The 72,089-nt window shown below is 42.5% G+C and overlaps 1 protein-coding gene across 1 annotated transcript; it reads right to left on the reverse strand.

The window, feature by feature from the left end:
• Positions 1-1,072: 1,072 nt before the first annotated feature.
• Positions 1,073-34,353, reverse strand: Rrp15 (ribosomal RNA processing 15 homolog). The gene is made up of 5 exons (XM_052737948.1): positions 34,181-34,353; positions 25,630-25,901; positions 22,994-23,091; positions 21,676-21,874; positions 1,073-2,807 (listed from the first exon to the last, which is right to left on the reverse strand). Exons 1-5 carry the CDS (start codon positions 34,323-34,325, stop codon positions 2,673-2,675), a joined length of 849 nt encoding a protein of 282 aa, XP_052593908.1. The 5' UTR covers positions 34,326-34,353; the 3' UTR covers positions 1,073-2,672.
• Between the last annotated feature and the right edge of the window lie 37,736 nt (positions 34,354-72,089).

Here is a 72,089-nt window from a genome sequence, read left to right on the forward strand (position 1 = left end):
ACTCAACGAGAAAACTGTGCTTTACACTGAGAACAGTTGTTACAACTGTCCAGACTAAGATACCACCACAGTGTTGGCTATTGGGCTCCATAATTCTTCCCAGATAAAGAAAGCTAACTTCTTGCACTGGGAAGATAGTTGAGTAGATAGTGTTTACCACACAAGTAGGGGCACCTGAATTCAATGTCCACAATTGTGTAAAAGCAAGGCATGCCAATGTTCAATGGTGATTCTAGCTGGCCAGTCTAGCCAAATCTGCAATCTCCAGGTCTAATGCAAGGCCCCACCTAAATAAATAAATAAGGTGAAGAGCAACTGAGGAAGACATCCATATTCACCCCTGGCCTACACACAAACACATAAACACACTCTCTCATGCATGCACACACAAGCCTCCCATGCATGTATGTGTAGTATATGTGTATATGTATATGTATGTGAGTGTCTGTGTGTGAGTATGTATTTGATCAGGATGCATGAGGTTGTAGGTTCAATCATTGGTATTTTAAATAAATACCTCCACCAAAGACTTGCTTAAGTACTTATTAATCTAGTTACAAAACAAACAAACAAATAAACCTCCCTCCAAGGCTGGAGTGATGACTTCAGATGGCTCAGAGCACTAGCTGCTCTCCCAGAAGTTCCCAGCACCCACATCAACTGTCTCACAATCACCTGGAAGCCCAGCTCTAAGGGATCTGACTCCCTCTTTGGCCTTCAAGAGCAATACATCCATGTGCACATATCTAAATACAGACATACACATATAAACAAAAATAAATAAATCTTTAAAAATAACAGTCATGGGGCTGGAGAGATGGCTCAGCAGTTAAGAGCACTGGCTGCTCTTCCAGGACTCAGGTCCAATTCCCAGTACCCACTCGGTGGTTCACAACTATCTGAAACTTCAGTTCCTGAGTATCTGATGCCCTCTTCTGGCCTCCACGGAACTGAATGCCCACGGTACAGACACAGACAGAGGCAAAAAATACATCAAAAAACAAACCAACAAACAAAAATAACAACGTAACACATGCTGTTATCTTAAGATAATGACACAGGACAGTGAAAGTCGTCTTTATAGAATTTAATGTAGAACCAGAAGAGACTTAAAAATCCACAAGGCAACGGCGAGAGAAAGAGGCTATTTCCAACACCCACTCCAGAACACACTCAGCAGCTGGGTGTGGTAGTGCACACCCGTAGTTCCCAAATTTGGGAAGCTGAAGCAAGAGAATGGAGATTTCCAAGACGACTCTGGTACCTCAGAAGTCCGACTCCAGAATTCCAGATAGCCATACTCGCCTTAGACTCCTCATACACACTGCCTCTGCTTAAGTACTTTGAAGCAAGACACAAAGACACTAAAACCTAGAAGACATGACCACGCAACAAAATTATGTCATGGCCTCTCTCAAAAGTGACACTTTGTTTCAGTGGTGACTCGATTTTATTATGGAATAAAATTTCCTCTGAAAGAAGAAATGTGTGAACACTTTCTTCCTTACTTGCATTTTGAAAGCTGGGTTCAACTAGCACAAATCTATGCCCCAGGACAACCTGTTCCTCATAAGCAGTCAGTCACTCATTTTCATCATCCAAATGTGAGCTTCAGAAAAAAAGCTGCAAACACTTAGAACGGCCCCAAAACAGTCAACAGAAGACAATGAAGTAAAATTTTCATTCTCAAAAGTAAAAAGTTTGTAGGTAGTACATTCTTTCCCAAAATTAGCCGTGTGTTGTGTTGAAATGTTAATCTGTGCTAAGGAGTATCCAAACACCTTAGTATTCCTGCATTACTACTGAGGAAAACTTGTTCATAGTTACTTAGATTAAAATGATAAAAACACCAGCCACATAATACAACACGTATGTTCCAAATATGTATACTATGGGTGAGTCCTCTTCATTTAATGGCAAACTCCAGCCAGGGGCTAATTCACCTGTAGTCATAGAAGATCTACAGCACTCAAAGTGATCTAAAGACATCAACATCTGTGGTCCAGCACACCCTGGGCAGGGTTAGGTTCAGCGCAAAGCATATGCAAGTGTGTGCACACAGGTGGGGGGGGGGGGGCTCACTTTATGGAAAGATGGACAGAGATGAACCCTTCTCAAAAGAGAACACGTCACATCCAGGACCTATTTCCTTTCAAATTTTGTAACTTGAGTAAAGTCTAGGGGAATCTTGGATGGATATTGGACAGTTTTATCAGTGTTTCTAAAATTCAAATACAAAAATTACAATTTGAAATTTTACTACATAGGTTTTCTTAAAGGCTTACCAACCTAAGTGACATCAATCACGCCCCACAATAGATATATGGATCTGAGTACACTGAAAAATCATACATCAAAGTACATAAATCATGAATGGGCTTACACATGAGAAACACTGGTGTATGATCTGTATGTGCTCACATGTAAGGATTCTAGAGAAACACACATCTTACTGCTCAAGAAAGGAACCTAATCCTTTGTACAAATATTTTTTGAAAATGCTTAAAGTTACATGAGGATTAAAAACAGACTCTGACTGCAGCGCGCACAGGAAGGAGGCGCACTGGAGCAGGTGTTCTCCGCAGTCCGGGGATTTAACAGAGGCCTCTTGGCTGCCAACAGCAGTCTGAGCTGATGTCTTGGAGGAGGGCGGGAGAGTCCGCCCAGTCTGCTCACTCACTGGCCGACCCCGCCCGGCTGGCGGCAGGCTCATCGCTCTCCTTGTCCCAGTCCTTCATACTGGCTCCCATCATGAAATCATCTCGCAGAATCTTCCACCCCGGGCCCTCTTCTGATTTCACTTCAGTCTGAGAAAATTTATAGAACCAAATATTCACAAATCAAATAAAGGAAAAATTTAAAAATTATACACTTCAAAACAAACTTTTCAATGTGTAGTTTTAAATGAGCTTAAACCAAGATAACATAAAATTGATTTTATATACTATGTTCATGTATATACAAATACACAGTAAAGTGAAAATTTTCAACTCCACCAATGAAACATGAAAGCAAAATAATTTAGAGCTGGGAGAATACAGTAAAATAAAGACTTGGTGACAATTTTTAAATATTTGGACAACATTAATTAGCCTTCAGTGATAACTGAACCCCAACTGCACTAACAAAAGATGGTTGCAGGGTGTGTGTTCAAGGTAGTAGGTACCATATCCAGAGTCTCTAACAGTGTGAACAAAATACCCCTCACTCTGTTACAATCTCACTACCTGACGCAATCACGGAACCAGAGACTAAACAACATGCCAAAATTATAAATAACTGAAGAAGGCAACAAACTAAGCAGCCAATTCATTTCATCCAGTCACAGGATTGATGCAATACTTGGAGCCAAGTACACCCGCCTTCCTTTTGTGGTACAACAGCACCACCTTGTGGCATTATGTAAGTAATGCAACATATTTCTCTGATGATTATTAACAACCATTGTCCAGCACTGTCCTGTGTCAGGAACACCGATGCAACAAAACCAAGTCCAGTTCTCAGGGAGGCAGCCAGTCTGTGCAAATCTATCCTATTTGGGGGCTATATCTATGTAGCAAGCGTTTTTAAAGAAAAAAAGACACCAAATGTTTGCAAGGTTTCACAGCTAGTTACCTAACTCTGCTGAAGCTGCTTCTGTCGATTTTTAAGGACACAGTTACACATCAAGGGAAAAAATGTCCTTCTGTATCACTTCTAGATTTGTGGGATGAAAAACTGACATGACTTGAACCAAGTATAACCCAGAGACAAGGCAGCATACAGATTTGGGTAGATGGGGGAACTGACTTAGTATTTCAAATATCAGTACCCTGCTGTAATGTAACCAGTGCAGAGAACCAGAAACCCTGTGCCATTTGAGAACACCACGGTGCAATGCTTGTCATACTGCAAACAGGAGGCAGACCTCTCCTCTCCCCGACGACCTCTGAAACTGGAGGCCTGCCGCTAGCCCGGGCTTTCTCTAACCCCATTTCTCTTGCTGGCCTCCTTTAGAGACGGCTGCTCCTGAGAGGCGTCTGGAACCAACAGGCACAGCCAACTTAACTGCTCAAAGCTTTCAATTAAAAAATAAACAGAATTTGAACTAAGGTCTCACACTGTAACCCAGGTTAGACCGGAACAAGTTACTGTAGCCCAGGCTGGCCTCCAACTCACAGCAATCCTCCTATCTAAGTTGGTTGCTGGGATTACAAGCATGAGCTACCATGCTCCAGTTTCAATTCAGTTTATTTTTTTAATTTGTCAACGATGCAACTTAGAATTATAAAATGCAGTGAAAAAACAAATTCTTGGTGATTTCAAGTTCCTGGCATGTTACCCTTTGAGACTGGTACCCCAGATAGTCTTGGGGTTTTCAAAATTGTGATATTTTAAACAGACTTCATACTCTATAATTTGAATAACTAAAATTCATGTTTAAAGAATAAAATACAAGCCGGACGGTGGCGGCGCACGCCTTTAATTCCAGCATTCAGAGGCAGAGGCAGGCGGATCTCTGTGAGTTCAAGGCCAGCCTGGGCTACAGAGTGAGTTCCAGGACAGCCAGAGCTACACAGAGAAACCCAGTCTAAAGGGAAAAAAAGTAAAATACAGCAAGCTTAGTCTACATGAATAAGCACCAAAGCTGACATTCAGATCCAGTTCTGTCTGAAATAGGCCATTAGAAACATCAAGGCTGACCAACGGCTAGCTTCAAGCTAAAACACTTGATAAGGGGAGAAGGGTAAGAAGACAAAACTAAGAAAAATCACATAAAAAAGAGACAAGCAGCAGAAGAAAAAGTAAGGCAGACGCCCGTTCAGGAGGCTCCAGAACAGAGGAGAAGATCAGTGTTTAGAATCCAGTGCCCGCACACAGTATTACTGAAATGTAAGGAGAAAACGGGAAAGATGTCGTGCTGCTGCAGCCTTTCTCAAAAGGAACTTCAGAGGATAGAAGCCAAAAGAGCACATCATCAGTGCAGCCAAGTAAGGAAAGTTCAGAATAACCTGACATCAGGCCTAAGGGATGCCTGCAGCAGTGACTTCAAGGGACAGAAGCATACTGAAGATGCCATCACAAGCCACCAGCCTTCCTGTCAACCTGTGTCAAAGCCTGGAGGCGTCTTCACTAACAACAATGAATGGAGACTAGATAGGCCAGAAGATGCAGGAGCCAACATGGGAGCAACTCCAGACGGCACCACAGACTGTCTAAAGAGCAGAAAGGTAGCCAGGGAAGAACCTGAGACAGTGGGTCTCAGACAAAGCAGAGTGAGGACTTCTAGCAAAGACTACCCAGGGGAACACAGGGAAGTCCGGAGGCCCCTGGCTTAGAGGCTACAGAGTGGGCGGAGGACACCAAAACCCAGCTTTATATGGAAATAAATGAGTTTGGGGCAAATGCGACTTCCAAAACTACATGCATTCAAAGAAACCTTAAAAGGTGGGACAGCAAAACACTAACAAAGGAGAAAAGACACACCCGCATCATCATTTCTCCAGTTTCTGGGTTTCCTCCAAGTTCATCCCAAGAGCATCTCTGTGAAGGACGACTTTTTTTTTAACCATAATAATTCCACCTCACTTTAATTTACCGTACTGTTGAGTCGGCATGTGTGGCTAGATGCTTCACACCGCCACATATTTAACTCTCTTGCCAGGTAGGAATTATCACTCCCATCTTATGCAAGGAAATTGAGGCTCCAAGACATGAAGCAGCTTATTCAAGTCCAGGAGTTAACGGACAAGTCATCCCTGAAGCACAGGAAAGATGCTACCAAAGTCCACATTTTGCACAGTCCACAGTAATGTGCTACCACAACGCCATCTCTAAAACGCACTGCTCCACCACCTGTTCCCACCAGCAGCCACACACTAGATCAATGCTAAAACACAGAAAATGCCTGACTGTGTTTAAGGCTACTGGGGTCGAGGGGGAAAACATGTCTCTCGTATTACAGGCCAGCCTCATACTTAACTATGTAAGGCAAGGATGATCCTGACCTTCTGACCTTCCTGCATCCACCTGACTGCTGGGATCACAGACATGTGTCACCACACATGGTTTCCACCATACTGGGGCTAAAACCCAGACCTTCGTGTATGCTGGTCAAGTACTCTGCCAGCTAAGCTACACCCCTCGCCCCTGTTTAAGATAATTTCTATAAGTTCCAATCTGAGCAAATTACATTGCCCTTATGAATGGTTCATAAACAATCTTACCATTGAGCACACTACTTAAGAGTATCCACAATGAAAAGATAAACCAAATAATCACAAGTTACCACAAGAACAGAACCAGGCATGGTAGTACATGCCTGTCTATAATCCCTGGGAGGCTGCGATTGAGTTGAAGTCAGGGTAGGCTACATGGTGAGACTCTATCTCAAATAAACAAAATAACTACAGGAGAGAGGTGGAGGAAAATTCCAGATGTGAAGGTATCAGAGCCTGGCAAGATGGCTTAGCAGGTAAAGGGAACTACGATGATGGTTTCCAAGCCTGATGGCCTGAGTTCAATCCCAGAATCCACATGGTGGAAGGAGAGAACCTCCTGATCCTGCATGTTGTCTTCTGACCTCCACACGCGCAGTGGCACACAACTAACCAATAAATCAATGTAATTTCAAAAAGCATTTAAAGATATGACAACAGAGTGGTTTCTCTGTAATAAAGAAGTAGCAACAACTTGATTTATTATTTTTAAGACAAGAACAAAAATCAAGAGACTTCTGTACTTGCTTGAAAGAAATGATTAATTCCTTAACTGGGTTTAAAGGCAATTGTAGTAAGGTGGGGTTTTGCTGCTGTGTAGAAACCAACACAAACAACTTAAGAGGAAAGGACTTACTGAGTCATGGTTTCAGCTCATCGTGGCTAAAACAAAGGTACAATAATGAACTCTAGAGGTGGTCATATCACCATGCTCAGCTGGATATTTAATCTTGGCTAGGAGCCGCATGGGCTTTGTATTGCTGTAGACAAACAACTTCAAGAAAGGGAAGGTGTAACTAAACTCATGGTTTGAGTTTGCATCCATGGTCAGTAGCTTCCACTGGCTGGTGAGGTAGATCTCCACAGTGAGGCAGAACAGCATGATGGGAGTACAGAATGAAGACTAAAGAAAAAGGTATGGGGTTTCAACAGCCCATCAAGGTCATGCCACCAATAACCCAATTTCTCCCAAATAAACCCAATCTCGTAGAGGCTCCATCACCTTCCAATAGCTCTACAGGTTGTGGCTCAAATCTTTGACCCTTGGGCCTTTGGGGACATTTGAGGTCTCAACGATAGCACTGTATCCCCACTTTCTATCCAGACCTTGTCATGGGGTATTTAGAATTGCTATGAGGTTGTACTAATTACACAGCCTAAAGCAACCTATATAACCCTTCACACTTATGCTAACTGACAAGGAAAATTGAATAGAGGTCAGTCAAACGGCTCAATACTTACTATGCAAGCAAGAGGCCCTGAGTTCAGATCCCCAGTGCCTATGGAAAACAGTGGGGTATGGCAGCATACACCTGTGGTCTTAGTGCTGCAAGGCAAAGACAAGAGGCCCCAACTGAAGGATGAGCTCCAAGTTCAGGGACAGACTGTCGGCTATTGAGGAGGCCATTCAACATTTAGCTCTAACCGCCACGCAGACACCCACAGGTAAGAGTACCAAATAAAACAACATGATGCAAAGAAACAATGTGTCCCTCAATGGCCTGCTTTTATATAAATAATCAAGATCATTCAGAAGCAACTGGTGTAAATCTGAAAGACAAAGACAGCTCTTAAAGTGTTAACCAGCTTCCATTAAGTTCAGACACACTGACAGCTAAGAAATGCTGAGGAAATTAGTTCAACAGCAAATAAACAGTTTAATCTCATTCCAATCTAAAGGAAGAAAAAGTCAAACCCTAAAAGAATGGTCACATCTAAATTTAGCAGTTATCAACAAGCTAATTTCAATCGATTTATCCAGTTAACACAGAGTTTTACTTTAATTTTCGCTAAACTAAACCGTTTTAGTACTGGCTCATTGCATCTAAATACCTTTTTTATTTAAAATGTTTAGCAAACTATTTTCAACTACAGTTATCTACCCACAATTAACTCAGCCTTTTTAAAATTCTCCCTGTGAGATGGAAGATACACAGGAATTTCTTCACATTTGAATACATGTAACAGTGCATGCAGCCTTTCCTTTCAGAAGTGGAAATGAAATCAATGGCTTGTAATCATGCAGGATATCCCACCATCACACTGGTCATAAGAACTGAACTTCCTTCATGAATGTACAAGAGCTCCTCCCATAAAAACCCTACACGATGGATGGAGACTATGGGACAAGCATGTCAACACAGTGCCACTTCTCCCTGGTCCTAAAAGAACAAGTGGACCAAACTTGCTCCTTCCCAAGTTTGCATCCCCCCAAACCACATCCTACCTGCTGGGGAGGAGGCACATACCTCAAAGGAAACTGATCAATTAATTACCCCTTTAACCTGGGAAGCCTTCATCATCTATGGAACCTTCTGACCACACACCGATGCTTCAGTACAGCATCAAAACAGCACACCCAATTAATTAACTATTAACCCACAGATTCATTATTAATTCTTCAAAACAACCACCTGGTTTCTTTTAAAAAGTCAGTGGTATTTTTGTTTGTCTTTATTTTTTCAGTTGTTTTACTGGGCTAGAATAAATGACAAGATAAAATCAAATATAATATGTTAACCTTGACTGGATTTTGGTACTCAAAGTTATAAAAGAATCTTCTGAATTATTATGGTATTTGAATTATATCTTAGAACCCTATTTTTTAAAGATGATCTTTGGTGTACACATAGTTACAGCCTTCAATTATCAACAACCAGAATTTAAATGAGGAGAAAGATGGGCAGACAAAACAGAAACAACAAAAAAGGGGGGGTTAATGACTAATGTAGACTTAATAAGAGAAGCAGGCATCCCTCACACTATTCTTAGTTAGATATTCTTCCTATTTAGGAGTTTTCATAAACAATCATGTAAGAAGGTAGTTTACATTTTGCATTCAGAGCACAATACTTAAATAAAAAAATACACTTGCTTTCTAGAAAATCCTAATTTCTTGCAAAAACAACTAAAAAGCCAATCCTAACAGGTAAATCACAAAGTGCCCCCTCCCCTGAATTCTATTATCTTCTACATCAAAAGCAGGAATGAGAACCCTAGTAAAAATCCAGGCTGCAGCTGCCTCCCTGTCCTCTTTCTAGTCTGTCTGGTCTCAGGACTTCAAGCAGGTCTATGCAGGCAGCGACACCAACAGCTGTCTGCACAGTGACTGCAGCACGGACAGAGTCATGCTGCATTTGAGTCCAGACTCCACTGACCTCCATGGGGTGAGCTGGCTTAACTGTCTTGATTGGTTCTGACTTGGGCTTTCCAGCTCTAAGAAGAGTCTCTACTTCTAACAGCAGCAGCAAGAAAGAACCGTGCGCACCACCTAGCACACAGCAACACGTCCCAGTCCCACTACTCTTACTGAGGTCCCATTTCAATATGCACCTGTAGTAGAATATTATTTTAAGGTGTGTTACTTTTGTTCACGTTGCATGTGTTACTGTGGCTGTGTAAATCACCTGATGGTCTAATGAAGAACTAGCCAATAGCAAGGCAGGAGAAAGGACAGGCAGGGCTGGCAGTCAGAGAGAATATATAGAGGGAGAAATCTGGAAAGGGAGAACAAGAAGGAGCCAGAGAAGGAGGAAGACTCCAGGGGCCAGCCACCCAGCTACACAGCAAGCCACGGAATAGGAGTAAGATTTACAGAAGTAAGAGAACAGGAAAAGCCAGAGGCAAAAGACAGCCGGGATAATTTCAGTAAAGCTGGCTGGAAGCTAAGCCAAACTAAGGCCAGGCATTCATAAGTAAGAATAAGCCTCCATGTGTCTGTTTATTTGGGAGCTGGGTGGCAGGCCCCCGCAAAGAGCCAAAATACCAACAACATGTACCCACCAGATTCCCAACTCAGCACATGGGTGATGGTCTAATGAGATCTGGACACATTCTTAAAGTGAGACCCTGATTTAAACAGTATGGCAGTCTCCACACACCTTTAATCCCAGCACTCGGGAGGCAGAGGCAGGCAGATCTCTGAGTTCGATATCAGCCTGGCCTACAAAATGAGTTCCAGGACAGCCAGGGCTGTTACACAGAGAAACTCTTTCTCAAAAAACAAAACAAAATCCACTTTCTTGTTTCTTGTTAAGGAAGCCTTCTAAGCAGTAGTTAGATAATAGCAAGACAAAGCAGACAAACTTCTAGCTTCTTGAAACTCTATTCTTTTGTAAGAATTATGTGTTAAGGACTCAACGTGTAAATGAGTAAGAATGTTCCAAATCTAATTGTATTGAATTATTTTAGGAACCTTCTGAATTTATAATATCCAGATACGAAGTTCTAACAGCTCCCTTTAAAGTTGGCTGCAGATGTCAGAGTTCATCTTGTCTAATATTTTTAGGAAGACAATGTGCACAAAGGACAGAGACTCAGTCTACGGACAAGTCAAAGAAACAACACTGTGACGCCTAGAAAGCAGCTGGGGTGCACAAACAACTTCCTGTGCACTTGGTGCTGGGACTCCCCTCACCTTCAGGATGCAGGCTGATATTGCTCACACAGAATACAACTTTTGAATCCCATTAGATTCTAGAATCCGTGGCCTCAGTCACTATGTACACTATATAACAATTCCCATCAAGACTCTCAACTGTGTACTGCTCAAATAATGACTTTTAGGAAGAAACCAGAAAAGACTTTTCGGATTTTAAAGTGAGTGGGACAGGCACAAACACAGGCGTACAGGCGTCACAGAACAAGACGGGGCTCAAGCTAGGACAGGGCATCATGAACTTCAAGTGAGACAGCAGCTTCACAGCAGCTTCACGATGACTAGCTCTTACTCCACACTCAGCCCATATCCCATCCCAAACATAACTCGCTCCAATGATAACTGCTGTTCACGTCCGACAGTATCCCACACCACAACTACAGTGCTTTTGTAAATGACTACAGTAAAAATCTGACTTTAAACTGCTCCCATCCACAGCAATGTAGAGGGCCCTGCTCCTTCATTTCAAGCCTGGAGGCTTGCTTTGTCTAAACTCTACTGTTTAGGCATTTTCAGTAAACAAACAGTAAGCTGAATTGTTTACAAGTTGTCATTCCACACATTCCATTTGCAGATTAAGGGGGAGTAAAGCCCTGTTCACAGCCCTGCAAGGGGCAATTTGAGGACAGAACCTTTCTCTACCTATTCCCAAACCAACTACAAATGTCCTGAAAATGCTGAAGCCTCCTGGAGACCTCCCTTCTGGGCTTTCTTCTCAGTGGCAAGGATTCAGTAGGTGTAAGCACCAGAGAAGCACACAGTTTTAAAAGTACCTAACCACACAAGGTCTGGGTTGTAAGACACAAGTAAGCCTGTTTCTTCAAAGGCATTCTCAACACTGAATGCCTGGTTATATTCCAGGGCTGCCATTTAAGAGAGATGAAGGGATAAGCAGCATGCCCACTCCCCCCCCAATCTCTGCTCAACATTCAAAGACCTCAAAGCACAAAGAGAAAAATAAACAGCCCTGCCTCGTGCACCGAAATCTGTTGTCCAGCACTGACCCTGGACGTTTCTGTCCCGGGGGAAACAGCAGCTCTCTCTCTCTCCCCTCTGCAAGACCACTGACACTGACAGTGTCAGTTTCCGGTGACGAAAACTCTTGCAGAAAGTCTTAACTAAGGGCAGAGGTCACAGAGCAATGCCATCCATAGCAACCAACGGTCTCCTTTAAATTCAGATTTAAAATATGGCATGTAGATGTATCCAACCTTCTTATTAAATAAGAAACACAGAACCAATGCAAAGAAGAAAGCCAAGAGGTCAGAGCTAAGAGCTAAAACCTTACCCTTCCTCCTGCGGTGGTCCTACCTCTCCGAACCAGAGCTACCCCTGTGTTAAAGTCTTTATATAGAGTTCCTGTCCTGCCTTCTCATTGGTTGTAAACCCAACCACATGACCGCCTCCTCACAGCCTGTCTGTATAGGCCTCCAGGTTTTCCATGATTGGTATTAAGATTAAAGGCATGTGTATCCAATAATGGCTGTATCCCTGAACACACAGAGACTTACCCAGCTCTGCCTACCAAGTGCTGGAATTACAAGCGTACGCTACCACTGCCCTGCTTTCCTATGGCTTGCTAATAGCTCTGACCCCCGGGCAACTTTATTTATTAACATACAAATAACATTTTAATACAAATAAAATATCACCATATTTCCCCTTTCTGTGTTTCTTATTTAATAAGAAGGTTGGGCCGGGCGGTGGTGGCGCATGCCTTTAATCCCAGCACTCGGGAGGCAGAGCCAGGCGGATCTCTGTGAGTTCGAGGCCAGCCTGGACTACCAAGTGAGTTCCAGGAAAGGCGCAAAGCTACACAGAGAAACCCTGTCTCGAAAAACCAAAAAAAAAAAAAAAAAAAAAAAAAGAAGGTTGGATACATCTACAAATGGCGTCCAACGTGGTGGCAAGAGTTTCCACCTAAAAACTGAGAAAAAAGATTCTAAAACGGAGCTAAAAACAGCTTCCTAATTGTCTCTCTCAAATGAGTGGCAGCTGCCGGTTTGAGCTACTGGCGGGTTCCTAGCATGTGCGCTCGACCTGCAGTATGGTGGGAATGAGGCCTCTGCAAGTGGCACATTAAGCTGTGTGGTGGATTTAGCCTTTGCAGGTACAAAACAAAAAAAGAGGTTTCTGGACTACACGCTGCTTGGCTAAAAGCATAGACCCACGATAGCTCCCAGAGCTGGCGGTAAACCACCGCCATGTTGGGAAGCTGAGGTGGGCGGAGCCAGCAGCCACAGCTGCTGCAGTTTAAGGCAATAGATTCACAATAAGACAGATTCAGATGTAATAGTTTACAATGTGTGTAAAAGATACGTAGGCTTGAAAGAGACCAAAAAGGTAATATATACAGTTATATAAACAAATACATAGTTTTAAAAATAAAGTCTTTAAAGAGACAGTAAGGTAGTATAAAAATAAGCCACGTAAAAAATGGATATTACACAGAGAATCTGGATTGTGTTGTCTTTGGGATTCTTAACTGCAGAGAGATATTTGATTGTAAAGAAAGCTGAGTTAAACCAGTATGTATATTTTAAAGATACCTTGACTTCAAAATTTGGATGTAAGGATATGTTGCTTTGGAAAAGAGTCTCTTTTGTTTCCACAGAAAGCAAGAGGCTATGGATTTGTTCCAGATTAAGATACATCAGGTTTGACCAGCCAAGACCCCTTGAAAGGTCTCCGATGACACCTTGGCCCAAATGATCCAACATCCAGAATGGTTTGAAGGCAACTGGCTCAGACAATACAGCCTCATGGATTATTCCATAATCCTAAAATTTTCTTTGTGTCCCCATAAGATACAGCGCCCCCCTCCAGCAGGAAGTAGTAAGAGAAGCTACGCCCAAATTCCCAAATTATATGTAATTTTACTTTGTTAAAGTTAAAACCTTCCTTTTTGGAAAAAAAAAAGGGGGGTGGGGAAGTGCTGTGGGATGTTCTGTTTGTCACGTGTGTTGCTAATTAGTCAATAAATAAAACACTGATTGGCCATTGGCTAAGCAGGAAGTGTAGGCGGGACAAGGAGGAGAATAAAGCTGGGAAGTGGAAGGCTGAGTCAGGGAGACACTGCCAGCCGCCATCAGGACAAGGAAGATGTAAAGTACCGGTAAGCCACAAGCCATGTGGCAAGGTATAGATTAATAGAAATGGATTAATTTAAGCTGTAAGAACAGTTAACAAGAAGCCTGCCACGGCCATACAGTTTGTAAGCAATATAAGTCTCTGTGTTTACTTGATTGGGTTTGAGCGGCTTGGGACTGGCGGGTGAGAGAGATTTGTCCTGACTGTGGGTCAGGCAGGAAAACTCTAGCTACAATGGCACATGCAGTCCTGGCTTCAGGAAAAGAACTAAATTCCACAAAACCCCACCAGAGTTTACCTGGCTTTTGAAGAAAACAGCAAAAGAAATAATGACAGTTGTTAAGAGTAAGTAAACTAAACTAACCTATCTTCACGGTCTTAACAAACCTTGACTATTGTAACATATGTGAGAAAACACGTTCTTCCAGAAGGTACGCATCTGGACTGTAGACACAAGCACTCACTGCTTCCTGCACAGCACCCTACACAGAGTGCCCATGTAAGGCATCATTACCTAGTCCAGAGAAGGCCTATGGTCTAGGGAAAATCAGTTCTCTACACCTAGAAACCTTTCCATCTACTCATGAGAAATCTTCCTAATACACTATTCACCCTGCCTGACTTGATAAGCAGCCGTCACCAGATTCAGGAACCCCAAAGACACCCGGAGTCCATCAGCTCCTGCCACAAGCGGCCCTACCACACAGATTCTTCTCCCCAGCTGCAGCCACACTGATTCCTACAGCCGGAAAATGCCTCTCTCCACGCCCCAGGATCGACCTGTCATCACCGTCCTGTCTCATTTCTGATTACAACTGGGAGCACACACCGCCTCCCAAAGTCTCCACCCCCCAAACATGTTCCACTTTTTATCTTCTCAATTTTGGTAAAACCTATCAGTTTTGTGTCTCCCTACTGTGAATCAGTTATTTACAATCCTTCTCATCATGTCAGACTGAAGGTGAATGGATTCCAACCTTCGATCTGCTTCTGCAATCTGTTTTTTTCCGGGTTCCAACCCACATGGCCTTCACCCAGCGTCTCCCCTCTTGCTGACTCTGGCAGCGGCCTCCCACAAGCTGGTCTTCTGAAGCTACCTTCCCACCTCTACCCTTTGTCTTCCTTAACAACAATCAGATCCGGCCAGAGCACATACCTGGTGAAATCAGACCCTAAGAACTCAAGTCCAAATCCCTAAACACAAGTATGAGATTTACAATCTGACCCCAATCTGTGTCCTCAGAATCCCTCCTAACCCATCAGCAAACAACTCACGTGCCAACCTCTATGAAGAAGAAAACAAAAAAAGAATTTGGTGTGGTTCCCATTTGCCTGTGGATTCCAACAACCATGAGTTAAAAAAAAAAAAAAAATCAAAGGGGGCGGGGGAATATGTCTGTCTGGCAGCTAACACACCACGACCCCTGAACAGCGAAGCCCAGCCCAGCCTAAGAGCATCCCAAGTGAGGAATATTTAAAATGTACATACTACACAGTTTGACACCATGGATGCTGGTGTCCGCACGAGTCCTCCCCACACACTGACACAAAGCTACACAGATGTGGGAAAGACCAGGGAAGTGGCAGGGACTGCTCGCTATGGAGCATCTACTTCACGGCAGCTTTAAACCCAGGCTAGGTTCTGATGTTCTGAGCACAGGGCTCGTGACTGTCACAATTCCTGCTAACCTCCTCACACATTTTCCCAACTGAAGTCTAATTTCATAAGCAATGAACAGGTGTGCAAAGGGCTCCTCTTCCTGTGTGTAAATGAAGCATGGGGTAGGATCACATCTGACCTTCAATCCTCTACTCCAAATTTCTATTTGGGAGTTAGGAATAGGCTGTGCTTACATCTTCTCACTTCAACTAACTGTATGTCTTTCCATAAGCCCACCTAAATAAACAAACAAAACAGAACGTGGTAGAGTAAGTCCTTAATATCGCGTAACAAGATTATTGCTACACAATACACAATGAAGGAAACGCCATTACTGAGGAGCAGATGCTGGGTGGTTGTTCAACAATGACTGACTTACTCCTACATGGAAGCATGGCAACACGAGCAATCTCTGAACAGGAAAACAGACTGGTAAACTAGTAAACCCAAAGGTACACTGTACTGCAGTTGATTCCCGTCGTGGGCATCCCCTGCCGACTATCACAGACCTACAGCAGTTCAAGCAGGACACGAATGGGCAGTCGTGAAGCAGCTGCCACACAAGCCTGAGGACCTGCACTTAGTCCCCAGCCACAGAGAGGACACAGCAGGTCCCTGGGAATTGTGGGGAGCCTGTTTAGACAAATCAGCAAGCTCCAGATTCAGTGAGAGAAGGGAAGGTAGGCAACGCAGGAAGTCAGCCTCTGTGCCCGCCCCCAATGAGCACAGACAATGTTACCAACATTAAACGAAACATGTATTGCTGAATAAACAGATAATTTTACACATGACAAAAAAGTTTCCTAAATGAAAGAAGCTGCTGTCTCTCCTGCAATGAGCCCATAAAGGGCCTTTGGTTTCACCTCTCAGGACCCCAGCTCCAAGGACTAACTCTAACTGGTGACTCAACTATAATTTATTGCTTACTATCATTAAAAATATTTAACAGTCTTCTAAAAAATCTTTCCCTAAAGTGGCCTTTGAGAGCAGCTGAACTGTTTTCCCAAGAAAGCTTCTAAAATATGGTTTCTAACTATTTCACAGATAAAGACAAATGACTGTATAAGAAAACTAAGAACTAACCTCACGCAAATGGACAGGATGTTAACACGCCCACACCACTCAGCAGTTTATATAGTGTGATCTTTATCAAAAACAAACAAACAAGGACATTTTTTCACAGAAACAGAAGGTTCTACTAAAATCTGTAGCCACAAAAGACCCCAAAAGCCAAAGCATCACAGTCCCTGACTCCAACACACTAAAGAGATACAATAATCAAAACATAGAAAGACATAAAAACAGAAATCAGTTCTCTCTCCAGCCAACTGGTTCTGTTGTTTTGAAGAGTCTTGCTATAATGATCTGGAAACCATCAGCAGGGTGACAACACCCTTCAGAGTACATAGGGTCGGGTGAGAACACACTCTACAGAGTGCATGGGGGGGGTATAATAGCACACCCTACAGAGTGCATGGGGTGTGTGTGATAGCACACCCTACAGAGTGCATGGGGGGTATGTGATAGCACACCCTACAGAGTTCATGGGGGGGGGGTGATAGCACACCCTACAGAGTGCATGGGGGGTATGTGATAGCACACCCTACAGAGTGCATGGGGGGTATGTGATAGCACACCCTACAGAGTGCATGGGGTGTGTGTGATAGCACACCCTACAGAGTGCATGGGGGGGGTGATAGCACACCCTACAGAGTGCATGGAGGGGGAGGGAGGGGTGACAGCATACCCTACAGAGTGCAGGGATGGGGAGGGAGGGGTGACAGCACACCCTACAGAGTGCATGGAGGGGGAGGGAGGGGTGACAGCACACCCTACAGAGTGCAGGGAGGGGGAGGAGCGGGGGTTTTCTGCCCACCAGCCACCTGACAGAAAATAAATACAAAAACTTAGCAGCAAGAGATCAAATAATTTGATTTCTTGAAAAATGGGCAATTGACCTAAACAGAAGCTCTTCAAAACAAACACAAACATCTAGTATTTATATGAGAAATGTCCAACATTATTAACCACTAGGGAGATCCAAGTTAAAAGTACACTGAGGAGATGGTCTGGTGGCACCTTCAATCCCAGCTCTCAGGAGGCAGGGACAGGCAGATCTCGGTGAGTGTGAAGCCAGCCTATTGCACATAGCAAATTCCAGAGCTATATAGTAAAACCCTATCTTGATAAAGTTAAAATAAGCCTGCCCTGAAATTCTAACTCACCCTAGTCAAAATGGCTATTACCCCAAAGACAAAAAAATAACAAATCCGGTGCCAAAGTGGAGAAAAGGAGCCTTTCTGTGCTTTTGGTGGGAATATACAATCATACAGCCACTGTAGAAGTATGGGGGTTCCTAGAAACACAACTGCCATATGATCCAGTCATGCAACTTGTGGTCATTTACCCAACAGAAAAGAAATAGGCAGAGTACAGAAAAAAAAAACACAAACAAACAAACAAACAAAACCAAAAGGTGGACAGGCGGGCCACACAGCGATTACTGAAGCCCTGTTCACAATAGCCAGGGTACCAAATCAGTCAGTCATATCAAGAAATAAATGCACAAATAACCAAACACAGTAAATGGACACTGTGCAGCATTATTGAGCCTTAAGGAAATTATGCCATTTACAGGTAGCAGGTAAATCTAACCATCAAGTTAAGTGAAATCAAGCAGATTTAGAGCATAGGTATTACATGTTTTCTCTCACATGCAGAAACCCAAAAAACCAAAAGTGACAACGACCAGAAAGCAAAAGAAAAGACTACTCTGAAAAGTGGGAGGGAGGGCACGAGGGTAGAAGGGAAAACAGCCATGCTCAATGACAACACAGACGGATATGAAAAGTATCGGAAGTCCACCAATGTGCACAACTAATATACATTAATACTCATCATTCTAAAAGGCACTGGGTGAAACTGTGGCAACCAACCCAGTGGGGAAAGGTAAGAATCCAGACTCAAGTCAAGTGCTGGAGAGGAGTCAGGGTGAGGAGAGTCCTGGGTGACAGGCCTGACAGGATGGAGCAGCAGCTGGCAGTCTACACAAACAGCAGGTCATCACCCATGTTCCAGGGACACTGGAAAAAAGAATCCTACCCCAAATGCAGTAGACGGCAGGACCGTTCTAGAGACAGACGGTTCCAAGAGGAACTATACAAACTGACATGTGGGCATCCTTTTAAGAAACTAGCTTTCTTTGTTACCTACAGCCTAGCTCTCCATCAACAAATTCTGGGCTTACAAGTAAGCTCTTGCCACTCCTCAGTATGTTATTCTGAGATAGGAACAGTGAAGATCACCACCATTCATTTGAAGACCCATAACAGGAAAGACATGGACCAAGACAAACAGCAAAACTGAGCCCATGAAATAAAACAACGTAAAGCCCACCCCCTAAAAAACCCAAATTAAAACTAATTCATTTTTCAAAGAGAGAATATATGTATCATCCCTGTGAAATAAAATCAACACTCTCAGAAAGAAACACTAAGAACATCAGAAGCTCCTCAAACTTGAAACAATGACATCAGGTTTATTTTAGGCGTAAGGGCTAGAAGTCAAAGAACTTGTCTAGAAAAGAGTGGTGGCGACAGGACATAGGCAGAAAGTTACAAAAGCCGAAGGGCCAATCAGAGAAGCCCATAGGACCAAGCCCAGAGGCAAGGAAGAAAAGCAACCAAACAGCAATGTAGATGAACAATATAGAACAGAGAACAAAGAAACCACACCAGGGCATCCCACTGCCAAACTGCAGAATGAGAGAGATAAAGAGAAGATCCTTAAAGCCTCCACAGAGGAAAGAACCAGAAATCAGAACAGCACCTGCCATCTCAGCAGCAGAAACAAGACAGAAGGAAATGGAACAATTCACTTCAGCTTTCCAAGAGAGTAACACCCAACATGGATGTCTGCTATGGCACAATGCTTCCCAGTAGCTGCCACAAAGTCTTGCTCCAAACAGCAGCATTCTCCTCTCACATGCTGAGAGAATTGAATAGTTATTAAGTAAGCAGAGAACAACATTTACTTAGTGCAAGACTTTCAAAGAATAGCACAGTACCAACTGGGCATCTATAAAGATTTGCTATCACAAGCAGTATAGCCCCTTGGTAATTAGATTCAAACTCACACTGTTCAGAAACAGGATTATGTGTCCATAAGAAATAAATCAAAACAGAAAACAACAACAACAAAACCCCCCCAAAAAAAAAAACATGCCGGGGTACTGGTGGCATGAAGGTGCTCTAGAGCAAGCCACTTCTAGAGCACCATCTCTAGGTGTCCACCCTATTCCAGATTAATACTGTGCCTGTGACAACTGATGGAGAAAAGAAAGCCAAGCAAGTTCAAATGGCGGAAAGGAAGGAGCCTGTATTTCTCAGCTCACAGATAAGCATCCATAAAAAATGACTTTGAAACTAACAGAAAAGAAGAAAAAGCAAGTATTTACTTTCCACCTCCCAAGAGTGCTACCCACTAATGCTACTAAATGTATCTCTGTCTTAGGGAACAAAGTTCCCAGTGTGAATATAGCCTGAGACTTCAACTAAGTATAAGTCCCCCACTTCTGACAGACACTACAAAGTAAGAGCCATCTTCCACACATACACTATCTGGGTTCCTTACTACTGTAGAGACAAACCTCCCATAATGGTTATGCTCATCACAACAACGTGCTGTCCCAACAGCATGCTCCCTTCAGAAGCAGTATTTCTCTCTGTGGTATAGCCAGCCTAATGGGACGGAGATTACTCAGTCAACTACAACACTCTCCACCAATCTCATTCTTGAACATATACTCAAAGACAATGAGATCAGGGGCTGGAGTGTAGTCTAGTGGTAGAGTGCTTGCCTGGCATGGTTCGTAAGTCCTAGTTTGACCCCTAGCAAAAGAAGTGTAAGGAAGGCAAGAAGGGAGGATGGAGGAGACAGGAAATGACTTGAAATCAGTATGTCAACAAAATCTTATCTTGCCACATGTATTGCAACATTACAGTACCAAGATATAGAGTAAACCTAAATAGCCATCAACGGACAATGTGCTATATTTCATATACATGTGTTACATCAGTATTATGACTTGCATTACAATGGAGTACTATGCAAACATAGCAAGAGAGATGTACCTAGAGGACACTCTGTCCCATGATATAAGCAAGCCAGGCACAGAACACACAGGACACAATCTCTTGTGGAATTTTAAAGTTATCTCAGAGAAGTTGACAGTAAAGTAGTAATTATCAGAGACTGAGGAGAATATGAGGAAGGCTGGCTAATGGCTACAGTGACAGTGAGGAGGACGAAGTTTTGGTTTAAGGCACTGGAAATGACCTGATCACTGCCAATTTATACATAAACCAAAAAACCCACATTACATTGTAGTTCATAGTATGTATGACTATCATGTGTCTATCAAAGCTACAAGTAGAAACTAGGCAAAATGGCAACTTAATCAAGGACATTGAAACATACTACAACCCTGAGCTGTTGTGAAACTCCTAGTATTCCATTGTTTTCCCCAACTCACTAAGGCCCCCTCACATCCCCCACTCCCCACCTTCTCATCCAGCCCTTCGGAGATGAAAGCACATTTCAGAACCCTTCCCTGGACAGTCGGATATCTATTGAGGTCCACCAGCAAAATAATGAGCAGTAAAGTCATCACTCCAAAGATCTCAGAGGTGCTTACAATCTCTTTCCCTTGAGACAGGGCCTCACTTTGCAGCCCTGGCTGGCCTAGAACTCATAGCTCCAGCTACCTCTGCCTCCTGCATGCTGGAACTGAAGGTGTGCACCTCCACACCTTTCTAAGCTGGTACCTAGAATCTTAAATCACCAAAGCCGACTCTACGTAGAGACTGTCCACTATTGCTCCTCAATATCCTGACTCCACGTTACAAGTTACATCCTATCCCAGTCACTTCTGCGGACCAAAGTTTAAACTGTCATCTTCACCTGGGTTTCCACTTTCCACAATGGAAAAACGATAGTTTCAGATAGGAGCAATGCAAACCCCACTTCCACACCATTTCTATGACTCCATTTGGCCCGAGTTCTATCAACAGGATCATGATAGCAATAACTGGTAATTTCCATAGAGAATATCATCATGAACTAAAGAATTCAAACCTTAAGTTAGGTTGTGGGAAATCAGAAATTGTAATGAGATCTGAAAGAACTCTTAATTCTGCAGGGTGCTGTTTCTCCATCTCAGTATTTTAATAGGTTGTCTGTCACATTTTAACAGTGTCTGATGCAGTGATTCCTATCATGCACAGTCTTACCTGTCTGGCTTTTAGGTTCTTCCCAGCAGAACTGTTCTCATTTGTACCATCCATTCCTCGAAGAACACTGATGAAATCCTTCTTGGAAACAGTTGACATCAGCTTAGCTCGCTTCCTGATGGAGCCTCCTGCTTCCTTAACCTTTTCACCGACATTCCTTTGGTGTTTCTGAACTGCATTGAATAACTGCACCACACCCCTAGAGTACAACACACCAGAGCAGTGTAACACAGACAAGCACAGCAGAATACCGTCTCACCACCAGTCTAGAAGAGGCAAGCACTCTCGGGTGGAAAATATTCTCACTTATTCTTGAAAGCGAACACTGAGCTGAACTGACTCCCATTGGCGGCTTAGTGGACAGTGTAGAAACTTAATGGGCACTGTCTTTCTTAGTCAAATCAGGTAGTAAGCTTATTTTACTTTTAAAGTGTACTGAATACATGAGTGAATGGTCTTAATATATGTTAATAAGCTGAATTTTCATGTAGTTATTTTAAAATAATAATGGTTATGGAGCTGTTGAAAACTGAGTTGTTGTTTTTCTTTTTCAAACCAAAGTGAGCATAGTGTCTCAATTTCCAGGGATCCTCACAGGCTAGGAATAACAGATAAGTCAAGACAGACTTAGTGTGTACAGACTCTCCACCATTTCACTGTGTAACCCTCACACAGAACAGAAAATGACCAGAGTAACCTGTCAACCAGAAGTTAAATATCACTCCACCAAATAAAACTTCCTGTATTTTAAGTAGCAATTTAATGTTGCCTCCTGCGAAGCCTTCCCCGATTCCCCAACTCCCACGGTTGTCACTATACACAGAATACATCCCATTCTCAAAAGACTCATTTCTACAGGTCACACAGAAGACACCATATCCTATTCAGCCCTAGACATGGAAGGTGACAAATGTCTGGTGCTCGTGTTGGGGGTGGGGTTCAGAGGGGAAAGGCCAAGGTAAAGCTGGCATAATGTGTGACATCTCACCCTGCAAACACAATCTAGAGAACAAACCCAGCACCATGCATTAGACAAGCACCAGAGAGAAACGCAGTCAGGGGTCTGACTCCACAATTCCCACAACTATACAAATGATGACCCCCGCAGACTCAGGCCAAATACACACTTAGCATACTACAGTTCTGCCTCATGACACCTCCAAAGTCTTTGGTTAAATTCAGTGTCCAACAGCAGGACTGGATGTGTGGCACTTGGCTCTGAGAAAGCAGAGCTTAGGAATCCAATCTGACCAAGTAGATCACTGTCAAAGCTTTTGCTTTTGTGTACTTATTTTTAAAGGCAGAAGCACTGTCTTACCTCGTGGCAATCCTTTGAAGGTTCCTCTCTGCCTCTTTGTCGTTGACAACATCTGGCTTCACTCTGCACATCATTTCCCACTCCCGCTTCTTATCAAGCTGTATTATAAATAGTTATGTGAAAGAATATTAGGCATTTTTGAAAGTGCAGCAAACTTTGATATGATATTCTGTGAAAGGACAAAGGTAATAAATCACCCAGCTCTGTGTGTCACAGGGGCTGTTTTTAAAAGCACAGTTTTAGGGGCTCAGCTCCGACAGCCTGTGGTTAGCACTCGGCATGTCATGTGAGAGGCAGTCTCTAAGAGGTCCTCTGGCATCAGGCTCTGGAGAACTGCCAGCACATACAGCCAGGCAGTGCAGTACAAGGTAGGGTGAGCCAACCATCCCCCTGACTGCCACAGCACATCAGCAGGATGCACAAGACCGACCACACTGCTCACTTTGGTAAGGGCAAGCTAGGCTACCTGTTATCTTCAGAGTAGATTCACCAGCTCTCAGAATCAATTCTGTACCAGCTCTGAATAGAACAATATCATATGCAGATATTCACATACTGTCTCGCATATTATCTATTTCTCTTTATATAAAATCATATAAACATATTTCTCCTCTCAAGGCATATCTAACAGTGTTCTCATCACATATAGCCTTTTTAGTCCCAAACTCAAATGAACACATTTCCTACCACTGTGCAAATACTGAAGGGAAGCTGGACAAAGGAAATCCCACAGACAACACTCAGGTTGTGTAAAATGGCCTCTGAGTAACATCCTTGGCCCCAGGTGCCTGACTGACTGCTCAGGTCTGTTTCCCAAACTGATATATACTGACCAGATGAACTACTCGCCTGGAGGCCACTAAGCATCTACACCAAGAAGGGTGGAAAATGCTGGCTGGTTTTTCTCTACCCTCCTCTCCTTCTGTAGTAAGAACATGGTTCAGGCTGGGCAGTGGTGGCGCACACCTTTAATCCCAGCACTCAGGAGGCAGGGGCAGACAGATCTCTATGAGTTCAAGGCCAGCCTGGTCTACAAGGTGAGTTCCAGAGAAACAACAAAATAACGACAGAACACAGCTAACACTCCAGATCTGACAACACAGTCTGGCTCCTTAAGAAAAGGGATTCTTCCCCTGTCGGTGCATTTCAAAGTCAGCAGACTCATCACCACACAAAGTAAGAAACAAAACCATAACAAGTTACATCGTTATCTGACTTCTACAGATGGCCAGTCCCACCACTGCTGCTATCAGCAAGAGTGCATCCATGTGCCCAATGCACAGTACTTCTCCAGCATTCAAGTGTTCATCCATGTGCCCCATGCACAATACATCATCTCTAGCACTCAAGTGTGCATCCATGTGCTATGGTGATATTTTATTTGTGCTTTGATAAAGATGCGGGGAGGGGAAAGCCAGCCATTTTAAGTAAACAAAGTCAGGCAGCACATGCCCTTAACCCAATCACTTAACAGGCAGGGTCTCTGTGTGCTCAAGGCCATACTAGGGAACAGAGCCAAGCATGGTGACACACGCCTTTAATCCCAGTACCAACCATAGAGACCTGGAGGTCTGTACAGACAGGCAGTAACAAGGAAGTGAGGTAGCTGGGCTAAGAGCCAATGAGAGGGCAGAAAAGCAAGGCATATGATGGCATGGGTAGACAGGAAGTAGCTCACATTTGGAAGCTGCAGAGTTGGCGAGTTAAGGTTGGCTGGTGGCTTTCCCTATTTCCCTGATCTAAGGCTTTCACCTCTCTATTTGACTCCATGTTTTTTTATTTAATAAGACCATTTAGAAGTTTGTCTACAATGTGCCCCGTGCACAGCATATCATCTCCAGCACTCAGAGCTGACCTACAACTTGCCCCAGGCTTTAAATTCTTGCCCTTCCTGGAATTTGGAGACTAGAGGTAATTACAGATTCTGTCATTTTAAAAGCTGGTTCTAATCTTTACCAGTTAATAAACAAGTATTCAAATTTCAGGGGAAAAGCTCTCTGTAAGGTTAGAGACAAAGTTTACCTTAAAGTACAGAAAGAACTATCAGGAAGAGCACACCTGTGTGTCAAGACAGCAATGCAGGAAAGCCCAACTTCTAAGCGGAGTAACCCAAGAGGGAACAAGGGCATGCCAGACATAAAAAGCAGCATGCCCTAATTCAAGCCTCTTTCTTCCATTTATACAGAAACTACTCCTTGGAAGTTTGTACTTCTACACTGTCAGTACAAACATGGGAAGTTACTTTTCTTTCATTAGAAACTACTTATTTTTATAACCAAATATTTTTGACGTACTGATACTTATAGTACAGAGGACATGAAAAGCTCACCATAGCTTCTTTTACACTGTACAACAGCCAACTTCTTGGAAAATTTAGGTCTTTAATCCAGGTTAGACTAACTTCTATCAGCAGTGATTGACCAGAAAAGAATCCGGTCTGTCAGCAGAAAACCATTTCTAAACTGCATGCAGTTTGGTATTCAGATTTCCATAGTAGGGCTGGGTGTGCTCAACAGCCCGCACAAGACTGTAGTTCTGACTTACCCTTGCTTACCCACCCCCACATAAGACGCCCTTAAAGCTGAATGCTTCTGTGACAAACTCCAAGGACAGCACAGACAAACGGACAGACAGACCTGCTTCCTCTTCTCCAACCTCTCCTGCTTTAGTTTCTCCTTCTCCTTCTCCAGCTCTTTGTTTTTGGTGAGGATGGTGGGTTTACTTTTCGGAGTCTTTTTGTTAAGGATTTTAGCCATGGCATCTGCCCAGCCAGAATTAGTCCCAGCACTTGGTTCTGCAGCCTCATCATTATCTTCCTCACAGGATTCAACATTGTCCTCACTGTCGGCTTCTACTGCACCATCATCTGACAACTGGTCCATTTCTGATTCCCAGCTTCGTATGGAACCTAGGAGTAAAAATAAATGAAACTTTAGTGCCCTGGGCAGAGCACTGCCAGGCCCTCCTGACGCCCGTGTCTGTGGCAGTGACAAAGAGCACCAGGACTCCTTGTGTTGCTAAAAGCACCAGAGAGCAGCCCACAGTGAGGACCAGGAGTCAGAGTGGCTTCAAGACCCAGGCTGCAGAGATAAATCCAACAGCTGCTCCACGTCACAGCTGTAGGGATGGAGGGAGGCCAGGGAGGTCCAGTGCAGAGTGCTTCAAGACACAGACTTCGACCGAGCTGAGCTCTAAACTTATTGAAGAGACTAACAAAGATTACTTTTAAGAACTGCAATATTAGCTGGGCAGTGGTGGCTCATGCTTTTAATCCCAGTACTCAGAAGAGAGATGCAGGTGGATCTCTAAGTTCAAGGCTAGCCTGGTCTACAGAATAAGTTCCAGGACTACACAAAGAAACCCTGTCTTGAAAAAAAGCAGGAGAAAAAAAAAAAAGAACTAAAGTATTAATTCATTAAGAAAAACATTTTAGTGTACTGTTAGAGTACCAGTTTTCTAAAAAATTTGCCACACATATTAAAATTCTAAACTTATGTCCAGAAAAATACTAAATACACCTGATTTTTTAAAAGTTGGATATAGCAATAAAATTTATTTGTTCATGTCTTACATTTTTGAGGGGGGAAAAAAACAAACCCAAATGATAGAATCAAGACGTTGACGCAGTGCTGAGTAACCACGGAACACCAGCCTCCAAGCCACCTGAGCTCCTGGCTGTGCTGCAGAGCTCGCCAGCAGAAGCACCAGAGTACAGAGCACAGTACAAACTAGGGCCTCCCTTAAACCCAGGCGGCAGGGGTCAGCGGACAGCTGCAACAGCAGCACCGGTGGGCGTGGCTGGGAAAGCTTGCTGAGCAGCTGGGGTATTGTAAGCTTAGCGGGCAGCACAGTGTACACCCAGCTATACGACCAGGGCACTCCACGGCACTCCACGGCACTCCACGGAGCTCAAGTGTCTTCTTTCAGAATCCCATGGAATTCACTGGAAAACACTTCAAAGGGACCTGCAATGTTTGCTAATAAGGGCTAACAAAGGCAGCTGAGAATTTCTCAAAGAGGAAAACTCAGAGACAGCAGTTGCCTTTGAGAAACATGAATTCCCCACTGCTCTCCTTAATACAATCCGACACCCCTCATGGTGGCAGGTCCTTCTAACCTCAGACTTTAAGCCACAAATCAGCCAAGACAGCTGGTTAGATATTTACCCAGGGACTGATTATAATACACGTCCTTCAGGTACTAATTTTGATTAATACAAGTTGGGCATCCCTAAATCCAAAAATCCAAACACTGCAATATGAAGCTTTTAAATGCCATATTGATCAACTGAACTGAATTTGGGGGCATTTCCTTGGATTTCCTGATTAGGGTTGAAGACAATCCACCAGTAAAGTCTACAAAGAGTAATACAATTAACACAGCAAAAACTGTCCACAGCCAAGGGACACACAACTTCTCCCCAGCAGCATCTTTGAGGACCTTGTATATATTAACAGTTAAATAATGCAGGTAGTGGAAAAATATTCTGTTTTAGTTCTCAGAGTTGTCAGCACTTAAGATACTAATGACCAACAATTCTCTCTCTCTCTCTCTCTCTCTCTCTCTCTCTCTCTCTCTCTCACACACACACACACACACACACACACACACACACACACACACACAAAAAAAAAAAAGCCCTGCTTTTTTAGTAAGCTTTAACCAGATGTAAAGAGATACAACCACTAAAAGTTTTAAGAACCAACACTACCTGGGACATTTGAAGCAAAAAAAGGCTTTACCAGCTCCTAGAAAATGTCAAAACTACAACACTGACATCTAGTGTTCGTCCTGATGAACCTTACAAAGGCAGCAAGGAGCTACGATGTGAGCGGGAGAGAAAGAAGTCTTTCCATGCTGCAAGCCACTGCAGCTCCCCACTTACCCAGAGTAATAACCACACACACACACACACACACACACACACACACACACACACACACACGCCCCAGAATTTCCTTGTAGGAATACTGAAGACCAGCAATCATTATGAGAACAACAACAAAACAGGAGCTCTTCATTTTCAATTGTATCCAGACACAGATTTGGCTAATTTTTCACTAACCAATCTTCAGCATCAGAAAGTAAACACAGCTGTCTAACACATGACTAGAAATCACTAGACATGTATAAAATTCTATCCAAGCTCTATATTACTTTAAAAGTGACTTCAGAATTTTACTTTAAAATTTTGAAAACCAAGGGAGAACTACAGAGGATGTTTACTGCAAATGACGGCCAAACGTCCAACCATGATTTGCAATCCCCCACAACAGTTACCCATTGCTATCACACACTTCAAATATGTCCACACGACTGAGGAACACAGTTCTTCAATGTTAACCACCTTGAATGTAATCTGACTGGACTGAGGAAGACATGGAGACTTCTCACCTGCTGCTGCTTCCAAACCCTCAGCGGCCTCACAAGCTTGCCTACCTGCCAATTCTTCAGCCCAGATATGATTAGTGGCTGGCAGGAAAGTAAACGGTTTCCTTCAGGACCAAGACAAACTTTTAAAAACATGCACAACCCCCAACATTTCTGAGCACCTCTAAATGAAGAACAAGGAAAGAAATGAATAATTCTACCTTTCTTCCCCCAAAGAACTCAAGTTTAGCAGACAAAAGAAATGTTCAATAACAATTGTGAATGTCCTAGGAGGAAAGAAGGAAGCACTGGGGACAGGAGAGAGGAGGAGGCCTGGGGAAAGTTCCACATAGACAATACTGTGCCATGAACCGCTAACCACTCACACGGGGCGACTACATACTTCAAATCCTAGGCATGCTGCTTTGCTATCTGAAGTAAATAAATGATAAAGAAGGCAGTTTGATGAAAAGCACATTTATCTGCTAGGTTATTAGGTCTTAAATGCAGTTTTGCCATTCATCAAAAATGAAAGGCTACCTCTAGGATTCCTACACTGGATTGTTATGAAGTCCTGTATGAGAAGTGGACAGTCACTTTTCAAGCATGTGACCAAGACAATTTAGGGTTTTTCACTGTCTAGAAATGACATTACCTCCCACCTTCCTATGTCACAGTTGGAGGACACTTTCTCTGGGGAAGTGTCTCTTTCTCATCCTGGCAATGGCTGGAGATAAGGATTTGCTCACCTGGGCTTGATTGTGGACTACAGATGCTTTCCCCCATAAAAGCTTACAAATCTCATCGGTATTGTGCCTGAACTTCCTGCATTGGTTCAACTATTTGAGTAATAGCTCGGTTAGTCCCACCTTCCTCCACTAATAGTATGTGACATCAATGGTCATTGTTTTCATCTTTTGACCAAATTTCAACAGAAGTGATTTATTTATTAGGTTTTGTTGTTTTTGTTACTAAAGCTACAAATTGAAGAACCAAGTATACATTGTATTTGAACCAAAAAATTATCCACTTCATCTGAGCAGCTCAAGGACAACTCTACAGGGATATCATCCTCCCTTCGCCCTATACCAACTGACATTTATGTATTGTTTAAGATTCAGACTGGTCTAAGGCTGAGGCAGGGGAACTGCCAGGTCAAGGCCTGCCTGGCTACTCAGTGAGTTCAAGGCTAGCCTGAACAATCTAGTAAAACCAGGTCTCAAAACAAAAAGTATGGGCTGGGAGATGGGTCAGTGGTTAATAGCACTTGTTTTTGCAGAGGGCACAGGTATGGCTCCTAGCACCCGCATTAAGAGGCTCAAAATTGCCTGTTACTTCAGTTCTAGATGTAACGTCTTCTTCTGGCCTTCCTGGGCACTGCATATCCACGGTGCACACAGAGAATAAAATAAACAGTGCTGAAGAGGTGGCTCAATAGGTAACGTGTTTGCTGCTCAGATCTGAGAACATGAGTGAGTGAGTCCAGGAGTGCTCATCTATAGTTCCTGGGTTCCCATGGAAGGAGGAGAGGGTGACAGGAGACTCTCTGGCAACTTACAGCCCAGACAGCATGGTATACGCAGTGGCAGATAACAAGAGACCCCCATCTCAGACAAGCTAGAAGACAGACCTACACCCAAGGTTGCCCTCTGATTTCCTTGTGCATGACACAGCACAGGCATCACACACACACACACACACACACACACACACACACACACACACACACACACATAGAGAGAGAGAGCGCGCACGCACGAGCAAGCTGAGGTACAGCTTCACTTAGAGCACCAACCTAGCAAGTCCAAGGCCCTTGAATTTGATCCTTCCTCACCTTCTCCCAAAAGACACAGACTGTACCAATTTTACATTCCATATGTCTCTCTGGTTCATGAGCATGTTCCATTTTGTTACAACAATAATTAAATATTCTGAAAAGTATTACAACTACCATCATTCAAGTTTACGATACCTACAACTGCAGTTACTTTTACCCTTGGCGACTGTCTGGTTTTCTAAGAATAAAAGTGTAAAACAATTATATTAAAAGGGGTTTCACATCTCAAGATAAGGCTCAGGCAATGACTTTCCAAATAAGACTCCAACAGCTCAGGATGTAACAGAAGAACTGTCAACTGGACAACACAGATGAAAAAGCTTCTGCTCGGCAAAGGACAGAATTAACACTGGGCAGACAGTGTATACAGTAGGGGGAATCTTCACCAGCTACACATCTGGTAAAGGGTTAAAAGCTAAAATACATACTCAAAACTCAAAACACCACAGTACTGAAGTAGCAAAGAATCCCTCAATAAATGGGCAAACTAACTACACAGACACTCTCAAATGAAGAAGTGCACATAACCTAAAACACATAACAAATGCTTACTATCTTCAGCCATGAAGGAAATACAAATCAAAACTGCAGTAAGATCCCATCTCACCACAGCTGGAATATCATCAAACAAAAGAAACAACATATGCTAGCACTGGAGAAGCCAAAGGTGGGAGGGAACATGGGCTGACACAGGAGACCCTGCAGTTAGAGACCACTGTCGGACATGCTGCAAGTCTAGGCTCATGAGATCCCATCTAAAAAACCTGTCAGTGAGCCGGGCGGTGGTGGCGCACGCCTTTAATCCCAGCACTCGGGAGGCAGAGCCAGGCGGATCTCTGTGAGTTCGAGGCCAGCCTGGACTACCAAGTGAGTTCCAGGAAAGGCGCAAAGCTACACAGAGAAACCCTGTCTCGAAAAACAAAAAACAAAAAACAAAAAAAACAACAACAACAAAAAAAAAACCTGTCAGTAGTTTTTAAAATATAAATTCATAGCACCTATAAAAAATTTAATGAGGGTTCTTCAAAAAATTAAAAATTTTGCTTTTAACATTTTGAAATCCATGAACCTTAAAGGGATAATTATTAGTTTGCTACTGCTAGAAATATTATATCCTAAATAAAAGCAGGTATTTTAATAACAACAACAACAAAACGAAAATTGAACTCTGATTCAGTTACATGACTTCTAGTAGTATCCAAAAGAATCAAAGTCAAAGACAACTGCTCAGCCATGTTTACCACAGTGCCACTCAGCCAAGTTCTGGTGTCAGCCTAGTTGTCTACCGGTGGAAGAATAAAGAGATCTTTGCAATGTACTTAATGAATAAAAGTCTACTGAACACCACACATGCATCAGGCTCATGCTAAGCTCTCAGATACTGCTGTCATCAAAGACAACAATGTCTCCGTCTCAGAGATCAGGGAGTTTCTGCAACACACAATATTTCATAAATGCACAATTTTCTACCTTCCTTGTACAAGATGTCAAAAGAAATCAAACCAGAAGATGAAAAGTACAGCTCAAGACACATAAGCCACACCCATGCTATCTGTGAGGCAAGTGCCACCCAACTACATGACAAATGATGTTACTTCAAATCTCAGTAAGGCCTACCCTTAACCACTGTCATGCTCAGCTGAAAAGTCAAACGTGTTTCGGATCCAGTCTCCTGATAGATGGTCCAGGACAACTTAACAATATGCCTGTAACTTGCACACCACTCCTGAGGCCTCAGCCTTTATAGTTTTCAGTTATTATCATCTGAAAGTTTATCAATAGTTGTATAAGCTACAAGTTACCTTTCCAGAAACACTGAATTCACAGGATGAAAACAACCATTTCTCAGGTTAAATATCAAATTCTAAGTCACACCAAAGAATGTGCATTAACCAATAACTATTTATTATCAAATTTACAAAATGAAGGACCCTTTATTATACTTTATCACTGTCACAGAGATGGCTTAAATGCTGAAAAGAAACTAGATGGAGAGCACTAAACTCAGTGGTGGAGCTCTTATCTAGCATTCATATAGTTTGATACCAAACATCATACACATAAAAGTTGTTGGTTTTTTTTTTTTTTTTTTTTTTTTGGAGGGGGGAGTGTGGCTAAGCCCATTTGCTGCTCTTCAGAGGACCTGAGTTCAGTTCCCAGCACCCATGTCAAGGTGGTTCACAACCATCTGTAACTACAGCTCCAGGAGAATCCACGTTTGTACACATAACCACATGAAGATGCACTTACATACACACACACAAATACAAATAAACATTAAGAAAAAAAATAGAGCCAGCCAGATGGCTCAGCATTTAAATGCCCTTGCCACAAACCATGTGAGTCCAATCCTCAGGGCCCACATGGTGGAGAGAACTTGCTCCTGCAGACTGTCCTCTGACCTCCACATGTACGCAGTAGCAAGACCTTCATGGAAAAAATAAACAAACAATGCAATTTTACAGTTTTAAAGAGAAAAATGAGACACAGCCACTCTACTGAATGTGGGTCTAGATTAGGAAAAGAAATGCACAAACAACAACAACAGAGCCAGCTTAGTAAATGGAGTTGGAAGAGTCCATGCTGTGGTAAAAACCACAGCTATAAGCTGAGCCCTTGTAACCTAGCCACTGCAATAGCTTATGATAGTTACTTCTTGGCCCTGAAGTCCAAGTTCATTCATTCATTTCCTTACACACCTGTGAAAGAGCCCCTGAGCAACAGGCATCGTTCTAGGAACTGAGGTTCAACTGCCTGTACACTTATGGAACTTTCAAACAGCAAACACACTTCAGAAGATTTGAAAAGCGGGTTTTAAAAGAGCAAGGTAGGGCTGGAGAAATGTTCAGTAGTTAAGTTCATGCTCTTCCAGAAGAAGAGTTCCTTTCTCAGCATCCACATTAGGCTCCTAACAACCACTTGTAACTTCAGCTTCAGGGGATCTGAGACCTCTAGCATCTACAGGCACCTGCACTCACATTCACATATCCCTCACCCACCCAACACACATACATATAATTTAAAAATAAGAAAAATAAATCTAAAAAAAAGCAGGGCACTAAGCCAACGTGACAAGGAGCACCGTGATGCATTAGAAACATAAAGACAAATCTCCACTGGGTCAGAGACTCAAGCCAACGGAAAATCAGACGGACAGGCAAGCGTTTGAAGAATACTGTAGGTAGTACAGGCAAAAGGTAGAGAAACTCCAGGATGAGGGCACGTCCCAGGTGTCCAGCAACCAATATGAACAGAAAACAGTAATGATCAAGCAGCAGAGGCATGTGATGCAACGAGAGACAAGCCACATCACGCAAGTTAAAAATGCTGGATGTTACTCCGGGATGTGAAGCCATTCATGAATGACTGACACGATCAAACACGCGTGGGTGACCTACACATGAGCAGTAACTAGGGCGTGGGAAGCAGATGTCTGTCCTTCCTTCTAAACTAAGAAGCTGGTGACACGAACGATGGAAGTTTCAAAGCAACAGCAAGGGCAGACACATAATGGTGAAAGACCTCCCCAAATACATCTTCCTTCCATTCTCGAACTGTTATCAAATGTTACTTTTGTTTCTATCCTTTACCATTTACTTTTCTTTCACTGAGTACTATCTTGTCTCTAACTCCCCAGCGCTCCCATTTCCCCCACCGCACAGTAATACTGTTTCTTCCCTCTTGTGGCTTTTTGCTCCTCGCTCTCTGAGCCTATCCCACCCCTTACTTCAACTGAGACCCTTCCTCTCACGCTTTCCTGTTAAGTTTCTCATTGGCACAGGCAGTTTCGTCCATCTTAGTAACAGCTGACTGAGTCGAAACACAAAACTAAACATGACAGCAAAGCGTCTCTGAATGGCAGGCCTCCTCACCCCACCCACTTGCTCGCCCCACGGACCCAACAAGAAGAAACGCAGCCCTTGCCTTGGGGAGTTCAGCTCGACCTTCTCAGTCGCCAAAGCTCCGCCCGACCATGTTACCTTCTCCGTCGGAAGACTCTTTGAGCCCATCTTCCCGATTCGACACCTCATCCTTGGCTACCAGTTTCATCTTTTTCTTCTTCTTCAGGGAACGCTTCAGCTTTTTCCCCGCGCTCACACGTGAGTCTTGAACGGTCGCGGCCATTTTGACCCGCCGGAAGTGCCGCCTGATAATTCAGTCGGTTTGCAACGAAAGGAACTTCCTCCTCTAGTTCCGGCGTTGCAAAGTTCCGGAACACCAACGGTTGTCCTTTCTGCAGTTCCGGGGTTGAAGCCTCGGGTAGACAGAGAAATGTCTCGATCCACAGGTGTTCTCAGGCGAAGGCGAAGTCGGTTCCAGGTCTCACCACGGCCCCCACCGGCGGCCTTTTGAAGTCGGACTCCCTGGCCGGCCCGCCCGGCCCTTTTCCGGGCGGCTGCTGCGGCCAGCTCCTCTTCTCCCTGGAAAGTTGGCTCCCGGAGTTAGAGACCGCATTCCCATTCATTGTAACAATACAATTACAGGATCAAAAAGCAAACTCGACTTTCACACTTTTTTTTTTTTTTTTTAACGGACCAAATGTTCTAATAAGTGTTCCAAAGCTCAGTGTTTTCTGAGTAGAAATTCTTGGTTTTTGTTAGAGAAACTGCCCAGGTAGAGAGGATGAGCCACGCCCTAGTCCTCCCTACCACCTTCCATAAACTGCAAAACAGCCTTGTAGTACCCAAGGTAAGGGGGCGACAATGGGATTATCCTCCTAAATTAAGCCTTTAAACCCTATCTAGTAATTCATTAAATTAAACTCAAGACTCCACCTATTCTTCGAAAGTGTAAAATGTAAGGAATTTCTTTGTGAGTTGCTGTTGGATCCCCAGTCCCTATCCCCAAAATCGCCAGTGTTATTAAAAGATTTCATCATCTGAAATACACTCCAGGCCCTGCCTATAGCCAACCAGTACCCCATTCAGGTTTTCCTTCCTTATCTAATGATTTTTATTCCCTTGGAAGCTCTGCCTCAGCCCCCTCCTCCCTCTCCAAATCCTGCCCCCTCTCAGAAGTCCCCCAAGAGAGGGAGCCACCCCCATCCCCAGCTGCTCAAGGACCTTGCTGCCAGTATTTAAGCTCTGGTCCCTAGACCTGCGACTTGATTCCTTCTCCCCCCTCCCGCCTCTCTTCTGGGGGTTTGGGGCTGGAGGGGTCACTTGGGAGCCTTTTGCTCATTAACCCAGGACTTTTTGTTTGCTTTGATATGGCTTATTGTGTTGGTGGAGAAATCTACTACTGGGGATCCGAAAACACTTACCTGGTGCCGAACCAGTTTTAAGCATCCCAAATTTGTCTTTAAAAAAGAAAAGCAACAGAAAATAAGAATCTTCGTTTTGATGTATTTTGGTTGGTGTCTATGCAGGAAATAAATATATACACCCTAAATATAAGACATTTCAAAAGCAGTACAGGAAATACAGCACTATAAATTCAGTTTTGGACAAGGTCAGATTCCAGCATAAACCTCGGAAGAGAACAATTCTGGTTCAACTCTCCCAGGTCATTGTGATTCCTGTGATATTCTCGCCTCTACAGCAGTGTAATACTCTCATTAGAATGAATGCTGTGCTGATCCTGAGGCTACTTCCTGCTGTCTCATATTTAGCATTTTTTCTTTTTTTTTTTAAATATTTACTTTTTTTCCATACAATATATTTTAATCATATGGTCTCCCCTCCCCTAACTCCTCCAAGATCCTACCAACCCAGCTTCATATTCTTTCTCTATCCCCTCCACCCAAAAAACAGGAGAAACATCAACAAAAATATCAAAACGGAAAAACTATTTTTTAAAAGATTTATTTCTTAGTTTTGTAAGCCTGGGTGTGTTTATGTGCACCACATGCGGCAATGCCTGTGGGGGCCGGAAGAGAGTGTGGGATCCCTGAACTGGAATTCGCTTGAGAGTCATCTGACATGGGAACCTAACCAGGGTCCTCTGCGAGAGTAGTAAACATTCTTAACCACTGGACCATCTCTCTGGCCCCCAGTCTCTCTTCTTTTATTGATTCTTTGTCAAATTCATGCATGTATTCAGTGTACCGTGATAATAGTCACCTCCAAATCTTCTCCCACAACCCCACACCAAATATTACCTGCCCTTCCCATTTTCATGTTCTCTCTCTCTCTCTCTCTCTCTCTCTCTCTCTCTCTCTCTCTCTCTCGTAACATACTGAACCCAGTTGGTGCTGACTCTGCTCATGGACAACCTACCATCAGCCATAGCCTTGAAGAAAAATGCATCCCCACCCCAGTCATCAGTTAGCAAAAGCTCCTCATCTGTGGGTGGGGCATCGTTAGTTCCACATACACACACCCAATCCATGGACTGAACCCACTTCTTTTTTTATTTTAATTTTGAGGCAATGTCTTATAAAGTTCCCCAAGCTGGCCTTGAATTAACTCTGTAGCTCAGGCAGGTCTTGATTTTTACTGTTTCTGCTTCAGCCTCTGCAGTAGTTGGAGTTTCAGGCCTGTGCCATCAAGCCCAACTTTTACATCAATATAATCATTTCTATATAAGAATTGTTCAACTATGTTCATAGCAGCACTATTCATAATAGCCAGAACCTGGAAACAACCTAGATGCCCGTCAACTGAAGAATGGATTAAGAAAATGTGGTACATATACACAATGGAGTACTACTTGGCAGAGAAAAACAATGACAGCATGAAATTTGCAGGCAAATGGATGGAACTAGAAAATATCATCCTGAGTGAGGTAACCCAAACCCAGAAGGACAAACATGGTATGTACTCACTCATAAGTGGATACTAGATATAAAGCAAAGAACAATCAGACTGCAACCCACAGAACCAGGGAGGCTACATAGCAGGGGGGACCCTAGGATGACTGTGGCTTATAATAAGATTTGGTTTTACTCAATCACTGGGCAAGCCTCAGTGAAACATTTCACTATTAGGATAAGAATTTGTACTGTACTGTATCAAGCTGATAATAGAAAAATAAATAAATAAATAAATGAAAAAAAGAATTGTTTTGAGCTTGGTTACAGTTTAAAATATTACTTGCAGGAGAAACAAATACTTAATTGGTTACACGTGAAATTTTTTCTTCATTAAGGCAATATAAAGTAGAATCCAGGTTTTGTATTTGGAAATCTGATGATCAGAAATGGATATTGTGGGAAGTATCTGCATTACTTCCTTTAATTTTCATAATAAACCAATGAGCTAGTAGCTATTACTATTTCTACTTCATAGATGAAAGAAGCAAGGCTGAAAAGAAGTAAGTGTTCAAAATCACACAGGCAGTGAATGGTAGAATCTACTCAGGCCTAAGCCCTCTGCCCCAGAGTCAGCTTGGCCATTTAACTGAACAGCCTACTTATATTGTTGCATTTTAACACTTAGAAAGCATGAAATAAAAATAAACAATGAAAATTTCAGGTAGCAACTGGAATTCACAAATTAGAAAACAAACGTTTGCTCTTCCAATGATCCATTGTAAGTAAAAAGACTAGAAATCCACTATCACTGGAACAACAAACCAACTCAATGACATTTTGGGAGCTTTTTTTTTTTTTAACTTTAGAGGTCCTTTGTGTATATATTCTGGTTTCTCATTTAGTGCTTTTATGAGATTTCTGCGTGTGTGAATGTGTGTGTCTCTTCATCTGTATGTGTTTCTCGTGCTTTTCCTTTGGCTTTTTTATTCTGTTTGTTTTGTCCTATGCCAATGTATTCGTTTTCATTGTCTCTTATTTTATCATTATTTTTCGATGTCTGTTTTCTAATGAGAAAAAGAGTGTGGATTGGGGTAGGAGGGGAGGTGGGGAGGAGACCGGGGAGGGGAAACTATAATCAGAATATATTGTAGGAAAGAAATCCCCTGTGTCCCCGAAACAGCTGATGTCATCTGAAGAATGGGATAAACAAAGTGCACCAGTTATCAGTGAGTGGTCCTGAGCATGCCTCCCCTGCCAGTGTGGACTTTCCCTCTGGAAACTAAGCCAAAATAAATTCTCTGTTCTAGGTCATAGTGTTGTATCACAGAAACAGAAAAATAAGTAATTAAAATGGTGGATCCCTTAAGGTTTTGAGAGTCACTAAGGAGTAACTAGAACTCTACTTTCATAAGCCAGGTTATTATTTTTTTTTTCAGGAAAAAGATGAACTTTTCTAAAGTCTGTATTTAAAAATCCAGTTTGTAAATCTCTTCCTGTGTCCTCTAACTTCATTTTGTTTTCTTTTTGAAATAGGATCTCATGTAACCCAGACTGACCTCAAGCTTTCCAATAGCCAAAGGTGATCTTGAACAGGGTTTCTCTGTGTAGCCCTGGCTGTCCTGGATCTCACTATGTAGACCAGGCTGGCCTCAAACTCACAAAGATCCACCTGCCTCTTCTTCCTGAGTGCTGGGATTAAAGGCTGTGCCACCACTGCCCAGCACATCAGAGCCTCTTGAACTGATTTTCCTGCCTCTACCTCCCAAGAGGTGAGATTACAGGCCCGTGATACTATGCCTGGCTTATACAGTGCTGGGAATGGAGCCTAGGGTTTTATACATGCTAGGCAGGCACGCTACCTTGAGCCACATCCCCAGCCAAACTTCTTTTTACAAGATACAATTTCTAAATCCTTTGAAACTCTTTACAGAGGGATGTTTCCCATCATCATTAGTCTCTTGTTGTGTTTTTAAGATTTATTTAATTTTTAATTGTGTGCATGTGTTTGTACACATGAGTACAGTGCCCACAGAGGCCAGAAGATGGTGTTGGATCCCTGTAGCTGGAGTTATGGGCAGATATGAGCCACCCAACATAGGTGCTGGGAACTGAAGTCAGGTTCTTTGCAAGAGCAGTACTCACTGTTAACCACTGAGCCATCTCTCCAGTTCCTTCATTAATCTCTTGTATGACACTCCGGGTTGTGATGTGATTAAGACCTACTCAAGGCTCAATTCTCCATTCATAACCAGCCTGAGTCCTCAGTGTGCTGTCAGCCTTTTCAAAAACATTCCTAGACTATCAGCTGGCTCATGTTAAGCAAAAGAGCAAGTGAAAACTGGTGAGAGCAGCAGGTTTTATTTCACATGAATAAATTATTCTTGGATTCCTGGTCTCATGGCCTGCATTAGTGATCTGGGCACCATCATGCATCAAGGAGACACATTCCACCTTGTATAAAACTTGCCCATTAATATCCACCCTGCTAGGGGAGTTAACAGTCTCATAGGCAGCATTCATCAGCAATGACAAGATTTCCCCAGCATTTCTGAAGTCAAGCTAACAAAAGAGGAAAGTGAGTCGGTGAACCCTCCTAGACTTCCTAACCTCCACTCCTCTGTTTGAGGAGCTGTGCCTTCTTCCCCTACGTGTCCCCAGAGGACCCCACAGCCAAAAGAAGTCTCACAGAACTCAGCCATTTTCTTTAAGTCTTCTGAAATTGAAAGGTCTCATCTTCCAAAACAGATAGGGTCCTGTCCTGTGATGAGAGCCCAGAGAAACTTTCCTAAGCCCATCATTCATTTATACATTCAACCAGAAGGGATTTGATTGAGCCCTGAGTAGACACCAGGTATGGTTCTGCTTCTTCCTGGGGATCACAGCTGCATTGGTCCACGAGGGTGGAGGAAGCAGAAGCAGGGAACAAGGATCAGACAGCTGTGGGTACAACAGACAGCCCTCCAGGAGATGACTTCCGTGAATCAGCTCAACTTTATCCCAGACTATAGGGAATATATGGGACTGGGAAGCCTGGGGACAAACCCTAATTTGCATTAAGTGCCACACTTATTAGTTATTTAGCGGCACTCTTACCCTGCGAGGAAATGTCACAAAACACGACAGGATCCACTAACAAGAGTTTTATTGAGACGAGAGAGACAGACGAGTGCTCAGGCCTTCGGAAGAGACACGTGTGGAGAAGAAAAAGAAGAAGAAGGAAGCCAGGAAAATGGCGCCGGCTTATTAAGGCTGGGTGGCGCATGCGTAAACAGGTCAATGTGGCTACTCCACGCATGCGCAGATCACATGGTTGCATTGCACGCTCTTACGCAACCATGCAAAGCCACAGGGTCCTGGTCACGCGAGATGCCTTGGCCCGGAAATGGCTATTTTGACCCAGAACTGGCTAGGCGGAAGTGTCTAGGTCCGCCGGACATGCACAACTGTGGGAGTGTGTTGTGGGTCTATCAACACTCCTATCATAAGGCTTCATATGTAACAGCAAGGTCCTATAGCAAAGACAGAGACAGACAGAGAAACAGAGGCAGACTAGGCCTGGTGTGAGATTTTGAAACCTCAAAGCTCACTCTAGTGACACACCTCTGCCAACAAAGCCACACCTGTTGCTCGAATTGCAAAATGGTCTTTATTATTAAAAACAAAACAAACAAACCCCCCAAAATCAGAGTCTGATATTGGGGTGAATGCCAAAAGATCAGAGAGACAAAGGAACAAGCCACCTCTTACCTCTAGGATCCCTCAGCCTGAAAAGCTTTCCTCAGCCAGAAGACTTTAGTTCCTGTCTCCTCACACCTTACATACCTTTCTCCACCCACCCATATCATTTTCTGTCTCAAATTTCCTAGTGCTGGTATTAAAGGCGTGTGAATCCCCAGTACTGGGATTAAACGTGTGTGTCTCCACTGCCTGGCTCTGTTTCTCTCCTAGACCACCTCATGTAGTCTAGGGTTGCTTTGAACTTAAAGAGATCCAGATGGATCGCTGCCTCCCGAGTACTAGGATTACAAGTGTGTGCCACCATTGCCTGGCTTCTATGTTTAATCTGGTGGCTTGTTCTGTTCTCTGATCTTCAGGCAAATGTATTGGGGTACACAATATATCACCAGACACACATCCTAATCCTTCTTAAATAGTTCATCAACTAGGAACTGGACATTCACATACACAAGCCTATGGTGGTCATTCTTATTCAAACCACCACACAGGCTTTAACACCAGCTGGAAGCAAAACACAAATGCAAACCCACACAGGGTCTTGTTAAGAAAAACCTAAGTGGCAGCAGGAAGAGAAGACCATGTACCCGTGCATCCTCCTGATTATTCAGCCACTGAGGAGAGGGAGGAAAGGACCTGGCTTCTGGGCAGTCAAGCTGTTGCTTGCATTCAACAACTCACCTGCCACTCTGGACTGGTACCCAACTTTGAAAATTGTAAAATAAACTGCCTTATATTTGCAACTCTGAACCTCCAGTGCTTTTATTTCCAAGTGTGTGTGTGTGTGTGTGTGTGTGTGTGTGTGTGTGTGTGTGTGTGTGTGTGTTAGGGACTTGGGAGGACTTTAATATTGCCAGAACACTGCTAGCTTTGAGGAAAACTTAGTGTTCCTGCTGACAGATTTCTCATCTCAATGACAGTGTTTCCTGAGCTTGTCATGGCACTGAATTCACTTTTATCTAGTTTTCTTTTGCTAATAACTCAATACTGTAGACTGGCATATAAAGTCAAGAAGTGTATTTTTGTCTTAGAGCTCTGTCTTAAGGTAAAGGGCATCATCCTGTGGTGGACTGCTTGCTGGCATGGTCCTAAGGCAATACATAGATTTCTCCCAAGAAGAGTGGGAAACAGAGTACATTCTTAGAGCTCTGTCTTAAGGTAAAGGGCATCATCCTGTGGTGGACTGCTTGCTGGCATGGTCCTAAGGCAATACATAGATTTCTCCCAAGAAGAGTGGGAAACAGAGTACATATGCATTTCAGTCTCCCCTCTCCCTTCTGCATTTTATTTTTTATGTTGGGAATGGATCTCAGAATTCCAGGCATGCTAAGTACAAGTTCTACCACCAAACCATATACTCAGCCACATTTCCTTCTTGTGAAGGCACCAGTATTCAATCATAGGGTCCACTCTGATCTCTTCCCAAAGGCCCAACCTCTAAATAGCATCTATTACATTTCTATCCTCTAATGTCTCACTATGGAGATTCAGCTTCAGTCTGAATTTTAGAAGGAACAAAACTATATTCAAATAATGGTGACCATCCCAAGGCTATCAGTAGCTACTGAGGTTGACTTTTGATTCAGAGGCCATCCTAAACAGCTATTTGGCCAAGAAGGTTCTTTTTAATATGAGGAATATTAACTGAATCTCTAGGAATGGAAGCTCATATTTAGAAAACCCACTGGTAATATCCATGTTACTCTTTGAACATCTATTAATGATCTGTGCATCACTCATAGGAAAACCAACAAGAGTGAAACCATACGTTTTTCTTTTTGTAGAAGGATTCAGTAATGGCCCAATTACATTCTCTACTAAAGGGTCTCCCTAATTAGCGCTTGGAGCTTGCAGAGAAGCTCTGACCTTTTGTTCCTGCTTCTACTAATGGAAAAGGCCTTGTGCCATATGAGGGTGGGCATAATGAGGCTGGGCTGAGAGTTGCTAAATAACTTCATAAATATATCCTGACAGCTGTTGATTTTTCCATGGTGTAACCATACAATGATTCTGTTGACTTCAGCAGATGCTCCGGGTAGGGCAGATTCCACAGTATCTTCTCCTGTAAACATGTCATTTATCTCGGAGTATTTTTTTTCAAGTAGAGATTAGTGGAGTGATAGGTGCTGTTTCAACTTCATTCTAACAAACTACACTGGAAAAAAAAAGTCTAAAGGGTGTATGTAGTCCAGGTTTCACTTAGGAAGGAAATGCAAACAATGCCTTTCAGATCACAGAAGTCCAAGGCCAGTCTTCATAAAAAAATATTCAAAGCCAGAAATTACACTTTATAAGTAGTAAGCAGAGAAGGTTTCAGAAGCTGGGGTAGACGTACAACCACTAGAAGTCAGGAGTTGATGACAAGCAGGAGCCAAGTTCAAGGCCCAGGGAAGAACCAGTAGATGAGGCACAGATGGAACAGCGATCAGATCGAAAACTAATGACTTTTGCCCACTCTTTCACCACTGGCTCAGTCCAAATCTCCACAACCCTCCAACAGGCTTCTGGGCAACTCTGCGTGCCCATAGAGATACAGAGGGATATGGTGAGCTTGCTAAATGCCTAATGACAAAGAAAGTGGGATCTGAGGAGTCTAGTGTTTTGTATTTTAGTATTATTGTATTAATGAGGAAGGGGACCCTACCATTTAGGACATAAACAGTGTGTATTGTCAACACAAGAGACACAATTCTCTCCTCAAAGGGGATAGCTTACTCTAGAGCCAAATATGAGTGAACACGACCCAGGAACACAAATTCAAGTTACCTCAATTTCCATGTTCAAATGTGGCAGCAAGTTTATAAACAAAGAAAGTCTCCAATTCAACACACTTTTCAAATACGTTGGTAGAAACATCAGATGGTCAGGTTACAGTAAATCAGGGAAATCTCTGCTTTAGACCCCAAATGCTCTCTGATACCATTCTTAGCTTTGGGGTTGGTAGAATACAGAGGTCTGTTCATAGACCCCCTCAAAGATTTGTCTAATAGTCATAAGGATATGAGGTCACACACAGAGGTAGGTGTGGTGGCTAGGGTGAATTGACAACTTGACACAATTCAGGATCATCTGGGAAGACAGTCTCAATGAGAGAGTATCTTAATCCTGGTAATTGATGTTGGAAGACCCAGTCCACTGTGGGCAGCACCATTTCTTGTGCTTGGGTCCTGGACTTCATGTGAATGGAGAAAGTGAGCTGAGTACTAGGCATGTATGGATTCATTCATTCTCTCTGACTAGTTGCTAAAGTTTCTGCCTTGATTTCCCCACAATTATGGATTATAACCTGGAGTTGTGAGCCAAATAACCCCCCACCAAAGTTGCTTTTGCCAATGTATTTTATCACAGCAACAGGAAACGAAGCAAGAGCAGTGGGCAGTAAGTGGCTATAAATGAGGCTAAAGTTAGCCCATAATATGGCTCTGGACTTGAGATGGTCTGACCTCTCCACACCATTGAGTCCTAGTCAACCAGTCTTTATAGCCACAGCTTCTTTCCAATAATGTCCATTCACAATAGCAAACTTATGCATTACGTAACCTTTTGAATTATACTGTAATTTGTATAATACAGTTGTGATCTGTATGTGAATGTTTTTATGGAATGATTTTTTGAAAGTCTAAATTTTGAAGAGAACTTTTCTCTAGTGATGTGTAAAACATGCAACTAAAATAAATGAAAATTACTCATCTTACACTGTTTATAAAGGGTGGAAAGCAGCTTAAAAAGCTTCCGGTTTATACTGTCATCTTATTGTGATGGCAGCTAACACTTTTACTACGTTTGGTGTTTTTGTCTTTTTGACAGGCTCTTGCTACGCCTTCTTGGCTGGAAGTTACAACAATCTTCTTGCTTCTACTTCTGCAGTGCTGGGACTGCAGGTGCACAGGCCCATGCCTAGCTTAAAATATTTATTATTTTAGTAAGTAAACAAACACATAAATACGTTTTTAAGACAGGATCTCATTATGTAGCCCTGGCTGGCCTGGAACTCACTACATAGGCCAGGCTGGCCTCAGACACACAGAGATTTGGTTGCCTCTGCCTCCTGAGTGCTGGGATGGATGAAAGGCATGTACCACAATACCCAGCAAAATATTTTTTAAAGAGAATAATATACAAGGCTATTTCTGACATGAGCTGGATTTCTGGGTCTTAGGAATGCTCTTCTTCTGAACCTCTGCTGAAGATCTGAAGTGGGAGAACCCGAGTGGCCACATTGCACGCCATGCAGAGGTGCCTTGCAAACATTTCAGGCTTCATGATGAGAACTGAAGACAGGAGTCAATCAGGTCAGGCATGGATGGACTCCAGAGCAGCAGTTTGGAAAATGTCCTTATAGATGGCAGAAATGTGGAAGAGAGTCCCTCCCTCCTGCCCCTCTTTTTTAATCTCTTCTAAATGAGCGCCTCTTCCCAGATGCCATGCAGGAGAAAAATGACTGGAGCAGAGAGAAGGCACCTGGATACCTAGCCAGTTGGACTGACCAGCTCATCCCGCCCCCATGCCTCACCTCAGTGTCTGTCAGGAGTCCTTTAAAATGTCCCAAAAGCAGAAGCTAATGGCAACCTTCTTCCTGGGACCACTGCTGCTGTACCGTGTCCTTCCTCTGTCTTCACACAGTGTAAAGGAATATTCCATAACACTCCAGGCCCTCTTGTCTCTATCTTTAACACACAAGCATACACATATTTTCACCAGGAAGTTTACATGCTCTCACTGTTAAATAGAAAGGAAAAGCCAGTTCTAAATTTCAGGCTTAATACTCACTGCTCCTTCAGACTCTACACAGCAAAAAACACAGACCTGTCTGATAGTTGAAAGGATGTGGTTTGTAGCACCTGCTGTGTAGGCAATTGGAGTGCTCCACTGCAGAAGTCCCTTCTCTCTCTCTAGAGGACAAGAGTCTCCTGCCTACTTCCACTCTCCATTCTTTACTTGTGTGCTGAAATTCCCAGCCCCTCAGTAGCCTTCTCCCAGGGTCCATGGAAGAATCTACAACCAGCTGATAATCTAATCTTAGATGATTTAAAATGAATCTACATACACGAAACTCTTAAATCCATTCACTTTTTTTCTGAGTCAGTTCTCTCGCTACACAGCGTCTATTGTGCTCTCATAATTAGCTCCTTTCTTGCCTGATTTCTCTCTACATTTTTCTGCTATTCCCACTAAGTGCTATCTTAGTTCCTTCATCTAGTTCTGCTCCATCTAGGTTCTTATCCATCTAGTTCTTTCCCATCTTAGCTCCTCTCCCATCTCCTTCTTCCTCATCTTGTTCTTCCTCATCTTCCATCTCATTCTTCTAGTTCTCTCTTCTAGTCCTCCAATCTAGTTCTCCTCAAGTCTCCGAGGTTTACAGTTATATACCCATGCAATAGCAATGCTCTGGCTAAGGCAAAGTCACCAGGCTTGAATTCCCTCAGGGTCAAAAGGAGGAGCAATAAGATCCACACAAAAGAGCAGTAATTGCCAGCCATCATCTGCAACCCAAAAGGGAAGTGACTAATGGGGAATAGTGTCAACTGAGGGCTAAATTCGGTTAGAAGGAAAATTATGTGCTCAAACTATATTCTCAGAAGTGCTTAGGTAAAATGTTAGGACTCTATCAGTAACAAGTGACAATCAAACTGCCTTATTTTCCTTTGGCTCCTTACCTGTTCAAGCTCTCTAGGCTGCTGCTGTTTTCTGGCAGGGCAGAGGAAATGTGCTTGGTCGCTAGGCATCCTGTGTTCTAGCTAGATGCATCTGGTAATTGTTAAAAGGAGATCTTTAACTAGAGATAAGATTTGGAAAAGGAGAAAGTTAAGCTTAATTAGTACATCTGCCTGGCCTGGGCAGTTGTCAGTGTAAATCTTTACTTTCTCTGACAGATGGTCTGTTCTTTAGAAAGTCTGGGAAGTTTCTCACATAAGATACTTTCATCCCGAGATGATTCTGTCTGGATGTTGCTAAGGATGATAATTACAGAGAGGCTTGAAACTGGGGTTCTGGCTGTGTTATTGCTGTCAGCATAGAAGGTAGTCTAAATGTTCTGTTAGTAGAAGGGAAATTGTGCCCAGTGAATGATCAAAACACACGGTTCTTTAGAAAAATAATTGAAGGGAAAAGCTACAATAACACACAAGAAATTCATTGCAGGAAAGTGACTAATATCACCAAGACTCCTTGAGCCTCATCTTGACCTCTGGAAGGCCCTTGGCATCTTCCAGGTATTAGCTTGTCATAATCAGCTGAAATCCTACTTCACATTTTTACGGCTCCCAGCACTTGTGTATGCCAGTCTTTTCATTGTGAATAGAGCCCTAAATCTTACTTTAGAAATGAATATTACAGAGTGTGGATGTGTATTGAGGAGGAACTATGACTACTGTCAGTTATGAAAACCAGATCACAAGTGTTTTTATTCAATTAGCCTTTTTGCTTTATTTATGCTCCCTTCCAAGAGGATTGGAAGCCAATATTCAAAGATGAAGTTTGGATGAAGATATAAAGCACTGTCACATTATTTCATGCTAGGAAACACTTCTTCCTTATATTGTTTCTGTAAACAGCTCCTAACAATAAGTGGCCTCTGGAGGGGAATAAGGATGCAGAACAGGGATGGGACCAAGGGTCGGTATTATTTCATATCTACCCACATGCCTATGCTTTTCCTGCAAGGGGATACAGCTTTTTGTACTTTCCAAAAAAATGGTTATTTGCTTACTTATTATTTATTTATTTGCTTATTTCTTTATTGATTGATTGATTGGTTGCTTATTTATCTATTGTGTGTGTTTTGTCTGTGCACACTTGTGTGCAGCTGTATGTGTCCATGCGTGGAAGCTAGGGAGAGTCTTCAGCTGTCCTGTCGGTCACTCTCCACCATCTTCCCTTGAGACAGGGTCTCTCATTGAACCCAGAACTAGGCTGGCAGTCAACAAGCCCCAGCAGCCCTCCTGATTCCATCACCACAGTGCTACACACCTGTCTCTTCATGTGGCTGTTGAGGACTTGATCTCAGGTCTTCATGCTTACACAGCGAACACTCAGTCCACTGAGCCATCCCTGTAGGCCCTTCCCGTGTCTTACTGTTAGTGGGTCGAATGTTGAGATTGCTGGTGTGTAGTTATTAACTTAATGTCTCCCCAAAGCCAATGCTTGAGCCTCTTGCAGCAATGCATGTGGAAATGTCAACCTAGGGGCTTTTCTTACCGCGTTGCCTGATCTGTAGGTAATCAGACCCAGAACTGTGCTCGTCATTTCACAGTGCCTGAGGAGAAGGGACAGAGAAAGCAGAACATGTGCTTCTGCTTTCCAAAGTTATCTAGACTTTGATGACACCATACCAAGCCCATTGTCATATAAGCACAAGGGAGAACATGTTCTGCCCTGTAGGCTAATAGGCACATAGCCTATTATGGTAGTGGTGGGAGGGGCTTGAAAGAAAATGCTCACTGTTTAGTTCAACATCTGAAGACAGTGAGTGGTGCTTAGCGATCCACTTCATAGTGAGCCTCTGCCATCAATCCCCCCTCGTGACAATGCAGATGCCATTCTTTAAATCTTCCTGCAGACCCAAAGGACCTCTGTCTCCTCCAGTTACCTAGCCCTTCTCTGCGAAATCATGTCTAATTGAATGTTAAGATCAAAGTTTAAGTTTATAAGAAAGAAAAACAAGTGCAGATAAATAGTTATTATCTGACATCCTTATGAAAATTCATGACCTGCAGTTTTGTCAGAGGCCTTATAAGAATTCTAATTGTGAAGTATGCCAGGCTATTAAACAGCCAGCGCACCTCCGTCTCTTGATAAGAAGTGAGTTAAGTAATTGTCCTGTTTAACTTCTGCTTGTTAACCTTTAAGGTCAACTAGTTTGAACATACGTTTAATGAAATCCTAGAGCCAGAATTTATGATATTGCCACTGAATGTTAAATTGGACAATTTACATAAGCAGGGCATTAACCTTCTGAGCATTGAATAGCATTTTAGCACTCAGCCGCTGGGGACAATAAGGGGCATGTTCTATATATTTGTGATTAGCTTGCCTGGAAACTCTCAGGATGACCAATTGGCCTACCAAGTTTAGCAGCATAATTAAATGAATGGACTCAGCCTAAGTAAATTATCAGTGCGGTGTACAGTATATCATTACGGTCCAAAGGAAAAAAAAGATATGAATAATTTAATAATACATTACTAATTTATCAATGCTAAGTGACTTCGAGGAGGCTCATTGTAGTTCATTGTTTTAAATTTGATACTTGATTTACCGTGCACATGATTAAAAGGGGACAGATGTCTTCTCTTCCCCAAAATACATTGAAGCCGTAGACTTTGTAATTTTATTTTTTTGAGGAAAAAGAAGCAGTGTTTTCTGCTTTGGTGATATTACAAAATACCTACTACTGTGCACTGATGAGAGGGTCACCTAGTAATTTATCACAATCAGATATGTGGAGTTCCCACTACCAAGGCAGCCTTCGTGAGGGGAGGGCACTAACCCCGGAGTTGTTCAGAAGCCCAGCTGGCGACACTGGAGCAATTATCATTATGGTTTGGAGGGGTCAAGCACCAGGGACAGCGATTTGCAGGGCACCTGGGAACGCTCCTGCTGAAGGGGGCCATCGGTCCTCTCTGGGCTGCCTGTCTCGGAGTTGCATTCTGTAAACTCAGCCGAATGTTGAGGCCTATGGTGCTTCAGTGCTTTGGTGAAATAGTGTATTGTTTTGAAGCTAGATGGGGCCTCTGGGCCTTGGATTTGTAGAGTAAACCAGACCAGATAGCACCGCGTTAGCCACAGCCCCAAGTACTTCCTCTCAGTTTCTTTTCTGTGTTTTAAAAAGCCCTGGGTCTTGTTTGCACTCTCTCAGTTTCCCTGTAACACTCCTGTGTCCTGTGGTCTTTTGGGGTGTGTGTGTGTGTGTGTGTGTGTGTGTGTGTGTGTGTGTGTGTGCATGTATGGGTACATTCATCCGAGCATGTACCTGTGGATGCCAAGGTCACTGTCTGGTATCTTCCACCTTTGTTTTTGAGACAGAGTCTCTTCCTGAATTTGGAGCTCATTGTCTTGGCTACTGACTCACCATCTCCTCCTAGGATCCACAACAGGAATGTGGAACCCAGTAAGTGGACTAACATCCTCAGGAAGAAGCTTCACCTTGTAAGACTGACTGGCTGATTATAGCTTCAGTGATCTTGGAGGGGTTGGGATGCTGCATACCCAGAGCCTAATTAAGGTTTCTCTTGGGCTATCTTTACCTCATTTAAACAGTTATTTATTATCCACCTCATATAAGATACATAAACATTAAAATATCATAATTGAAAAACATTATTTTGTGTGCTAAATTAATAACAACAATAATAATAGTACCATCAACTACTAGCATTATTTTACTTACTATTTACTGACTGTATTTTTCTTTCTTTCTTGAGACATGCAGTCCTGGCTGGTTTCAAACTCCTTGTGTAACCCAGGATGGCCTTGAATTCTGATCTGTCTTTCTCTTCCTCTCAGTTGCTCAGATTATGAGCATGCACCAGAATACCATGTCCAACTAATTGGTGTCATTAAAACATCTCTAAATAACCAGTTGGATAGCTAAGTTAACCTCAGATAAAACTTGGTTGTTTATTTTTAATTTTAACTAATTGACACTGAGTGATTAAATGGCAATTGTCAATTGATTACAGTAATTTAAGATGACTTTTGTAGATGGATATGTTCCCAAAGGTTAATATTATGGCATAGGCATTATTGAGAAATAAACATTTTACTATTCAGATGAGGATTTTCAGGTAAGATCTTCAAATATTTATGTATTTATTTAGTGTGTATGAGTATTTCGCCTGCTGGTATGTATAGACACCATGTGTGTGCCTGATGCCTGAGGAGGCCAGAAGCGGGCATCCTGTGCCCTGAAACTGGAGCTACAGCCAGTTATAGTTCACCATGTGGGTACTGGAAACCAAGCTTAGGTCCCATGGAAGATCTGCCAATGCTCTTAAGTGCTGAGCCAACTCTTCAATTCCAGGATCTTAAAATAAATTTTAAGGGTGTTAATTCCTAATTGTTTTCTTTTCAGTCTCTATTTCATTATTAATGCTTTGTTGTGAAAATATTTAAAAAGGATATTTGGCCTTTGATATGTTAAGACGACTACTGTCATTTTTTACAGAGTCGGGGAAAGTAAGGACATGATTGAGTTTCTCTCCTTGAGGTCCAGACTAACCATAGGAGGTTGGAATCCTTTGTCAGGAATTTCTCCTAGGGACTGCTCTAGTGAATTGCCTCCTGGGATATTCGGCTTCTACCTGGATTAGCCCAGGTCTCCTCAGAGTCTTTGCCTCTAAATATTCCAACAAGTGACATGAATGAACAACCTAACTGGGCTTTAGTTTTTTGTTACCTAACAAAAAGGAAATGGTTATTTAATTCAGTCCATCACAGGTGGTGGAGTGTTTCAGCTCATCATAACAGACCAAGAAGGAGAGGTTGAGACCAGAATCAACAAAGGGTATAATATGTCCCCAAGGACCATGCACAGTGACCCACTTCCTCCAGTTTAGCCCCAGATACTGAGCATCTAGAACTGTCCCTAACAGCACTGCCATCTGGGGACTTAAGAGGCTCAGGGTTAGGGCTGGGGTTAGGTGCCAAGTATTCAAATAATATAAAGACCAAGTATTCAAGCAGGATGCCTATGGTTATTGTATGTTCAAGCCATAACAGTAACTACCATTGTTCAGAGTCCAAGACAGAAGAAGGGCCAGCAAAAGGAGCCTTTCCAGTGCTGTAGAAAAAGCCTTTTGTCTTCAAAATTATCTGGTCCAGGATTTCCACTCTGTTGCTGAAGTGTCCTTGTGCCCACCCAGCTCCTGCAGCTGCTCGGATGCAAGTAAACACACAGAGACTTATATTACTTATAAACTGCATGGCTGTGGCAGGCTTCTTGCTATCCAGTTCTTAAATCTTAAATTAACCCATTTCTATAAATCTATACCTTGCCACGTGGCTCATGGATTACTGGTATCTTTACATCTTCTCATGACGGCAGCAGCTGGCAGCATCTCCTGACTCAGTCTTCCACTTCCCAGAGTTCTCCTCTCTGCTTATCCCGCCTATACTATACTTCCTGGCTGGCTACTGGCCAATCAGCGTTTTATTTATCAATCAATCAGAGCAACACATTCACAGCATACAGAAAGTCATCCCCAGCATCACTCTATTATGCAAACTCCCTGTCCGTGTTCTTGGAAACTACGATGGCTACTTCTCTTGTTCCAGGGTCTGAAATTTTACATATGTATGTGTGGACAGTATGACTGGGTGATTTTCTTGGCTTTTTTCCTGTATATCTCTTCAAGTGCTATGCTTCAGCTCAAATTGTGAAGTTTCTGATTCTCATTCTTTTTTTAAAGATTTATTTTTATTTATTATATATACAGTATTCTGCCTGCATGTTTTGCCTGCATGCCAGAAGAGGGCATCAGATCTCATTATAGATGGTTGTGAGCCACCATGTGGTTGCTGGGAATTGAACTCAGGACCTTTGGAAGAAAAGCCAGTGCTCTTAACCGCTGAGCCATCTCTCCAGCCCCCTGATTCTCATTCTTACCAACTTCTCCCTCCTAACCTCTTTCTCTGAAGCCTCCAGTGAGACACCACATAAGTAACTCACTCACAGGACCAACAGCCAGATCAAAACAAGAAACAGCAGCAGGGTGTAGTGGTGACACACATCACCATCCTAGCACTTGGGAGACAGAGACAAGAGGATGAGGAGTTGCAGGCCAACCTGATGACATGAGACCCTGTCTCAAACAAATGAAACAACAATAAAAGAGGTGACTTGAACCAGCAACTTTAGGAACCATGTGCTTTTGAAGCCTAGTAGATGTGGCTTATGGATTAGCTGACGCTTTAGATTGGCCAAACCTACATTTCTCTCTGATGTGTTTGACACACTAGAGCTAATTCTTAGCTGAAAACGGAGGTGCACACCTCTCAGCCCAGCTCTTGGGAGGCTGATGCAGGAGAATCATGGGTCTGAGGTGATCTCGGACTACTGCCTCAAGAAAATGAAAGCTTAATTCTTGTAAAATGCTTAGCGATTTAGAGATACTACCTTGTATTTTCCCCCCCTTCCTTCCCATTTTTTATTAGCATCCATTAATTGTACAAAATACTAGGTTTCGTTCTGACCTTCTCATGCACTCAGATAATCTAATTCATTCATAGTCACCTACCCTCACCTTCATTTGCCCCCCACCCTGTCCTGCTGGTCCCTTCCCTTTTCCCAAATAGTTTCATTTTTCTTTCATTTCCCCAACTTGTTTTTAAATTAGATTAGTTTTATTTATTTTTAGTCTATGTGTGTAAGCATTTTGCTTTCATGTATGCATGTGTACTACATGCATGCCGTGCCCACAGAGGTCAGAATAGGGCCTCGGGTCCCCTAGAACTGGGTTACAGATGTTTGTGAGCTGCCACATGGGTACTGGAAACCAAACCCAGGTCCTCTGGAAGAGCAGCCAGAGCTCTTAACCACTGAGCCATCTCTCCACCCACCTGCCTTTGCTCTTGAAAGCTACATTGAACGTAAGAGGAAAAGCATGCTTTTGTCTTTCTGAGTCTGTCTTATTTCACTGAAGACGGTGGTCTCTGTTTCCATTCTTTCTGTTCAGATGGAACAAAGACACTCTTCTTTGTGCCTGTGTTAAAGCCCATGATGTATATGTGCTCTGGTTTCCTTTATCTAGCCATCTGAACTTGGCCATTGTGATGATGCTTCAGCAAACCTGGGTGCTCAAAGGCCCCAAGATGGTATTTTTACCTTTACTCCGTGGCACACATATTTTTTCTTTTTTGGGGATATTGGGGATATGCCCAGGGTCTTGCACAGGCTAAGCAAGCACTATATCTCTGAGTTATATACCCAGTCCTTGTATTTTTGATACAGAGTCTGAGCTGGCTTCAGACTCTTGACCCTCCTGCTTCTGCTTCCTGAGGGCTGGGATTACAGGTGTGTGCCACCAAACCTGGCTAAGATACAGGCCAGAACACATCTTTATGCTAACATTCTGTGACTGATTGCTTTACAAAGAATAACTACTAAACCAGACCTTGGTGCCCAGGACCCATCTGTACCCACAGTACTCCCTAATTCATTAGCTTGGAGTTAATGTAATTTTCCCATGTAACCATATTGCTTCCCAGAAAGCATAGGAATGAAACTTTTAAAACGTTTTTTTTGAAGGACTACAAATGGTCTTACAGCTAACTTCTTTTTGCCCAGTATAACCATAGCTAGAGATGGTTTTCAGCAGACATACCATGTCTCAGTAATTCAGCTTTCCTTGTCTTCAGTTTATGTTTTTTTTTTTTTCTTTCCTTATATTTTTTTTCTTCCCTTTGATGGGAATATATTACTTCAGTGGGCAAAGGTTAGCCTTCCTATGGTCCTAATCAACACTTGGCTGGAAATACATACAGACAGTTTTCGTGTTTTATCTAAGAGGAAAAACTCAAGGAATTCGAAAAACAAAGCATTCTTTGAAGTTTGTTGTCAACCCTCGCCCACTTTGCAAGGAACACCCTTTGCGCTAACTGAAAGGAACAGAAATTTCTCTGACATGTTTTCCACCCAGCCCTCTTCACGAGGATTCTTTTCATTGCTTTGGTAAGTCAATCACGCTAACAGGTCCCAGTTATTCTGTGTCTGCCTTGGGCTAAATAGAGCAGGTGACAGAAACCCCTTCAGGTTGTCAGGTATTGATGTAAAATACCCACCGACTGCACAGCTTATCATCTTCATCCAGTTGACTAATGCTTTTCCCATGTCGTTACATGTTGGTAAATTAAAGGAACCTTCTAGACAGTTCAGTCAACAGTTTACTGAAATGCACCTCATTAGTGAGGTTGAGCTGTCATAGGCGTGTAATTTAATCCTATTGAATTATCACTCAAAAACGCCTAAGTGCCTGGTCTTTATATACCGGATAGAGGGTTTGCTACTAACACTGTCACATCTCCGGCTGATGAGAAAGGAGAGAAGCAAAAAATATGCAGGGCCTGTCTGTCCCCACCTCCCCCGCCCCAATCAGAGTACTTATGTCAACGCCTGAACAGAATATTACATTTCACTGCAGATCAAACACATCCCCATGGATCATTTTCTTCTCGGATCTAAGATGTAAGGGTGTGTTTAGGGGGGTGGGGGTGGGGAGGCGTGCCGAGTACTCGCTCCCTCTTCTCTTTCTTCCATTTACAAGTAAAAAAGGAAAGAAAAAAAAATCTCATTGGTACAAGTCAATTTGAACCAGAAGTTCAGTTTCTCAAATGTTGATGGAACTCTTTCGTGGAGGGTATTTGTGAATTGCCTTACGTAAAGCTGTGCTTTGTAAACGACAGAACTAGCACGTGAGAGCATTTCCTAATAGCTGTGTCCTTGCCGTGATTTCCACAATATTTGAAGGGGAGCTGTGTCTGGGAAGGAGAAGAGCTTTGGCACACTGCTGAACAGAGACATTTCTGTTTTCTACTTCTAATGTCCAGGATGTGTGTGTAACTGTCTCCCTGTTCAATCAAATAATTATTTGAAGATGTTGTCAAAGTCTGAGTTTTGACATGTCAATGATTTCCAAGCTGATTAGTCCAATAAGAAAACGAAGTGATTTTTATATTAGCAAATCAGCCAAAAAGGATATAGCTAAATCTTAAAAAAATTACCAGCTCAGTGGTTAGGAGCACTTGCTCCTCTTACAGAGGACCTGGGTTCTATTCCCAGCACCTGCACCAAGTGGTTCATAACTGCCTGTAACTCCAACTCTCTACTGCTTCTTTTTTTAAAAAAACTTTATTTTATATGTATAGATGTTTTGCCTGCCCATGTCTGTGCATCACATGCGTGAGTTACAGAAAGTTGTGAGCTGCCGTGTGGGTGCCAGGAATTGAACCTGGGTCCTCTGGAAGAGTAGTCAGTGCTTTTAACCATTGAGTCATCTCGTTAGCCCCCTCTTGGGGCTTCTATAGGCACCCATGCTCAATGTATAAGTAACCCACCCCCGACGCACACATACACAAAATTAAAAAGAAAATAAATTTTAGAAAAATTATTCTCATTCTCAGGAACTGGAGAGATGGTTCAGTGGTTAAGAGCACTTGCTGCTCTTGCCAAGGACCTGAGTTCAATTCTCAGCTCCCACATGGCAGCTCACAAGCACCTTCAACTCGGGTATCTGGCGCCCTCTTGTGCTTGCTGTAGGCGCTACATACACATTGTGCACATACATATATGCAGGCAGAACTCTAATATGCATAAAATAGCATGTCATCGCTGCTTTCTAAATGAATGCCGGCCACCAGTATTGCTGCTGTCATGCTATCCTCTGCTGTCATTGCAGATGAACTGCAGTGCTGGATAGGCATGCTAGCGTGTTGTGGTACATGCAGGTCATGTGATAATGGCTAGGTTCCTGTGGCATCTGGAGGCCTGGCTGATGTCCCTGTGACAGCATGTCTGACCTTATCTGCCTGCTGTGCTTTTTATGAACACAAGGACTGTAAATTATATTGCTGCTCTCCTAGCACTGTCGTGTCCCTCCAGCCTCCCTCCACCGGCCCTCCGTGCACCCGTCAGGCTTCACTAAAGATACACTAAATTTTAGACACTGCAAAACTGACTCTACATGATAGAAGGATAAAAATGGGCCATGGAGCTTCCTGGTCCCATTCAGGTGTCAGATGGCAGCCAGGCCGACCCAAGAAATGAAAACGGACCAAGCTGGGTGCAAACACTCAGAAAGCACCCCTGTTTGTGTTCCTCACTATTCCTGTAGAAAAAAGGAACCACAACCAGACACACCCACGTTCATCTTTGTGTCCTCCAATGAAATGGAGCCCAACAAGCAACTCCAAGGTTGCTCTGGATGCAGAACTCTTCGTAATCTCAACGTTTATTTAAAGATTGATTTTCTACTTCTGTATCTCTGTCTGTGCACCGCTGGAGTGCAGTGCCCACAGAAAACAGACAAGGGTGTCAGATCCCCTGGACCTGGGGCTATGGTGAGCTGCCCAATGGGGTTCTGGGACCTGAGCTCAGGTCATCTGGAAGAACAGAAAGCACTTTTTATCCACGGAGTCATTTCTCCAGCCACTCAACATTTATTTTCTACGAGAGATACAAGCATAGGACACCCCTGTCACTTTAACTAGGTCTGGGCAACCTCATTGGGAAGGTAATAAAGATGGCAGACATGATAGCACGGGGGGTCTATATTCTAGTCCTTGTCACCATGACTGAGAGCAAAATGTAATTTAAAATCCATGTCCGGTGATCCACTGACACAGAAGTGTCTGCGACGCCCTGGGAAAGGGCTACATGTTGTCAATGCTTTTCAATGTGTCACTGTGACAGTCAAGAGCACTGAACACAGTGTAGTAAGGCTTTAGATAAATAAACACAAGCTCCATAGTGAGATACAAGCAGCTAACCTTTCCTTGGCAATGGCAGAGTGAGATGTTTGTGCAGAGAAACCACAGAGACTTCATAGTCTTTCCTTCCTCCAGACTCCATCCAGCTAAGCCACACACAGCAGGAAAGCAGCTGCAACTTCCAATCCATACCCTACCCTCTTTACCAAAGTGTGTATGATCTTTCTTTGAACTTAGTAACAAAACACAAGAGCAAAGGGCACCTTATATTCTAGACGTCTTTAGAGTGAATGTGTCAGTGCTATTCTTCTGAGTGTCCTCATGAGCTTTCACGACAGACTCCAGACAAGTCACAAGTGCACTGCCATCTACTCCTCCTTGTTTATTTATAAAGGGAGCATTTCTGGTCCCCATCCAGACCTTGGCAGCATCGTACCTAGTCACTTATAACAGCCACCATCCATTTTCTCAACTCCGATGAGTGCCTCCCCTAGTCTGATTGTTCTTCATCTGCTCTTGGGATTTTCCAGATTCCTTTCATTACAAGTCTGACAGAATTGTAGGACTCTTTACCTGGGTAAGAAACATTGGAAGAGGATTAGAACTGAAAAGTCTGTGAAAGGAAAGAAGAGTTTGAGACTCAGCTGTATCTGAGATGCCGACAAAAGGGACAAAGAGAAAGTAATCTCCATTGTGCGGTTATCTAAGTAAACCTGTGCTTATAGAGAGAGTTTTTTTTTTTTAATAGAAAATAAAAAATGCTTCCAATAAAAATCCAGGGCATAGAAGAGAGTTCCAAAAAGACAAAGAAAGGGGAAATGGGAACTGAGCGCACAGTGGGAACTGAGCACACAGTGGGAACTGAGCACACAGTGGGAACTGAGTACACAGTGGGAACTGAGTATACAATGGGAACTAAGCACACAGTGGGAACTGAGTACACACTGGAAACTGAGTATATAGTGGGAACTGAGCATGTAGTGGGAACTAAGTATATAGTAGGAACTGAGCATACTGCGGGAACTGAGCATACAGTGGGTACTGAGCAGAAAGTGGGGACTGAACATACAGTGAGAACTGAGTATACAGTGGCAGTGAGCATCCAGTGGGCACTGAATTAATATTTGCTATCACATAGACCTTTTTTCCACACTGATCATCATCCAAATCCTTTGAAATCATGGAATAGTTTCTTATTTCTTCTCTTCACCATGGATCCTAACTCCACTTCAAAAATAACCTTAAAGAGAGCTATCCCTGGAGATGTTCTCCTAGACAATCAATGGCAGGCCAGCAGGATGGAGAACCTTCCAGAATGAATGTTTAAGGTTAAAAGTGATTATGACCCATATTCATCTTGAGACAAACTAAGGAGAGCTCTGTTTCCAACAGGAGCTGCTGTCAGACATAAAAATGCAAGAAGGGAGCTCCCGCAAGACACCTGGAGCCAAGAGCACCCCCAGATGATAGCTGAAGAATGGGAGCCCCAGACAATAGCTGAGGGGCTGGAGCTCCAGAGATAGTTGAGGACTTCTATGCTCACTGAAGGGTAAAACCAGGCAGAGAAAGGTATTGGAGCCAGCTGTCAAAATAAAGACCCATTTCCCAATCTCTGACTCCAACTTTAAAATATTAACTAAAATCTTGCCGGTTGAAGAACAGCAAAGTTTCTGCTTGACTTGGTTTTATTTATTTTTCATTGTGTTGGTGTTTATTTGTATGGAGACAGGCTCTCAGCTCTACAGCCTAGGTTAGCATGACTTCCTATATAACCCAGGCTGACCTCAAACAGATGGTTCTCCTGCCTCTGCCTTCTGAGTATTGGGATTACAGATGTAGGTCACCATGCTCAACCTATTCATCCATATATATACTTATTACAAGTATATGATGATCTATGATTTTTAAAAAAATAATCCTTGTATAGAAGAAGCACATTTCTAGTAAACTAGACACTAGTAATAATGTCGCCATTTCTTATTTGTAAAAAGCTTCAAAATTATCGGTAAGCATAATTTCCTTTAAAGGGAAAATTTTACATACTATACTCTATTTTGCCAAAGCATACCAAATAGCCAAATTTTTTTCTACTTAACTTACTACCATTTGGATTATCTGCATACACGGTTCTTTTTAAATTAAAGTATCACAAATATGGGTTATTGTAGCCATTTTCTTCCTCATTTCCCTCCTCTTCCTCCTCCTTTATCTCTCTCCCCTTTTCTTTCTCTTCCTGTTTCATACTTGGGTGGAACCCAGGCCTTGGCACATGCTAAGTACACACTTTACTGTTGCATTCACCTCACCCTCCAGCAACACTGTTTGTATTATCACAACTAGGAAGGTGATGTTGAGGGACCCAGGAGCATAGAGCCGGTGATGTTGTTGAACACCCTATAATAAACACAACAGGTCCCAGGACAAAGGGTTAGCTGGAGTTAAGGCTGAGCAGTCAGTCTTTCTACAGGCAGAACATCCAGAGGATGGGTGAGAACAGTAGTACTTAGAACCCGCGATACAATATTCCAGTGCTTGGCCCTAGGTAAAGCAGAAACATGTGGATGAGTAGATGAAACATTTCTCTGGTCTTTAAGTGAATTACTCCAAGGTTTCCTTGGCGATGTATGTACTGAGTTTGGTGGCTTGAAAACCATTCTTTGAAGCCCCAGTGACATTCAAAACAGTATCTAGGCTGTCACAGGGATGTTTAGAGATTATTGTATTATTGTATGCCAAAATAACAAGGTAACCAAAATGTAAGGCAGGCATAGGTTGAAGGTATTATTTAAAATGGTTTGTGAAGACTGTTTTCCTGTTCTATCTTAAATCTCTGCTATCATAATCTAGTCAGTTATCCCCAGCCGTTTCCTCCACAAATACTGTGATCTGAGACTGCAAACTTGGGGCCTTTTCCTTTACAAGAGCACTTTGCAGTCAGCTAGATTTCACATGCTCTCTTTAAGATCCGTTTCAAAGCTTTAGGACTCTTCTAATTCTGAGATGATTACATCCATGCTTTCTTGTGAGCATGCTGTTCCTATCTTCCCTACTAATGAATCATTCCAAGATGCTCTTCTGTGGGATTCTCTCCATGGCAAATTCAGGAAACCTGAGTATCTGGAAGGCATGACAATTGGACTATCTTTGACTTTCCAATAGGACAATGTCTTTTTCTTTTCATATAAAGCCAAGTTGGACCAAGATGGACTCAAATGTTTTCTGGGAAGGGGCCGCTCTAAATGAACAGTACCCCTGCCGGTCCTCTTTGCAGAGCGGTTTTGATTGAGTATCTTTCTGTAGCAGCCTCCTGCCTTGCTTTGTCATGAACAGGTTCGGATCCCGTCTTATTTAGAAGTCCTTTTGCAGTTTGCTTCAGCATCATGGTTGGCTTCCACCCCTTTTCAGTGAGGCCGTGACCTTGCTCGCAGAATTGCTGTGCCTTCCGCACACTCATACTGTTACCTTTTTCACACACATTTGATTAACAGTCCACACTAGACTCACAGTGGCAGTCGTTCTATTACTCTTTGGATTTATTCTAAGAGTGAAACCCAAGGGGCTGGGGAGATGGCTCAGGAGATAAATTGGCCAGCCATGTGTGAAACCCTGAGTTCAGGTCCCCAGAACCCATGTAGATCTAGATGGGGTATGGCACCTCTGTAAGCCCAACTCTCCTATGGTAAGATGGAAGGGAGAGGCGCCCAGCATCAAATAACAAGGAGACCTGTTGTAAACAAAGTAGATGGTCAGGACAGGCCCCTGAGGCTGTCCTCCACCTCCCAGATGTGCACCACAGCATGTGTGCATCCACACCCACCATTATGCACACATGCACATGGGCACACGCGCGCGCGCGCGCACACACACACACACACACAGAGAGAGAGAGAGAGAGAGAGAGAGAGAGAGAGGAGAGAGAGAGGTTTTTTAAAAATTGTAGCAAAATGCAGATATACAATAATCCCCCAGATAAAAGTTGATTCAAAGAATAAAGACTGACACATGTTCAACTCAGTTGTGCTTCTGCATTGTTGACTGCCAAACACTGGTTTGTTTATACATTCTTATCAATGCCTCCTTAGCTGAGAGCATTAAACCTGATTATGAACATATTGCAGTTGGGATTTATCTATAATTAACACTGTATCTTAGAGTAAATCTAAGTTTCTTAGGCATTGGTAGGATCTTGGAATAAATATTATTAAAGGTTTTTGTCTGTCTTGAGCACTTTACAGTCCATAAATACCCTATATACCCTATAGCATTTTATCTTCGGTAGATATGAAATGAATTCAAGCGAAACCTTAATTATAAATAAAGGAAATCATTGCAGTGGCCCAGCTAATTCATCACACAGATTCATGCCACAGAGATTGACCTAAAAATTCCTTGACGAATATTGAATTTTATCACACACTGTCAAAATGTGAGTGTTCAAGATAACTTTTAAATGAGTGCTAGAAATTAAATCTGAGATGGAAGACAAGACTAGCTTTTAAGCCAATAAGTATTTGTTGAGTATCTGTGATGTGTGGGACACTATTCTGGATACTAGGAACATAGCAGTGGCCAAGCTTCTGTTCTTAAAACTTAAATAAGTTCACAATTTTCAACAGAAATAATTTGAAAAGAATGCAGTTTGCTTCCTTTATACATTGTTAAATATATTTTCTGATACAGCTAATAATATGATTCATGTCAAAGAAATAGCTTATGGAGTGAAGAATACATGCACTCTTTGTTATTTTGGGGTTGCTGCTGGGACGGACAGTTTGAAGCCTGCAAACCACAGTGCCCTCGCGATGGTTAGGTGGTTCCAGTTGAGACGATTTTCCATTCTACTTTCTAGCCTCTTTCTTAGCTATGTAACATCACTTTTTGTTGTCTTGTAAATATGTAACAGATAGTTTCATGTAGCCACATATTTATGTAGTGTATTCATATTTCAATATTCTGTTTTACAACAAACAGGAGTTAAGAGAAAACAAGCAGGAAAGACAGGCAGCTATACCTGTGGTCATTAGTGGGGATCCAGTTGTCCTCATATTATAGGGAATTAGTCACTTCTCAGAAGGAGCTTTTAATTGCTTAATCTCAGTAATGTGGGCAATGGCATACGTGTTTTATTTTAGGACCTATCTAACCCACTCAGAGAATGTAATGGACCTAATTTTCATTTAGTATAGGTCTGTGCAGTTCCTAAAACATCTAAATGGCTATTAATTTAATCAGGTAATTTAACTATAGCTCTAGAAAAGGCCACCAGCTAGTTGTCACGCAATGATTAGGAGGATGACATTTCTATCCCATGATGCCAGAGGCAGACTTGGATACATCATTTTCTTTTTGAAGGTTAAACTCAGATAACCTGCCTTTGGCATTTAATTAGCTACATATTAAACACTCTTTTAATAATAAAATGATTAAAATTTTTATTGCTTCTCAAATGAGCCCCCTTTAGACAGATTTAATGGCTTGGTTAGATCACCGTAGTTTGTGAACCAAACCTCTCTCAGGCCAGTGTGTGGTAATGATACGGTTTATAGCTTGCAAAATGTGTATTTCATTCAAATGGTGGCCATAATCATTTTGGATAAAACTGATAATGCTTTCTTCTGTATTTTTAAGTCTGACTGTTAAATGTCACCAGAAAATAACTAGAAACACATTGACTCAAATTTTCCAGAAATGACCACGTTCAAGACTAATAAAGAGACAATGAAGTTTGTTCAGTGTACTGAATCCCATATACTAATTGTTTACTCTTTGAAAAACTGTTTCTCAACATTAAAAAAAAATCCTAAAATGATTCTCAAGGACTGATGGAGAGGTGTGAGTGAACTGCAAAGCCTCACCCGTGGCCTCAGCTCTCATTAACTCTTTGGTGAAAATGATCACCAAGAAATGGTTGGTTGCTCAGCCTTAGTATAAGATTCGAGAAGGACAGAGGGTCAGTAAAGTGCGTTAAAGCAGGATTAAAGAGACAGAATTCTCTCCTTAAGAACAAGGAGTAGATATTGCCCGAGTGTCTGTGAATGGCCATTTTACTTTTACATTTAAACAACTTAGTTTTCATTCAGTTTTGAACTTGTCACTTAAATATGTACCGTTTATAGCTTGCATGTAAAAGGACTCCAAAGGCCCCCATGTTAAGGCCTGGGCCTCAGCTTGAGGGAGTGGGACCTTTAAGAGGTGGGCCTAGGATTGGACTGGGGGTCTCTGAAGCACACACTTGAAGGGGACAATGGGTGTCTGTCCTCCTTTCTTTTCACTTCCTTGGTGTGAGCTGAGTGATCTTGCCTCTGCAAGCTCTTCTGCCATCGTGCTGCTTTGCCCCAGGCCTGAAAGCAGCACAAGCCGCTGATCATGAACACAGTCTTCTAAAGCTACATGACAGACTTGTCTCTTAGGAAGTTGTCTCATGTGCTCGTTCTAGTCATCAGAAGTGGATTAACACAAAACGCTCAGTCCAAGGAGACGGAACAAAAGTGCACACTCTACAGCTGCCACCTATCCAAGCCGTAGGACACTTCCGTCGGCCCTGAGGCTACCTGTAGCCTTCTTGTTACTTCTTATTACTGCACCCAATTCCTCTGATTTCTCTCACCCTCATAGTCTTGCTTGGTTTTAGACCACCATGTAGACTGTCAGCAGGCATGCTACCTTTGAGTATCACATTTTTTTTTAATTTATGAAAAAAATTTTTTGAGCATCCTTTGTTCCTAGTTACTGATGAACACAATTCCATTGTGCGAACATATCACAGTTGTTTATTCTACACTTGATGGATACCCAGGCTGGTCCCACTAGTTCATTGTTACTGAAAGTGCTGCAGCTAGTCTCTGACAGTTCTTGTTTTGAAACACAGGTTTTCTTTACTATGGAGTGCATAAGAGTGGAATTATTGGGCTATTATGAGATTTACAGGCTTAAATTCTGGAGAAATGGCCAACGTCTTTTGCTTTGGTGTAATTTTCAAGGAGTCTGCCACTACTCCTTTTGGTTCAGAGAAGCAAAAGTAAGTGTCTGCAGTCAGGGATACAAGAGTGTTTAGAATGTTAATGGGGCTTTTCATTTGTCTTCATCCACAGCATTTTCTCATTCCATGTTTCGGAAAGAGGGTCCTCCTTCACTCCATGTCAACAGATACTGTTTTAGTCCCAGGCTTCTACTTTGTTTCAGGAGCTCTTCATGGCTTGCAGCTCTTTCTCCATGAACTAGAGGTACATTGGTCATGATGATGGTACCCGGTCACATGTTCAATCTAGCAACTGAAGTATGACTAGTCAGAGTTAAGTCCTCATGTGAAAAATGTAAAATGTCTCATTAATTACTTTCACATGGATTGTTTATAGAATGATCATATTTTCAGTGTATATGTTAAAATATGGTAAAATAAATCTTCATCTGCTTATTGTAAAAAAAATTGTAAAAAAATGTTGTATTTATTTATTCATTTTGGGAGGAGGCAGCGCATGTGCCATAGCAGGAGTGTAGAGGTCCAAAGACAACCTGGAGGAGTCTGTTCTCTGCTTCCATCATGTGGGTCCTGGGATTGAACTCGGGTTTCTGGACTTGGTGATGAGCACCTTCACCCACCAAGCCCTCTTGCTTCTTGTGCCTTTGACCTTTTTAAAAACACAGCTCTTAGAAAATACAAAACAGCATATGTACATCCCATTTCAGTTCTGTCTGCTACCCTGATGTATGTTTTCTTGCTGTCCAAAATGTTACTCAAGTATCAATCAATACATTCCATGGATTTTACAGTTATGAACAATCAACCCACATGGGGCTTCTGGGGAATGACAGAACAATCAGGGAAGAAGTTTTGAGCCGAGCTGTATGGACTATAAATAATGAACTCTGCCAAGAACACTGGAGCGCTGTCCCTTAATGTTCTAGAGTTTTGGAAGGCACAGTTAGGAAGGCGTGAGAATAAATGGAATGATGGATGCACATGTCCTTCCAGAAAAGATCCTCCTGTTTTAGATCTGATTAGTCCTTAACATACATCCTTTACATTTGTCCTCATGTAAATACCAGTAAGAAGACAAGGATGAAGTCTAAGGAGGTCTCATCTACTCTGAGGCCACCAGGGCTTAAAGTTTGAAAACCCAACTCCACCCACAGGATGTTTGTTCACATGGTGCCTGTACATTTGGATTGCATCAGACAGTTGGGAAATGTATCTTCCTTCAAATGAGTAAACAGCAAAATCTTTCTAGTCAAGCAACTGGGCAACTCAAGCTAAGTGGTGAACTAGAGATGTCCGTGTTGGGTGTAGCGGTCCTGTCAGAGGCTTGTCACATTAGATGACAGAAATGGGCATTCCTGGTGAGAAAAGCAAAGCTGATTTTCTGACTTCCAGAACGATGGTCATCTGGAGAACTGGGGACCGGGACCTCACCTGTAACTTGTAAAACTGTCTATGGTGTGTATAGAGTTGGTGCTTCCCATGCATGTTTTCTGCATCTGTGGACTCAACCAAATACAGATCAAAGATATTCAGAAAAATTTATATATAGACTTTCATATTTTAGGCATGTTATGTCTTTCACAACACCACACATCTCATTGCTGTCTGAAAATGAAAACGAACAAGCTATTTGGCTAATGGAAATCCAGCTAGCTGATGTGTTTGAACAATTGTTCTGCACTGTACAGCTGTTTGCGATGGGAAGTTTCTGGCCCCTGTTGAGGTTCCAGGAAGCATAATTTATCTTTATTTATTAACACAATTATTTTTGTGTAAGTACACACATGCATATTTGTCATGATGAGTGTATGGAGGTCAGGGGGAACTTCGCAGATGTCGGTCCATTCTCTTCTTCCGTGTGGGCTCTGGGGATTGAACTCGGCTCTCCAGGATTGATGGCAAGAGCCTGTACCCCTGAGCCATCTCACTGGCCCACTATTATTTCTTCCCTAAGAAATGCTCATAAACATGACAGCTGGTTTTTTGAACTGTGATGTCCTTTGTGTACCTTTATTTGTGGTAATGTATATACACAGACAATTATCGGAGATATGAGTGGTTTCTTCCATAATGAAAGGGCACCACAGCAAGGCAAAGAGTAGAGATGCTGGAGCTCCTCGGCCTACTAGGAGTGACCCTGGCATTTACTGTGCAGCCTGTTCAACAGACCAAGCAGTAATTTTCTTGGCTGGGATCAAGTTGTCTCAGTGAACCAGTGTTCTTGCTGCCCAGCTCTACTTCCCTCCAAGCTGTAAATCAGGTTGAGAGAATGTTTTCCTATAAATCCTCAGGACAGAGAACAGGAAAGACTTTCCCTCACATTGCTTGCAGCATCCCTCTCAGGGAGAGAGCTGGGGAGATGGCTTTCCCAGAGTGATGTGAAGACGATTAGTACAGCGATGTTACTGTTCTCCTCCAGTCAACAGCCATTTTCAGGGAAGTAAGGCGCGAGCCACATGCGGATTTCATGACTAGGTCGGTATTTTTAATTCCCAGTGTGGCATCAATGAATTGGATATGCCCATTACTTTTAACATATTTTTTTTTTTTTTTTTTTGCTGAAGTCTGGTGGTTGATTTGATTTGCACGTGGCTTAGAATTTTAAATAAACAAAATTAGAGCAACTATTTAAAGCGAACATTGGAATTTCTTAGGTGAATTGTAAGTATATCCAGGTAATGGAACATGCTACCCCTGTGAATAATGCAGTCCTGGTAACTTGTTTATAGGCATGCAAAGATGTTCTCAATGTGCTTTTAAATAAATAAACCAGGCAGTATTAATAATATGTCCCAGTTTTTAGAAAAATATCTGAATGTCCAGGCACCCAAATATTAATAATTATTAATTTAAGGTGGTAAGAAATTTTGTTGTAAATTTGCTTATTTTTTCTAATTTATGAAATTAAAATATATAATCTATGAAAACATGTTGAACAAGGTTGCAATACATAAGTACAAATCATTGCTTATAAAATTAACAGACTCATTCAATAATAATTACTTTTTATCTACAACTTCTGATATGCTATTTGTCTAACATTGAGGGATTTTTTTATAATAAGTATTACTGTACCCATTTCATTGATGAGGGATCTGAATTCAGAGAATTCAAATGACTGACAGGAAGTCCACATAGCTGATAAAAAAACAGAGCAAGACTTCAAGCATGAGTCTCTTCTACAATTACAAACTGCCTTTCCAAGATCAGAACCTCAGAAACCTGATGTCTTTTCTACCGCTTTAGCTACGATTGACCATCTGTGGAGGCTGGGCCTTTCTCACTCCAAAGCCCAAGCTTTTCCTGTGACACTCTTCTGTTTTCACATTTGCTATTCTGATGGAAAAGTCAAGGCATGGCCAAGCATACTGTCAACATGGGAGAGAAAAACGTGGGTGCAGGGGTAGTGGGTAATGTGATTGTCCAGGGATTGTTAATGTATGAGAAATCTCAATCAATTTGGGCTGTATTAAAAATGGGGTGGTGGTGGCTTCTTCCTTCCTTCCTTCCTTCCTTCCTTCCTTCCTTCCTTCCTTCCTCCCTCCCTCCCTCCCTCCCTCCCTGCCTTCTTTCCTTCCTTCCTTCCTTCCTTCCTTCCTTCCTTCCTTCCTTCCTTCCTTCCTTCTTTCTTTCCTGCATTCCCCTTTTGGTGTCTTTTTATTTTTCTTTTTTCCCCTTTATTGAGAGCTGCTGGTAGCAAAAGACCATGGGAGAATAAAGCAGGTGACAACTAATGCTCAGAAGGTCAACTTATCAGAATCAAGGGTTCTGTTGGAGGAAACCATCATGTAAAGCTTTATGAAATTACTGCCTTTTGAATGAATTGGCTGTTTCTTGTTGTAAACTTCTTGTGCAATAACAGCTATGATACCCCTTTTATTGAAAATAGATTTTTTTCTCACATAATATGTCCTGTTTACAGTTTCCCCTCCTTCACCTCTTCCCAGCTCCTCCCTGTTTTACCTCCCACTCTGATCCATCCTCTTTCTGTCTCTATTAGAAAACAAACAGGCTTCTATGGGATAATAACAAAAATAAAACAAAAAATATCACACCAGAATTAGACAAAAAAAAAAAATCAAGAAAAGTAGCCCGGGAAAAGGCACAAGAAACTGAGACCCACTGGTTTGTACACTCACGAATCTCATAAAAACGCTAAACTGGTAGTTATAATATATGTGCAAAGGATCTGTAGGGTAAAAAGAAAGAAGAAAAATATGTTAATAAAATAAAAGATAACAAGGTAACTAAATAAATGAGAGCCCTGACATGACATTATGAGACAAGGAACCTCCAAAGATACCATTGAGTTCATTTCTGTTGGCCATCTATTGCTGGGCATGCAGACTACCATTAAGAGTAGTTTGTTTCTCCAGTAAGACTCCCTTGAAGGAAACCAAATTTTCGTTTACAAGTGGCTATGTATTGGAGATTGTTCCTGGGTTAGGGATGGGGGAATGTGTCCATTTCTACTCTCAGCTCTAGGATCCCAACTGTTGCCGACCCATGCAGGCCCTGTGCATGCTGCTTCCATCTTTATGAGTTTATATGTGCATCCATCATCTTGCTTTAGAGGGCCTTGTTTTCTTGGTGTCCTCCATCCCCTGTGGCTCTTACACTCTTTCCTCTTCTTCTTCCATGGGGTCCCTGAGTCCTGAGGGGAGGGATTTGATGGACACATCCCATTTAGGGCGGAGTGTTTTAGGGTCTCTCATTCTCTGTGCATTGTGTGGCTGTGGGTCTCTGTATTTGTTTCCATATGCTGCAGGAGGAAGCTGTCTTAGGGCTTCTGTTGCTGTGAAGAGATACCATGACCATGACAACTCTTATAAAGGGGAAAAACATTTAATTGGGGTTAGCTGATGGTCTCAGAGGTTTAGTCCATTGTCATCATGGCTGGAAGCATGGTGGCATGCAGGCAGACATGGTGCTGGAGAAGGAACTGGGAGTTCTACATCTTGATCTGCAGGCAGCAGAAGGAGTCTGTATGCTGGACATAGCTTGAGCATAGGAGACCTCAAAGCCTACCCCCACAGTGACACACGTCCTCCAACAAGGGCACATTTCCTAATAGTGCCACTCCCTATCAAACACACAAGTCTATGGGGCCATACCTATTCACACTACCACAGAAGTGTCTCTCATGATGGCTGGGCAATATTTTATGGCAGTGATTCATGGGTATAATAAAATGTCATTAGGATTCATTTTATTGCTACTTTTTTTTTTGCTGTGTTTTATTTTTTTTTAGAACAGTAGTATTTTACCCTATGTGCCTGAGCTATCTGATTGCAGTTTCTTGGTCATGCAAAGGGTGTCAGGTATGGCTTCTGTCTACTGGAATTTGAACATCTGGGAGCAAGGTGCCAGCCTGGTCAGGACTGTAGATCACTACCTTTTCTTAGCATTCTTAACAGAGAGGAGAGGGAGAAAAGGAGAAGATGGTGAGGGAAAGGGGGAGAGGGTGAGGAAGAAGGGGAAGGAGAAGAGGAGGGGGAGAGGGAGAGACTGAGAGGAAGGGCAGGAGCAGGGAGAGAGCTCCTCTAGTTCTTCTTATAAGGCCTCTAATCTCAGTGGCAAGGTCTTCCTTCATTTTCACATTCTGATGGCCTCCCAAATTCTGCATCTTCTGATACCAACTCATTGGAGATTAGAGTTCCAATAAATACATTTTGAGAGGACACATATGTATAGTCCATAACACAATCTAACAAAGGTTTCAGGAGAAAAGTAATAAAAATGATTAAGGAGTTGAGACAATTATTATGGAAGAAGAATGTGAATTTTTTTCCTCTGATAAGAAGCATGAAGACATGACTAAGATGGATACATCCTTAATGCATCCCCATTGTTCATGTGGAAAATGGGGGTTGAAGCCATTAACATCACATGGCTTCTATAAGGATTAAATGAAGAATCCATGCAGAATTCTTAGCCCATGCCTTAGCCCATGAGTAAGGGCTCAACTGACAGTGATAACGATGATGGCCGATAATTTAGTTGTTGGGGTCTGTGTTGGTGGCTGGCTACTTGAGTGGCAAGGTCATAAGTTGGATAAGTACAACAATTTCTGTCTTTATGATTTTATAGCTGTGAAACTGATAAACTATATAATTTATTATGAGGGAAATATAACAGATTTACCTGTGCTGAAAGCTTCATCAAAATAGAGCTGTGTCTATAAGGGAAAGGGAGATAATGGTACATGCGGTTGTCCAGGAAAAACAGAATGAGGGTAATAATAATTCTTGCTTTTATTCATTGAAGTTATGCTGTGTCCAGTCATTGCCCAAGCAACTGTGTGTGTAACACCTTGTTTTCACTTCTTAAAAGTCTTTTGGAATACTCTGTCATTTGTAGTGTACTGAAGCTTGGAGAGTTCTATTACTAACACAGAGACAGCATAGGAAAAGACCCAGAATTCTAGTTTTCTACTGATTGAGTTAGTTATTGACATGATGATCTACTTAAGATAAGAGTTCTACAATAATGATCAGTATTAACTTCTCATATGTTTATGGAAACTACAAGGCAATGAATGAGGCCCTACTTTGTCACTTTGTCAATGAAAACTTCCAATGTATATTTTCAACTGAAAAGTTATATAGCATTTTACTTTGATTGTTATTGTTATCATTATTATTTGTGTCTGCATGGTATGTGTGTGTGTGTGTGTGTGTGTGTGTGTGTGTGTGTGTTACATGCAATAGCGAATGTGTGTGGAGGTCAGAGGACAGCTCATGGAACCAGTTCTCTCCTCCCACCTTTACCTGGGTTCCAGGGACTGAACTCAGGTCTCCAGACTTTTACAGCAAGTGCCTTTACCCACTAAACCATCTCCTTGGCCTCTGCATTTTACCTTTTGGTGTTTGTATTCATTACTTTTCTCATTACTGTGATATAATACCAGACACAGAAGTTTAAAGAAAGAAGAGTTTGTTTCAGCTCATGGACCACTATGACACAGAAGACATTTTAGCATGTGTGTGAGGTCACATCTGGTCACATCTGTCTGCAGGAAACAGAGAAAAATGAGTTAGTGCTCTCTTGACTTCCTCCTTTTTTTTCCTTTTTCTTTCAGCCCAGGACCCCATCCTACCAGATGGTTCTGCCTACACTCATGGTGAGTCTTCACTCTTTAGCTGAATCTCTCAGGAAACTCCCGTGGCCCTACTGAATATTGTGTCTCCTAGGTGATTCCAAACCAAGTTAAGTTGCAGGGAAGACAAACCATCAAATGGGGTCATCCTATTATCCCAGGGAAGACAGACCATCATACGGGGTCATCCTATTATTCTTGCCTCTGGCTGTTTTTTTTTTAACTGCATCCTTAAGTGATGAGATCTAGTAGAGTGGAATATCCCACAACTCTGACATAGACTTCTTTCTTCCTTTTTGCTCCTCTACAGTGGAATCCTCTTCATCCCAATTTTATGATTTGGGGGAGTGAATTGGTTCTTTTGAGTCTGTGTACATTCTATAGTTCTCCAGCAGGTGGCACAAAACGGTATTATCTCGGTCAGACCCTTGGAATCGATGCAAATCCAAGGATAGAGGACAAAGGGTATTTTCTACCTCTTTTTTCTTTCACAGGACCCTTCTATGTGCTTTGTCCAAAGAAAGTCCTGCTGTGTTTCCAGGACAACATACATGTATTATTAGACCAAATACTACAGGAAAATAACATGCTGGAGAAAGATACCCCCAAAGGAAGACTGAGGTGGTACCTGCAGTCATTTTCCTTGGTGTTATCTCAAATGTCTTCAGACCTGAGCAAAGTCCTCTGAGACAGGAGGTCTGAAATCCCTTCCCAGCTGTGACTACATCAGAGACATCGATGCTCGTCTCTTCTCCGCCATGGAAACCTCCACTGTGCATTAGGAACACACAGCACCACTTCGTCTTTAGAAGTAAGAGTGAATGGCTATTAGAAGTTACAGCTCAAAGCCTACACTTAACATGGAAAAGTCATCATCCCAAAGTCCTCAGAGAATCACAGGACAGAACTACCGGAAGGCTCCTCAGACAGCACCGTGGCCATCTTCATTTTACAAGTGAA

Source organism: Peromyscus californicus, unplaced genomic scaffold, assembly GCF_007827085.1.
Source record: "Peromyscus californicus insignis strain IS unplaced genomic scaffold, ASM782708v3 Scaffold_14__1_contigs__length_90479793_seg_2, whole genome shotgun sequence".
Taxonomy (NCBI): domain Eukaryota; kingdom Metazoa; phylum Chordata; class Mammalia; order Rodentia; family Cricetidae; genus Peromyscus; species Peromyscus californicus.

Bases quoted from the DNA above. Each gene is read 5' to 3' on its own strand.
- Rrp15 (XM_052737948.1), bottom strand. From the start codon at position 34,325: ATGGCCGCGACCGTTCAAGACTCACGTGTGAGCGCGGGGAAAAAGCTG. The intron at 23,092-25,629 runs GTCTGTCTGTCC...TTTATAATACAG, and splicing joins GGTTGGAGAAGAGGAAGCAG to CTTGATAAGAAGCGGGAGTG. The intron at 21,875-22,993 runs GTAAGACAGTGC...GTTGTACTCTAG, and splicing joins CTTCAAAGGATTGCCACGAG to GGGTGTGGTGCAGTTATTCA.